The sequence below is a fragment of the Zonotrichia leucophrys genome, chromosome 1A (assembly GCF_028769735.1).
Source record: "Zonotrichia leucophrys gambelii isolate GWCS_2022_RI chromosome 1A, RI_Zleu_2.0, whole genome shotgun sequence".
Lineage (NCBI taxonomy): Eukaryota > Metazoa > Chordata > Aves > Passeriformes > Passerellidae > Zonotrichia > Zonotrichia leucophrys.
Window position 1 is genome coordinate 15,948,499 of NC_088170.1, and position 72,089 is coordinate 16,020,587.

The following is a 72,089-nucleotide window of genomic DNA, read 5'->3' on the forward strand; positions in this document are numbered from 1 at the left end:
CCAAAAATTATGAACTCTCAAAAAGGTTACAAGCCCACCTCACCATTCAGGAATGAACACAATCATTAAGCTAGGCAAGGAATTTTTTAACATGCCACAAGAGAGGGGACAGTTGGTACTAAATCTAATTAGCAGAATTATTTAATTCAGCAATTTAGATACCACATAATCACTTAAGCTTGCAGTATGTAACTAAAATGTATCTTTACTAAAATTTTAAAATAATAAATTGACAATCCGTATCAAAATTTGGATGGAATGTGTAACTGAGGCGAGATTATCTTAGTTCTTCAAAGTGCCATTTGGGGAACTTACCATCAACTTAAATGCACATGGTATATTGTATTTACTTAAATGTGTCTTACCCTTAAAGATGCTTAACAAGTCAAAAGAAATATTCTCTGAAGTTGGTGATGTGAGCTATATTGTCTGTAACATGAACAATACAGAATTAATTCCTTCATGTGAGAGTTGTGAGATCAAAGCTGCTGATGTTTCTGACTCTCCTTCCTCTCTCTCTTTGCAGCCCAGCAAGGCTTCCCTGCAGTGCAATGGAGTTCTCTGTGCCTGAGCTGGTTCTGTCCCACTGACCCCCTGGCAGTGGTAGCACACAATGTGCTGAGGTGGCTTTGGTGATAGCAGCACTAAATTCCCGGGTGACATCTGCTGTGACGAGAGACAGACCTGTCTGAGCAACCACAGGTACCAACCCAGCTTGGAGAGTCCTGCATGGGGTGAGTTCAGTGCAGGGGAACTGTCTGAGGCTCTCCATCCTCAGGCTTTCCACCCTCACCAGGTGTGGGAAACACTTTCTAATTCTTTTCTGATACCAATACAGAAAAAGCATCACAGTGGCCTTACAGAGCTACCTGGTCTCTTCAGTGCCACTGAATTTCATGAGTTTGCAAAATATCTTCTCTGTGGTAGGCCCTTTCCTTGTTACACCTTCTACCCAATTGCAAGCACAAGTTTTGGGTTCCCCTCCCCTCCACAGGCTGGGCCATCCAGCTGTCTAAGTAACCAGTTCCAAAGCTTTGGCCCCAGCCTCCACTCTGCAGCACCTTCCTTGCCAGGAGATGAGTTCTGGACAAGATGGAATAAAAGCATCTCTGTCTGTGAACTGGAAGGAGCTCAGCAGGTCCTGCAATCACAGAGCAGCCTCCAGGCTGTGGAAGACAGGTAACATAGAGAATGGAGAACATGAAGGAAGGGATGAGCTGGTCCATCTCCAGCAAGGAAAAGGCAGTATTTACAATTCACTGGCTCCTCTGCACATTGAGTAAATAGAAAAAAAGCCCAAAGTAAATCCAAACAACCAAACCACAAAAAACTCCCAAACCAGACAACTTACCTTCAAGGGTGGCTGTGGATTAGGTACTGAGTGTTCTCTAATTTGGTGAGCAGTGCAGATTCTTACTCAGACCCAGTAGCAGACCAGCACTGTGAGCATCACTGGCTCCCCTGGCCTGGTACCGTTTATGTCCTAAACTCTCAGCAGAGTTTCATCTTGACAAAATCAATCCAAGGCCCACAGATTCCTTCCCAGGTACTATCCATGGTGTGTTGTGCTGTCATTTCCCTTGCCATGAGAATGAACACCAATTTGTTAAAGACATTTTGGAAATACCCCCCATATTCTATTCTCCCCCAAATGGTGAATGTCCAGCCCCAGGGGAGAAGCAAACTGATCTAAAGGAAGCCAACAGAATAAACCCTCGAAAGTGATGAATTTTTCTAGGGAATAGAGGTGGGTGTCTCATTCTTCAGCAAGTTTGTGATTTGAAGGGAGTGCAGAAAGAGGGACGGCACACAGAGAGAGAGCAGCTGCAGTGGTGGGAAAGCTGCCCACAAGAGCTACTTTGCCAATTGTACCTCAGTGTGGCAATACCACATCTTGCTGGTGGTTTCCAAGAATGGCCAGAACACATATTTGTATTCCCAGAGCACAAGGGAACACTTTAATAATTGCTTCCATGCCAGCTGGTCTGACAAACAGATACATGGAGGATCACTGTTAAGTGTGTATGCTCACAAATACTCACCTGGCAAGTGCAGCCTGCCCTGCATTAGGAGCCCTCTAATCACGTGTAAATGGGAGCAACTCACTGCCAGAGTGTGATGGGGGGTGCTGGTTTGCAAATCGGAAGCCAAGGGCTCTGAATTCACACTAACCCAGAGCACAGCTCCAATCTGATACCAAGAGGAGTCGGTTTCATGATGGGGACAGTCACATACTGGAGCAGTTTGCCCACAGCAGCTGTGCACACTCTCTCCTGGGTTGTCAGCAACATTCAGCAACCTGTCCCAAGTTCAGTGCTGAGCCAGAGATGGGACTGAAGACATTTGGAAGCCCTTCCTCCCTGACTGATCCTGTGCTAATCCCCTTTTCTGCACAGCCATTCAGAAATGGAGGGGTTCTTCCTGTATTATTTGGGCATTTTTTGGGCACAAGGACTGCTCCATGAACTGATGAAGCACAGGAAAAGTAACCTTCTCCTACTCTCACCTATCCAACTGCCACAGCAAGGCTTGGGCTCCTGCAGCTGGCCAGACAGCCCTGCCAGGGCATAGAAATACAAGGGAGAACCACTTGGGATGATCTCCTGAGAAGAGTCTGTTCTTTGGCTGATTTGGTAACCAGGAATTGGCACTTGCATCTGCCTGGAGTTGAGTGCCATTACAGCTTCAGTGAACAGCTACTTTCTCAAAGGTCCAAAACATTTGCTGCTATTTCCAATACTCAAAGCTTTTAGTTCTGTAAAATTCTATCAGTGCTGTTTGCCAGTTATTATCAAGCCTCCCTCCTTGTTTGGTTTCCCCTTATGGTGCTGCTGAGAAATGGTGGGATGTAGGTACAGTCCCAGGCCATGCCAGCTACATCTTCACTGCTTTTCAGAGCCAAAGGGTCCCTTAGGTAAGTACAAATTCTGCTTGTTGCTCCTTGATGCTCAGTCACACAGAGCAAAGTTTTTCCCTGCTCACAGCCATGCTGTAAATATGTTGCCTCATGACAACTGCAGTTCAGCAGGTTTCAGGCCTGCCCTCTGCAAATGGTGACCTCAAAGGGACAGCAGCCACAGATGTGTCACTGCAGTATAAATAATTCATACAGAAAAAGCCTTCTCTAGAAGAGAAAGATGAAGCATTCAAATGTTTCTCCCAGCACATGGAAATGAAGTTTAAGATCTGCATTAAAAACCAATTGATGAAAACAGTTCAATTTTTTTATTTAGTACTAATGCAGTGTTTGTCCTGATAATATCATGAAGCATAACGACTTCAAACAGGTGAGGTTTCATGGAGCTCTCCACTCTGGGAAGGCTCTACATCCTACCACCATGCCCAGTGCAAAGCCAGCTCTTGCTATTTACTGGGATTTAAAAAAGACTCACAAAGCCCCAGCTGCATGCAGCACCCCACTGCAAAACCCACCTGCCTTTGCCATGTTTTATCTCTGCCAGGGCAGTCAGATTCCAGTGTTCTGTCTATCACCACTGTGCTTCACAAGTGATCTGGTGTTTTACCTTGCAGGCTTGGAGATTTCATGTGTCAAGATGATCTAGCTGAGGTAACAAGTAACAAGGTAACAAAGAACTTGGATGTTCAAAGAGTTCTTGCTAATGTCCTTCACAGAAGCTGAAGTAAACTGCTATGAACTAAATGAACATTTAATCACTTACTGACTACAGTAATAAAGTGGGAGGATACCTGTGTGTCCTCCAGAGGGATTCCTGAATGGACTTGTAGATTTAATAAACCTTAAGTAGAAGGGTGGCAGTTGATTATTTATTGATTACTTAGTAAGTTACTCAGGATGACAGAAGTGTGAAACACCTGCAAAAGTCCCTTACGGAGTTCTGACAGGTGTCCTTGCCCTCAGGGACAGCTCTCTGCCCACCAGGACCCCCAGGCCCTTCTCCTCAGAGCTGCTCTCCAGCAGGTGACCCCCGGCCTGTCCTGGTGCCCAGGGTTATTCCTGCCCAGTGCAGGACCCTGCATTTCCTTTTCTGCATTTCAGACGGCTCCTCTGCCCATCTCTCCACCCTGCTGAGGCCCTTGGGAAGGGCTGTGCAGCCCCAGGGGGATTGGCTGCTCCTCCCAGCTCTGTGCCACCACTGAGCCATCCCAAGGCACTGAGGAATATATTGAACAGCTAATCCTGGGGACACCACTGGTGCCAGGCCTCCAAACAGACCCTGTGCCAGTGTTTGTGCTCCTCTGGGACCTGCTGCCCAGCAGGTGTTGATGGGGGAGATGACAGAAAACCTTCAGCCAGCTGTCACAAACAGCACGACATTAATCACTACCAGTCAACAAGAAAACTCAAAGGCAGAAAATATTCAGATACTTTATTTAAGAAGAAATAAAAAGCTCAGCTGGTCACCCACGCTATCTGAGGCTTGACAACATCACAGAAAGCAGCATCACAGTGGACTCTGCTACCCATAAAAGACAGTTTTCTCTTCTTCCATGAAGATTTTGCTGGAATGTTTTGCCAAGAATTCCTGTGCATGGCACCTCCCTTTTTTGTAAACGGCACAATGTCACCCATGTCACACTCCTGCTTGTGGCTCTTTTACACAATGCAGGTTTTGTAACTATGAATTGCAATGAAATGCACAGATTATTTGTGCTTTGACACACATTGAAATAGTAAAAGGTGCATTCTGTGTATTTAAGAGATTAACAGACTTTATTGTTTTCTAAAATATTTTACAACACAGAGACCCAAACCAGTAATTCCTGACAATTTTAGCAACTGTCCTGTGGATGAACAAATATGTTGGTAAGTTTTTGTTGACAGACATATACATACATCCACTTTCTAAGCTTGCACATTTGGATTCACTGAAAATAATGACTAAATATATCTATAAGCTCAAAAATGATAGGGTCCAAGATTACCAACAGTGTTTTATAGTTACCTCAAAAAAGATTTGTTAACTTCATTACAGTGTAGCTTCCCAACATGGCATATCTACTTACCTGATACTTAGCTTTAACACAGATCTGCTGTAGTTTTACAACCCAGTTTTCAATGTCACAAGTGAATATTTGACACAACTACAGCTGGCCAAGTTGTAACTGCAAACAAATGTAGATTTTACAGTGTTCTGCTACAATAATCTATGTTTGGACTAAAGCTAGTTTATACTTTGACTCATTAATTTATCCACAAATACTGATTTTGAGTATATTAGTGTATTTACTGTATTTCTGAAAAATCTTATCACAGAATACTTTGTCTATGGTACAGTAATGAATATGGCAGGAAAGCAGATTTAAATATACCTATAATTTAAACTCTTAAAATAGTCTAAATCTTATTGACACCAAAAGGCTTGATAACTAATAGCCATGCTCTTCATATTTTGGAATATCAAATTATATGTACATATACACAACATAGATAGGCTATTAATAAAAGCATTTAGTCTATTTTACAGTCTTCTCTGTTCAAGATAATCAGCCTTCACAGATTTAACATTTCAAATCACCCAAAAATCATTAGCAGTTAAAAGGAGATTTTTTTTCCCTGCAAACATGTGCTGGAAATAGCCACTCTTCTGCGGCTTATGCATAATTCATATTTCTCTTGAATGCCACTTAAGATCTAGATGGAAAACTCTTAGTTCAAGTGGCAACCCACATAAAGAACGTTTGTAATAGAATTCCAACCCATGACACCTGCAGATATCTCTGCTACAAATAACCTTCTGTAACAGATATTTATTAAACACAGAATTTTGTTTTACAACTCCATTTACAACTTCAAGCCATGCTGACAACACAGAAAGATTACTACAACATGGAAAAAGCTTTCATTCAGTCAAGTGGTAACTAAATCTATGTCATAATTTAAGTATTAATTGATAAAGCATAAAAAAGGTGCTTAACTACATAGCATTTAAATAAAAAAATACTGCATCTTTCAGACATTATTATAGTTAATTCTTTATTTGTTCTTATCAATCTTTAAAATTCAAGTTGCAAGTTACTGAAAGGTCACTTAAAATAACTGATTAAACAAAAGTGAGCGTAAGCCACATACCTGGGGTAGGATGAGGCATAAGCATAGAAAATGCAAAAATGTTTAGGATCCACAATAACAGACCATGTGGGAAGAAAAAGTTTAAAAAGTATTTTTCCTATCATACTATTTTTTCAGCCTTACTCCTTTCCTTTGCATTGGGTACAAGGTGTGAGAACAAAGTCAAGCTTTTGTCTTTCATTCAGCCTTATTTGGGTATCAAGCTCTCATATTTCATTAAAATATTTACACTCTATACATCCATTCAGTTTCCTCTCACTTCACCTAAATACACTGTACAGGCCTACAGAGCTCTTGTGACACTTCTGTGTTTATTTTGTCCTTTGTCACTGGATTGGTTCCACATAGTTTGCTGGGTATAAACCAACTTGTCCATTGTCCAGGCGTCCTTTGCACCAGCCCTGCTCATCCTCATTCTCTATTTTGGTCAACTCATCCCCTGAAGAAAAGAAGGAACATTTTCCCAAACTCAGTAAAAGTCAAATAAATGTTTCATTAGGCTTACTGTCTTAAGGTTTTAAGGGAAACATGGAAGAAAATGCTACAAAGATTAAACAGCTCAGAATTTGCTTGCTAACTTCCAGATTATCCATTCATGAATGTCTGAACTATAAGATAACTTCATTTTGACTGCAATGCACATCTGATATTCCACATCCTCAGGGAATACTTTGACTTTTGAGAGCCTGCAGACTCCAAGATGCTCCACAGGAGCAAAGGAAGCTCCACCTCAGCCAGGCAAAAAAGGCCACATTGAGTAACAATTATTTCCTCCCGTGCAACTAATTTGTGTCAAATGTTTTCCCTAGATAAAACTGATGTGTGTTTTATCTTAGCAATAGGAAATAGATGATGAATATATTAATCACTTATTACAGTCTCAAACAGTAGATAGTCTTGGTGTCATTTAGGAGAATATAAACTAGCCTAAGGAATGTAATTTTTTTGGTAGAAATAGACAAGCTTCCTATTAAATCTTCTCAAGATACTTATCTTTATAGCTTTTCTCTTCCATAAAAAGGTTGAAGTTTCATCTCTTCTAGTTTTTATCAGAAAACTAATTAAATACCCATTGTGAACAAATGTTTGGCACTTTAGACTCTATTTGGTTTATGGAAATATGCTACAACTTTTCCACTTTTTCTAGTGCTGCAGAATGGGAGTGAACAATATCAAACCTTCCATGAAGCGTGTGTTAATAAAGAGTGGAAACAAAGAGTACTCAAATTTCACATTTCAATGACAGTACGCCCTAACAAATGCATTTGTATCAAAGCTTGGCTTGGAAACTTGGTGATCCTGGAGGCCTAAGAAAATATTAACACTTTTAAGTGTCATCTGCACAGCAGTTACAATGAAACCACTGCGATGATAAAACCAGAACACACAATAACATACTATGACAACATTGCAGGGACAACCAATTTTTGTCACTATTCTCAGCCACTGAAGGCCACAGGAGGGTGAGACAGACATATTGTAAATAATTATGTCCCATCCTCTTACATGCTTATGAAACCTCTCATAGGATATGAATAAAGTTATTCTTGCTCTTTGGAAGCCTCCTACAGCTGTTTGCCAGGAGAAAAAACAAAACAAAAAGCACCAGATGTAAAGGTACTCCACTAAAAAAAACGAGTTTTGTGTATTAAAGTACATTTAATGGACACTGTGCAGAGCATGTGTCCTGGTTTGAAAAGGAATTGAGTTTTTTTGGGATGCTGTGGTCAAACCAATAGGTGCTCAGATTTGAATACTGGCACCTGGTGTGGCCACTGAGGACATGGATACACCTCTGAGAACACAGGGGGTTAAAAGCAGAGCACTCCCAGGGGAAGCTCTCTTGGGTTCCCTTGGTGAAAGAGGTCAGAGCTGCCCTGGCGGCTGTGGCCTGGGCGGGGAGGGGAAGCCATGGGCCGGGTGAGGTAGGCCGGGCCTGGGGCAGAGAGGGGAGGGGAAGGCCCCGGCAGGATGGAAGGGTGGAGGAGCACCCAGAGGCATCGGGCAGCCACACCAGAGAGAGAGAGACAGAGACAGAGAGAGAGGGAGAGAGCACCAGCCTGTGCCACCTTGAAATTCGATAGCACGGCCGGCCAAGGAGGAGAAGGGGGGGGGGCAGTTCTGGACAGGCAGAGCCTGAGATTTTTAACCCTTTTCTTGCATGATGGAAACCTTACAAAATGAGGATCCTCCTGGAGTTGAATGAGAAGAGAGATTGAGATGAGATAAGAGGAAATGGGCCACGAGAGAAGTTGAGAAGAATCTTAGGTGGGAGGAGATGATGGAGTGGCCTTTGGCTGGACTTTTCTTGTATGGCCATGGACAGAACCATTTTTCCTGTGACACAGAGACTGCACTTAGGGGGAGGCAATGGCTTGGAGCCAAGAGAGTGCAGTGATGTGATGTGAAGGAGTGCGTGAACAGAGGCGATGGGTGAGGAGGGTGCTGGTGCCCTCCGTCTTTAGGGAAGGAGAAGAAGATCTCTGTTCTCGAGACCCCTCGGCCCCAGGGGGTGAATTTGGGGGGACTGGTGTCCCAAAAGTGAGAGACTGTGCTTTTTTTGGAACTGGGCAAAGCATCCTTAAAATGGGAGCCCTAGAAGCAGCTCTGGTCCATGCCCAGTGGTGAGAGCACTGGGCACGGAAGGAAGATGCCACAATGGCAAATGATCTCTGGGCAGTGCCATGTGTGATATGGAAACACAAGAGGCCTCAACTGTGTTTCCAGGGGAAGCCTATGGCACAAGAGGGACTCCTCTCTCCTTGATGAACTGAGAATTGAATATCTAAAGGCTTGTGATGGACTGAGAGTTGATGATCTGAGGGGCAGATGTATTGGAAATTTGGTGGGGGAAGGAGGAATGTTTTTGGAAGGTTTTCATTCTGGGTTCTGTGTGATTTTCTTTTTATATATAGTTGTAGGTTAATAAAGTTTTTCTTCTTTATTCCTAAGTTGGAACCTGCTTTACTCTATTCCTGGTCACATCTCACAGCAGGCACCAGGGAGAATATATTTTCATGGGAGCACTGGCATTGCACCAGCGTCAAACCATGACAGCATTTATTCTGTAAGATGTATTTAAAAGCATTTTGTAGGTAAATTCTTTGAATACCCAAGGAAATCCTATCTGAGAATATCCATGTACATTTAAACAAATCCTTAAAATGTATTAATCCTCTGTTGACAGCTGCTTAGGAGCCTAGGGATATCTACAGAGGAACACAGGATTGAGTACATTTTAAATTGGCTCCCACCTGACCTAGTAAGTTCTTTTCCTTAGTTTTTTGTATGTTCAATGTAAAGCTAGTCACACTAACACTTCTGCCTAATAACTAAGTAGCCATCCTATTAATTCAGCATCTCTAAGGGAATTCATGGTCTAGCACATCATCCCTTTCCTACAACTGTATCAATGACATCATTTGGTGTTGTAATATTCTTTAATGCTCTTCCTTCAAAGTACTGAACTCTTTTTAAGTGAAGTCTGTATATATCTCACAGTTCACAGCTCCTCTGCTTTATTTCTACAGACCTCACACAGTGAGAGCCACTTGGTTCAGTGGTTTAATGCAAAGTGACACAGCTGGTACTCCAGCACACATCACCTAACTTTGTATTTAACCATTACATCTGTGTATATAAACCATTATATCTGTGTATATAAACACTGCATGGTTTTGCCAAGGAAAGACTCATTACTGTAAACCCTTGCTGCTTCACAGGTACCAGAGATATATTTCAAGAGGATTAGCATGCTTCTATCCCCTGCTGAGAAAAACAGAGCAGGTAAAGTCTATAGAATGAAAAGTAACTTTGGGCTTGTGTGCATTACACAGAAGTACCAGATGTTTTGTTACTACTGAACTTCTGTCAGGACACAATTTAGCAAAGTTCACGGACAAGTAACCCATTCCTCCACTCTGGAAGCCTACAATACTTGTCTACAAAGAAGAAAAGTCAGATGTTCAGTGGTTTCACTAACAATAAAGGAAAATGGTGAGTTAAAGGCACAGTACCACTGCCTGAGCTGGGGGGTGTTTGGTTCAGAAAGCACAAACTGCATTTAGAATATGACACACTATTCTGAGCAGTCCCTTCATCAGCACAGCAGACATCCTGCAGTTCCCTGATTAGCTACAACATGGTCTGGTTTCCTGACTTTAAGCCCTAACATCCACCTAAGAACCACAGCAGGTAGTATAGAAGTAGCACTAACTTTAAGTAACCCTAGTTGAAAGGGAGGCACACAAAATCTTTCTGTAGTTTCTTTTCAACACTTGAATCCTGTTTTTCTATTACAGGAGATGGGAATAAATGACAAGCAAATAGGAAAAGAGACAAACTCAAAGAGTCTATCTCTCTCATTTGCACAAAGTGAAGTTCTGCTTGCTTTTGCTAAACTACTTCTGCAATCTTGTTCTTGAATTCCTGGTTGGAAAATGTCTCCTGCAATTCTGGGCAAGACAGCTGCACAACTGGCTTGAAAGTCATGAACAGGGGGTAGATTTCAGCTGGAGGCAGCAGCACCTGTGGCGTGCAGCCATCACACCCTGATGTCACCTTCCTGTGTGTGGAAACTGTGTGATGGGTCTCCCTCATCAGCTGCATCTATTCTGTTCTCTCAACTCCTGTAACAGTGAGGGAAAAAAGGGTTTAGGGCTCAAGGGAGATACAACACCTTAAGAAGGAAGAGATGTACTAAGTGTACCCTAATTAAACACAAGACTGAAAAAACCCAGGTAAAGACAATCCCTATGCTTAACATACACTGAAGAGGGGTGAACAGAGACAGTTTAAAAGGTATCTGTCCATGGCTAAATTTTCAACTCTAAAAAGTTAGCAGTGCAGAAAGAAGGATGCCAAAAATTGGATGCTTTTCATTTAAACAAAAAAGTTATCAGTTGATTTAATACAAGAATAGCTGCTGTGGTATTTTCCTTTAAAAACAACTCTGTAGGGTTGGCATTTCCAGACAGCTAAAAGCAGCAGCTGTTACTGTCATCAAGGAAGAAAAGGGAGAGAGAGGATTTTCAGTTCTGCAGATAGTTTTGTTTCACTTAAGACAGGAAGAAAGGAGCATCTCAGGGGCAACTCAACACATTTCAAAGAGCTTTGGAGTCAGTGCTGCCAAACAGGGGAGACCAAAAAGTATTGTTAGGAGGGATGATGGTTAGATAGGATCCTGCATGTGGAATTGTACATCCAGAGAAAATGAAAGGTGAATAGAGAAAAAATTGCCTGCCTTTCCCCTTTGTGATAAATATTTTAAAGTGAACATTGCAAACTTACCAGCCTTAAAGCTGAGCTCGTCCTGCTCCTGGCCCTCATAGTCGTAGAGTGCACGTACTCTCACCTCCATGGCAGGAGGGGTGTCTTCATCAAAGGGATTGGTGTCTCCATTTGCATCAGTGGAGGAGAAGGGGTTGTTGGACTCTTCGTCAGACCAATCTGTAGGGTAGCTTTGGTTTTTCTCATAGCTGCTAACACTGAAAATCAAATTTGAAATTATTATTTTCCCCCTTTTAAAATAGGAGACTAGAAATACCATTAAGACAACCCTGAATATGATTAAACTCCACTCTAAAGCCCAGCTTTGAAACTTTCCTTCTGGCATCTTCTCATCTATCTTTAACTGACAATACCCCATTAAAAAAATAAAAATATTCTTGCAAAGCATTTAAAAAGTTACAAAAAGGAAAAACTAACACACATGTCAATCTCCCCACAAACTCAAAGGACCTCTCTCTCAAAAAAATCCACATAATCCATGAGATTATTTACTCTGGAAAGGTAAAAGGGATGCCACAGTCAATGATGGGGATTATCTGGTTTAGGTAAAACATTTAAATTGCTTTGCAGAACCTTCCTCCCAAACCACTGTGCACCTCTACAATAGCTTCCAACACTTTTTCTATATTGTAATCCACCAATAAAAAACTTCATTGTACTGCAACAACTTGATCATTTCAAGGGAGGTTCACTGTTCAGCATGCACATGCCAGTTAATAGAGTGGAATATCCCTAGAGTGTACACTGAAGCAACAGGCAGCTGCTCGAGAAGGTCCTAAACAAAAAAAGAAAGCATCTTAAAAGCAGATTTATTCAGTGAGAAGACACAGAGCAGTAAAGCTCCAGAAGCAGTTTCACTAGAAAAACACATCAGTTTGAACATTTTATAGGACTGGGAAAGGAAGGAAAAAAAAGCAACAGCAGTTCTGTTAGCAACTGCCAATAACCACAGTAGTTTGAAACCAAAGATCAAGCAACAGATATGGCATCTGTTAGGAAAGACAAGTTAGGTTACAGTGTTGCTCACACAACTGCTTAAAAACTCATCATGCACTGACCAGCGAAGTGTTATAGAAACCGAAAATAGAAAACCCTGGATAGAGAAAGTGCAAATGTGAAAACAATTAAAAAACAACATTTCACCAACTTTTTGATCTTATTGTCCTCCTTTTCACTGACAGTACTCCCAGTATCTTCTTCATCTTCAAAGGGATTGTAACTTGATTGTACTGACTGCACTGTGTTACTCTGGACACTAAGACTGCTAATTTGGAAAAGAAAAAGCATTATGGTGACCCTATCTGTATAAGAGAACACTGCCACTGGTGTCCCACTAAGCAGTTTCTTAGCAGACCCCTCCTTCAGTCAAAAAAATTTAAATAAATAACTAAACAAAACCAAAACATCTATCAAATGCAGCAGAAGACTCAAGAAAGCTTGGAAAGTCTCACATATGGAGCATTCCTCCACAATTAGAATATCTTTTGTGGACCACAATTTCTGTTTTCCTACTGCCTGCAATAAAAGGCAATGCAATTTTTCTGGCCAGCTTCATTCCTTTTTAAAGCAGTTGATGTTAACAGTTTTGTATTAATCACATCCAGAATTCTGGTGTGACTAAATGTTTTGCAAACTAAGACCTCAAAGTATTATTGTCATTTCTAGAGATGGGAAGGTAGGAAGAGACCACCAGATCAAGTACAGAAAGTTCAGTTTCTCATGAAGCTTGGTTTCTTTCAGCTCCCAATGGAAAGAGAGCTATAAAATGAAGAATAATTTCCAAATTAATTTGTGAAATGCAGAGACATCACTAAAAATGCTCGCAGATAATTATAATTTATCATTTGATTGGACAGTGACTTTTTGATTCTGCAGAGCTTAGTGCATTTGAAGGCAACAATCTTCCAGTCAGTGTTTTTAGGCATAAAAAAAGCTACCTGCTATGTTTGTTAGGCTGTGAAACTTGTTCTCCTGTCTGACTGATGCCAGTCAGAGTCACTCCATCAGAAGCCTTCTTCTTTTCTCTTCTGCTGAGAGTGCGATTCAGGTCTGCAGACCACTCCTACCAACAAATGCAAAACGTGATTGAGAAATTAAATCAAACAAGTAATTATCATATTTCATTTTCAGACTGACTTATGGAACATACATCTATATATACAGCACTATCAATAATTACTAAATACAAGTCACTCCAAACATTTCATGTACAATTCTCATCTGATTCCCACTCCAGTAATGCAAACAGGTGTCTGTGCTACTCACAAAATCCCAGCTACCCTCACTTCCCTGTTTAGTATTCTGAGTCCCTTGAATAGACTTAAAATACCAGACATGTGGCACACAACTGGAGCCATCAAAAGAGCTGGCCAGGACAGATATTTAGAAGATGTACTGTGAGGGCTCACAGTTTCAAATAATGCTAAGACATCTGGCTTTAAAAGATAACTCTAACATTCAATTAAAAAAGGCATTGTAAGACAGGGCTTACTTTTCAAGAACAACTCTCAGATGACTTACAAAGAAGAAGCTAATTTAAATCTGTTCCTAAGATTTAAGCCCTAAAAGTACTTCATTCTGGATTTAGTGAAATTCATTGTCCTAAAAAGCCATATATAGGAGTTAAGGCTCAAATCAACATAAGTATTGACAAGACTAATGATGCCCCTTGCAGACCCTTCTTGATGTTTTGAACCATTCAGAGGCAGATGGGACAGGCATGGTGAGACCTAAACACAGCTCCTGCATCAAGTCCAAGTTAAGCTTTGATATCCTGTTATACTATATATGCTATACTGATACAAAGCAGGACCCAACAGAAAACAAACTGCAAGCAAATGGATGCAAGCAAATATCCTATGCTGAGACATGCTTCCTTGAAGTCTTAAAAGTAAAAAAAGTCAAGAGAGAGTTTGCTATACAAAAGATGGCATTTGAGATACATATTTTTATCAGGAAATGGAAGTTTTCAGAGTTGCTATTACTCCCATGTAGCAGAGTCAGTCCAGTGCATTCTGCACAGTTCTTCAAATACCTCATTATTTTAACTTTGTAAAATACATATTGGATTTCTGAGTTACCACAGTTAAAAGACCACTGACCTATGCATATTTGCAGTTTACAATGCAATTTCATAGTCATTTGATCATGACTTTTTTACTTACGTCATCCTTGTAGCATGTAAACAAGAAAAAACTTGATTAGGAAAACAGAAACAGGAGCATTTAATTTGTTAATTATAATGTTTAAGAAAAAGGATAGTCATTTTCCCACACAGAAGTAACTGCACTTCAGTGTTTCAGGCAAAGAAATTCTACAGGACTGTTACGAATTTTCTTCCTCAAACCTCCAACCTAAAGTTAATCAGTATTTTCAAAACAAGTGCTATTTTCCTTTATGGTTAATAAGGGAACATAGAAATACTCCAGAGTTTATGCTTCCACTCCATTAATTTAATCTCTAGAACTTATTTTAACTAAATGATTTTAACCCATGATTCTGGTCCAACTCATTCCACTTCTAGCTATCATACATGAATAGTATGATCTGCACTGACACATTTTTGTACATATTTCTTGTAGGCCATGGTAAAAGACCACTACTTAGAAAAACTCCTTTCTTTCAAAAATGGCATCCAGCAACAAAATGACTAACTGGGTAAAGGTGGAACTTTATTTCAAATACAGCAGTATTGAATTTTAAGTATCAAATTTCAAATTTTGACTGTTTAGTTCAGAGTTTTTCAGAGTCTTTGCAGCAGATGCTACAATTACCTGCTAACAGCAAGGAAATTCAAACTGAAATCTCCCACCAAAGGGGAAAACTAAAACATAAAGGATAATATGGGCAGGTGTCAGAGAGGTATCAACTAAACAATGGCTAAGAACTCCAGTAATCACTTAAGCTTAGAAAAAGGCACTGTAGTTTCCTGGTTTAGCCTTTTTCTCTTTAAAATGGTGCTCAACATAATCACCTCCAAAAGCTGTGGCTCAGTGAAAACTGAGATAAGAAAACAATATAACTTGCAAAACAAAAAGATTCAGTGTTGGAAGCCTGAAGTTAAGAATGACACCAGAATGATATATTACAAAAACCAAAGAGGAAAAAAGTAGACAAAACAATTCAGTGGTTTAAGTACTGTGACCTTACCTCAAACTGAGGCCAATTCATTGACATCCCTGGACCTTGATTAGCTCTGAACCACCGCAAGTCTTCAACAGCATCTGCTGTTTTGATATTCTGTTCCAGCTCACGGTAGATATTTTTGTAACTGAAAAACAAATTTGTCTTCTAATTTAGTATCACATTTAGAACCATGGCAAATCCCTAAGCAGTTTTTAAAAAAATCTATTTTAAAGTTCACAACAGTATTGAAGAAACTTATAGCAAGATAGACTTTTAAAAACTCACAGACCTGTTAAAAGCCTGTAAAAAGGGAAGATAAGTCCAACAAGTAAACTTGCTCAAAGTTCATGACACCATAAAATCCTTGTTTACCATATTTAAAAACTATTACTCTTGTATAATTTAATTGGCTGTCATTAAAATATATATATACATAGGACTGTATTTAAACAACTGAAATGCAGTCTTGGAAGTTTCTTGAATTTCAAAGCTTATCTATAAGACAGTAGAAACTGGTTTTGTGCTAAGTCCACAGGACTCTGAAAATTTCTGTTTTAATCCAGTAAGGATTGTAAGCAATTATAAAAATAAAGCCCCCAAACCTGCAGCAGAGGTAAATGGGTTAAACGTTTTTCTGGTTTGGGTACTGTCTGATTTTACTGTACCATTTGAATCAAACACTGTGAAAAATAACCTTACTACTTATTCTTACCTCTCACCCTAGTTGTTTTTCATTGACAGAACAGAAGTCATGTTGCAGATACAGCTCTGATCCTAGACCATGAACATGCTAATGTGCATGACAATACATTTATATCAAAGCCACCAATATGGTGCAGTATGAAACTCACAGTTTAAAAAAATCTCAACAGTCACAAGGCTTAAAATAAGAGACACAGAACTGCTATTATATGACTTTATATATAGTTAAGCTGCTATTATACTCAAGGTAGAGTATTTGTGAAAATCCTTCCAGACCAGATCACACAAAATTTAGAATTAGAATTCATTAGTGCTACATTGTCAAGGAGTCAAACTTTCTCAAAATACACTTCCACATTTCTCAATTTCTATACAATACTTGACTGCCTTAACGTATACACAGTATGGGTTTTTTCCTACATCAGCAGTCATTTCAATGTATTTAAGCAATAGAGAGGCATGTGTTTTGAGAAAGGGAATACATTATTACCAGCCATCAGTTAAATCAACAACAAACTTTAGGTCTCCATCTCTGGAAAGCATGGCAGGCTATCTTCTGGACTGTGCTCTTTAGCATTATTACAGTTAAAAATCAAATGTTCTTTTCATGACTAATTCTACATCTTTTTTTCTCTGTACTGAAGAGGCAAATATAAGGAAACAGACACCAGTTACAGCTGCTTTTTCCCTGGTTTCACCCTAATAGTTCTGTTCTTTCTTTGATGCTTATTATGATCACTCCTGGAATTCTAGGGATCTTAAAAGGAAATCATTGCCTCTCCACTTGGTCATTTTCTGTGGTCTTCCCCCAACCTTGTCCATTCGGCCAACTATTTCTCATTTATTTCTGATTTGTAGTTTCATTTAACCTGATGAAACTGAATCAAATGGGCAGCAATTCTATCATCCATCCACTCTGACAGTAAAAAGAATCTATCTCCCACATCAGTTCCATAAAAACTTTGAAGCCACCCAAAATGGTAACGATGCCAAAATAAGTGGTTTTCCCCTTACCTATTCCTTGCTCTGTTTTTGTTCTTGCCTCTGTGCCACCCTCTTTCCTCATGCCAGCATTAATTATAGCAAGCCTGTTTGGGACACTCCTCAGGTTAAAATCAGTTCTTCCTTTTCTCTATGCACTTGAAGTGCTAAGCAAGAGTGCACATGACCTCTGCTGTTAGAAGTGAGATGTAAAATATTGCCATGGTTACAGCACTCATTGCAAGTGTTCCTGTGTCTGGAGCTCCCTAGCAAAAGTTTAGCTTTCTTGGAATACAGTGAGGGCTCGGGCAGAAAGAACAAAATACAAGACATCCTTGATTTACATGACAGTATAAAGGGCAGACTTTGAAATTAAGGTGGACAAGAGTTCAGCAGTGGTTAACTTATGGATCTTAAATTCATCCCCAGATCAAGGTAATTTCATTACTGAGCTCTAATATTTTAACAATAAATGTACTGACTACAAATTTCATGCTCTCCTACACTAATAAATTCCAGTCTGCTCTCTAATAAACATGTAAGACACATAATAAACCAATACCTTCTTTTCCCAATCTTTGATCCAGCATTTTTTGGTTCCAAGTGCTGAATCCTTTCTAATTGGACCATATTTGATTATAAAACACCATAAGAATGAGGGTCTGTTGTTTCTGGCAAGCGTTAGAGATAGGTGCTAATCTCATTTTAGACAAAACAAAGAATTAATCTCTTTCACTTACACTTTTAAACTGAAGCAACACATTAGAAAGAAATCAGAACTCTGAACTCTGATGTACTTGAAGCATGTATTAGTTTCCACAGAAAATTATATTAATTTTGAAGTCTAGCAGTTTTACCTTGCAACGTTGGACAAGTCAAGGTGTTTCTGGACTTCCAGTAACACTTCTCGGAAGAAACGCAACCGCTTTTCCTCAAACTGCTGGCACTGCTCAAATACCTGCTCCATGTTCTCCATATACTGAGGAGTGGCATTATCTAATTCTTTCAGAGACTTTTCATACTTCTCTTTTGTCTGGGGGTACAAAACCAAACTGTTAGCAGTGTTTTTTATTAGTGCCCTGCAACACAGACCTATCAATGCAGCAATGGCTGAGGTTTAGATCACAAATTGCCAGGCTGCAAACTCTTCTCCTGACCACTGTACCCACCTTAGGGCACAAAGAGAATTATCTAAGTAAACTGCAGAAACAGTTACAATAAACCTCCAAGCCTCTTCTCTGGCTTTTCAACAGAAACCATGGTAAATGTTAATGTAACTCTGAAGTTAAAAACTAAAGGAGCTACAGAATAAATCAGAGCAGGAAGTCCTTCAAGTTATTGAAAGTATTTGGAGATCTTTTAAAGTGCTGTCTTTTCTCCTTTAGTAATTTACATAGCGTACTGTGAGTTATGACCGAAACCCCAAACATTGTGTACATCCTTGTGAACATAAATTGCATACACTGTGAGCTCAGCTAACAGATACAACCTCAGACTCTGCACTAATTTACAGAAGTAGTCCACAGGCAGGAATTAGAAGATCCCAACTTATGGAACATAACATTCCAGATCTCAGAAAAGCATTCTCAAGGGAACAAGACATCCTTGAGGCATCACACATTAAAAGCCTCTCAGTAGCAGCACACTGAAGAGATAAAGCAAACGGTGTAACAGAACAGCATTTACTTAAGTGGATTATATCAGCTTCATTTTTTAAAAATGCATTCTGCAGTCAAGAATGATGACATACTCAGCTGTCAGCAAGTTTTAGGCATCTGTCTCTCAGCTTCTTGAATGAAATAGCTCAGCCCTCACTAGTAAATAAGTAGAACTCTGCCCTAGAAGTTTGCTGGCTTACTGTGCTTAGCACCCTGCTGAAAGTACTTAAATGAAATAGAGGCCATACATTATTCATCTTCAGAGAAGAAAAATTTGGCAAGAACACATTCTTGGGAGAAAATTAAACTTTGGTACAGAACTAGAACTGACTATGCTATGGTGTTCACAGCACATTCGGGAGGAAAAACGAGCTTAAATATGCACAAGCTATAGGTGTGCATAAAAAAACAAAAACAAAAAACCATTCAGTATACCTTTAGTACATCTTGTTTGCTTCTCTCCACTTTGTCTTGTAATTTCTTGAGTTGTTCAGGATTCAGTGCTGGATCAGCTTTGCTGTTTGTTTCTCTGGATATAGCCAGTTTTTCCTCCTTGCAGGCAGCATGGTAAGCTTTCTTTGCAGCTTCCACCTACAAAAGGGGTTTGAGTCTTTGCATCTGGAACAGTCTACAGCAACCATAAAAACTCAGCCATAAAATCATGTTGCAATGAAGAAATGGTCAGATTTTGTTTTCAGGATGATTTTTCTTTTTTGGGGGAGAGGGGGAAATTGTTTTTATTTAGGCCAAAGAATGAACAACACGTAAGAATCAACATAAGGAAATCATTGGAGCATTCTTTCACCATACAAGAAATGTCATTTAAACAGCTCAGAGAAGTGCTGGAACAGACTCAACAAAAGCTTTACAGAAAGTCCCCAACTAAACACTTCTCACTCATGCCCATGTTCACCTGCTCCCCCTTCTTCTACCAACCTGTTATTTAAGAATAATGTTATATGAGGGGTGGGGGGAAAACCCACAAACACATTTTCCCTCATTTATTTGAGCAATTCATAACTTTCAATTGCATGAAATAAGACAGTGTTAAAATGATAGCTTAAATTTCACTTTTCCCAGATTTTCACTGAATTCATCAAGATTATGAGAGACCAAGAGAAAAATATTTATTTTCAGAAGAGGACAGAAAGCAAGAGATCTTTAAGAGAAAGGAGGGTCCAGCAGAAAGAATAGGGAGTTTACTCCCTTATAGAGATTTGAAACATTAGTATATTATAACACAGGATATCTAATACATAATCTACTGCTGTACCTCTTTCAGCTTTTTTGCCCAGGGTTTCTGAGCTTTCCTAAATCCATCTTCTGCTTCTTTGGTTTCCTTAAATCCTCCCATCATTTGCTTATGAAAGGCTTCCTTCTGCCAGTTCTTGATTTTTTCAAAATCTTCATTCATCAGTGAACCTTTTACTTCTAGATGTAGTTCACTCACTTTTTCAGCTTCTGACATAAAAGCACACCAAGCCCTTTCTACTGTTCCATACTGTGGGCCTAAACACAACAAAAAGTGTCATTCTCAGTAACCATCACCCACATGGAACTTATATTCCCAAGAAACTACCTGAAGCTATTGACTTATATTCACTTGTAAACAATGTTGATGCAAACCTAGAAAAGGGAACAATTTCTTTTCATATAAATTTAGAGTATTACAAACTTTTAAGCCAGAAAAAAAAAATTTCATTTAATCTGGAGCCCTTAGCCCTGTACCACAATTCTATTTCACATGTGAGGTCCCCTTTGAACTGCCTTTAGTTTCTCAACATACTTTTTGAAGGGTGAATAATCATGGAAGGATAAACTATTCCAGAATATATCAAACAGCATCACCTTAGCCTTCCATTAGAGCAATGCCTAGGTCTTTAATTACCAGTTTTTACCCCATAGTCACTGCCCCCTTGTTATTCAGAATCCCTTTTCAAACTGTACACGTAATTACTGAGAAACAGACAGTTCTCTAGAACATAACTCAGTACTGGAGGCAAGATTCATCTGCTTCAGCAAGAAGCATGTGAATTTGCAAAAGAGCAGGGCTTTGCTTGGTTGGGTTTTTATCCAAAAAAGCTTGGTCATTTGTCACATTACTGAGCCTCTTGCAAAAACTCCATCATAGGCTAAAACATACAGTATTTCTACTTTGTACTTACCAAAACAAAGATATACAAAACCATTTTTTTCCATTTGAGAAAGTTGTCAGAGTTCAAACTCAGCATTACCTTTCTCCACAAGTTGCTTCCACCTTTTAGCCCATTCTGTGAGCTGCTGAGCATAGACCTTCTCTATCCGTGCCCGTTCATGAATGCAGTTCATGAGGTCATTGCAAAGTCTGTGGCCATCATCAATTCGTTTCACTGTCCTCTTGTAATTCCCAACCTACCAAGAGACAAAGACTTAATTTCTACTTGAAAGCTCTGAAAACAAGATAAATCTTTAATTAACAGAAATACTGTAAACTAAGAGTAAGAGAATACAGCAGGAAATAATCAATTATGGAATCAGGTTCATTCATCTTAAATCAATTAATCATAAAACCTAACTGAAACATTAAAATTAATATAAATTAATCATAAAACCTAACTGCAATGATGCAGCAATGGCTGCAAGTTACCCTGTAAAAGAAAGTTGTTAATTTTAAAAGTGAAAGCTTTATTACATTTTATTAAGTCTGAACTGTAATTTTGGGCAATCACCACAATTGTTCTGCATTATTATTTCTTAGTAATGCCCTAGATAGTGAAGAAAATTAAGAGAAATAATAGAGTATTCTTTCCCTCTTCAATATTCATTATCAAGTACCTAATATCTTAATTTTATGCTGTGTTTAATCTTTCAGGATTAATAAAACTGGAGAGACATGCAAAGGAGCATTGCAACATATCTATCAACCATAATAATAGTTTTTAAGAATGCAGTCGCTGCTGAAAAACCAGACAGCAATTATTTCCAAAGTGTACTCTAGAATTTAATGTGGGAAGATACTGACAGCAAGGATGTGGAGTTACCATACTTAGAATTGTAAATACTAAAGAAAAAACCCCCCACAGTTGCTCAATGTACAACCTGTAATAAAATGAGGACATGGAGCAAAATGTACACCATATAATGAACATCCATTATATAATTAACACTCCCCTTTCACTCTTGTGCTCACAGCAACGTGGAACAACAAATCTAAATGTCTGAAAGGGAAGAAAGCCTTACACTGCTCTCAGAGTAACATTTCCACTGAATTCAAGGTCACTCAGGCTGGCTTTTGTAAACATTAAACAAGACCTAAGAACTCTGTTAAGAGAACTTGCACAGGCTATTAAATATCACAGCCAGTTTCTTATCTGCCCAAACCACCTGACTGAAAAACAAAGATTAGCAGCAAGGCAGTAGATTAAATATTCAAATACTCAGAGTGTGTTAGTCATTTTTTACATTTGAATCATATCTGCTTCACATCTAACAGACAAAAACATCCAACTTTTAGGTTCACATTTATTCAGAATTTTGTCAGCAGATGCACATGCAAACCATTTGCTTGAGAAAAATGGTATACAGGGGAATACTCTTAAAAGTGGATAAAATCCCTATACTAAGTGCTGGATGAATAAATGACTATGCTCTAAATACAGACATATGCTAGGTCTTCTCATTAAAATCGGGGGAAAAAATAAAATCAAAACCATAAATGGTATGACAAAACTATTTCTCTTAGTGGCTCCAAGGAATTCATCTGAGCATGGTTTTTGGTTTGGACTAGATCCATTTCAACAGATTAAAGGAGTGTAGTTAGCATCTAAGTAAGGCATTAGTTAGCAGTCACTGATTTGTCTAAAACACGTAAACAAATGCATACACACACCCCCAGCCCATTTAAACATAAGCCACAATATAACTGAAGATAAGAAGCTACCAGAGAGAGTCAATGTAGCCATGTCAACTGACTGCATCTATTACCAAGAAAGTATGAAAAATAACCTTCTATTTTCAGGATAAATGGAAGTGGAGAAGTAGGCAGTTATACATATGTAATCAAAGTGTTAAGGGAATTAAATACCTCCAAGAACATTTACAGTCTTTGTAATGAAAGACAAATCATTCATCTGCTCAGAATTACTCCAGCTGTAGATTCACAATCAAGCAGACTTTCAAAACAGGTTATGTTAGCTTGGCACAACTACTGAAGCCTTATATTAGCATCAATTTGTGTCTCCAGTTATGTGCCCAGGGATTTATGTCTGTAGCACGAACATTTCCTTTCATAAATTCTCACTATTAAATTAGCATTTTAAATGGTAATATTGAATGAGAGCTGGCTGCCTTGTGGTATATTTAATCCTTTCATTCTCAGCAAACTCTAACCTCATGGTAACATCAAGCAGTTGCCAAATTTCAGGCAGGTATTCAGAGAACTGAACTGAGTTTACCTGTGACCATTCACTGTTATCACGTAAGGGCACCTTTAAAGAGCTGCATGCACACCACAGATAATTCACCCACCACCTCCTCCTCTTCCTCACAGGAGGACTGAAGGAACTCAGCATCACAGTTTAAAATCAGTTTTAAGAGGAATCAGGCCCACAATACTAGAAAATAAACTGGTATTGCAAAGAAAGCATTTTACACTGAAATTTGCCCTATCAGGAATGCTAGAATTTTAGAAAAACGGCATTTTTTTTCTGTGTTCCATGATAGAGAACATAAATTATATAACTTGGCATGTAACATTTTGAAAACCTAGTGGCTTCTCTTAAAAGTTGCATTATAAGTTAGGGACACTGCAATGAGACATTTTAGAGATGTGGAATGTGCAGCTTGTCACTGTAGGACATAAGATTTGAGACACAAGGTCCTCAGGCCATAGAGCCAAGTAAAGGGAAAATAATTTCAGTCTTTAGGTTGTCAAGGAACTATTAGATTAACTGTAGAGAAGTTGAAACAATAAATAAAAAATCTAGGAGCAAATTCAAGACACCCTAAACTCTGAAAAACATGGTCTTATACATTGTTTATTCAAGACTCTTCTCTCCAATTTCTGAGGTAAATGGTAAATTCTGCAACACTTCCCTCATCCCCTTCAAAAGAAGTATTTGAGCAAATTAAAAATGAAGAATTCTTTTATTTGTAGCAACTCACCAGGAACAACACAAACAAAAAACTCCTGTGCCTCTTTGTTTCAGCCAGAGCCATTTTACATAATGCCTGGCAATTTTCAGACTTCTCAATTAGCCCTGTACAGTACATATATATGATTTTGCTAGTTAGAATAATTTCTTGATCATTCTGAACACTGCACTATTTCTTGCTAAATAGACAGCAGACAACTGTCTAAGAATGAAGTTATGACATGAAGTTCTAAGTCTTCATGTCCTACACATAAAATATTTGTTTCAGAAAAGTAACTTGTAAGACTACAAACTTTCTTACCAGTTCAAGTAGAAAAACAGATATTTAAAAACTATGCCACTGTCATTTTAGCATCAACAATACATCCATCTAAACGAGATAGTTTATGACATGATATCCAATTCACTTGCTGTTTACCCTTAGTTGTCAGAAACACTTTAAAAGGAAATAATCAAGAGTTTATTTCTTAAAAATACCATTATAATGGTCACTTTTTGGATGCAATCAGTTCATTCTGGGAAAATTGTGATTCATAGTTTTGTGTCACTCTTTCTACCTGTTCTAAGTTGAATTAACCATCAGTTTTAACCCTTTTCCACTAAAAAAAAAAAAAAAAAAAAAAAAAAAAAAACCAACTGAGTTTTTCTGCTAATATGTCTCAGTTGATCATATTTTACCCCTTTATCTCTTACAGGCATTATAGATGCTGTCAGGTCTCCATGTAGCCTAACCAAGAAAGCATTCCTTCTGATTTTATAACTTCCTCTCAGGCAAGAGCACAGCAATGTCACCTCAAATCCTGTGCCAAATCTAAGATTTAGGGAATCTGTAAGGTCCAGAAAAAAGCCCAGAGGCCCCCTCTGATGAGGCATTGATCATCCTACAGCTGGCAGTGCAGGCAGCTTGCCTTTTACCAAGGGAGCCAAGATCTGCCACTGATAGATCTTGAGCGGGAATTTATCTAAGAGTTTGCAACTTCATTATTCTACAATTTCACAGCACTAAACACAAAGGGAGAGTCTTAAATTATGTAGGCTCCTTCACCCCAAATGTTAGACTCTTTTTTTTATTTTAAGGCATACTCATAGAGCAGCACAAAAGCCTAGAGTGTTAAACACACCTTGCAGGTTTTTCTGGTACACTGAGAGAAAAAAGAAGAGTATTCTCATTTGTTAGCAGCCCAGAAGGTGGCAAACATTCAGCTATTGCTAAACTCCTGTTAGGTAATTTCAGCACACCATGACAAACATTATACCACAAATACTTCAGGAGTTTCAAATGCCTGAAGATAGATTTGTCAACTCTTTTTCCAAGTTTGCAGAGCTTATTCATAACAAATCAGCCTTTATGAACTGGAACCATTCAAAAGAAACTCAACAAGGTATTTTTAGGGACAAATACTCCTAGGTATGAAACAGAATAATAAGCTTTAAAGGTTCATAGTCAAACCCACACATACCAATGTCCAACACAGGGACACACTATTTCCAGCATTCCATCTAACCACGAGGAAAATTTCTTTCCAGCTACGTCAAACGGGAAGTTTCCAAACATTTCAACCAGCTTAAACATCTACAACCACTGTGTGGCTTTTATAAATAAGAATAATTATCTTGGTGCATAATTAGCACACACAGTCCAAGCACCTATGAGCATTATCTCTGAGTAAGTTTAAGTTTATGCATACAAATTCACCCTTGGTTACAAGAAAAATCCTGAGGAAGCTCTCAAACACACAAAATCTTAAGCCAAATACACCAGCAAAACAAACAGTAGCAATATAAATGAAAAATATTCCATTGCTCAAAGTTAGGAGGAGATTCAAAAAACAACTATGTGACAGGAATCTACTATTGCAGAATCCAAATATTTTTATCCAGAATGTTGAATTTGAGTCTTTTTTTGGTTGGTTGGGGTCTTTGTTTTGGGAAGGAGTTTTTTAGTTGTTTGTTTTGTTGGTTTTTTATGTAGTTAGGAAGGGGCAGGGGACAACGGCAATGCAAACAGACGCTAAATTTAATTCATCCATACCACACAGGGGATCAACTTCCACTTTGAGAGGTTGAAAGTCTTATATTGCTAATGGATTGTCAGCAAATCCTTCAGAATGCAACAAAAGCCCTGTGTTCAGCACTTCAGAATGCACACCAGGTCCTGTCCTCCAAGGGAATCACTCACAGGGCTAAAATAATCCCAGCTGCAGGTTTAGCAGCTGTTCAGTGACTATTTCTGTTTGGGTAAGTAGGTGTTTGAAACGCCCCTGCAATAAATGGGCTCCATGCTGCTGATGTTAGCAGAAAGTCAGGGAGATAAGGAAGCACAGAGTCTCTGAGGGACCTAGAGCTCATTTAAAGTAAGTGCCTGCACAGGCAGGGGAGCTGCTCCTTTTGATGTCTTACCTTGCAAGATATGCATACACTCCCACTTTGATCTCTAGGAACACTCACTCACTGGCTTTCTTACCCTCACAGGTATGTAACTGAACAAGAGCATTGGTCTCATCTGGCCCAAGGCATTTTTCTTTCAATAGATCCCTGATTGTGATTACCAGCATAAGGCTGGAGCTTAATAAACAGAAAGCAAACTTTATGATGCATTTTGTTAATTATTAATACACCAAATTCTTTCACAGACATTCCAAACTACTCCAGCAGGACAAGGCCAATAGGTCTCATGCCCACTTCTCATGTTTAACTAAAGCAACACAGTGTTGGAACTAACCAGTTTTTGGATGCAGAAAGTGCCCTAGATGATTATGATGCATTTACAGCAGTTATGCAAATGCTTAAACTCCATATGATAGCTGAGAAAGAAATAGAAAGGCTTTCAAACTGTATCTTTTCCACTTTCCCTTGGAAAACCTTCTGCCACCCTGCTTCAGGCAATCAGCAACAATCTCTGATTACCCAGAGCACAACATCCTTGTCAGCCAATCAAAACAGATGAAGGAATCCCTTCTTGGAGCATATCATCAAGATTCCTCAGTCTCTAGGATTTCCACACTCAGAGATAGTCATGAGCTTAACCAGACACATCAAGGTACATTGAGGCTTGACAGAAAAATAAATTAGGAGAGTGAAATTTCCATCTCTTAGGCAATTTAAGACACTTCTACAACTGAAACTTTGATGAAATTCTCCAGTGCCATTGTGGGAATTACCCTTCAGAAAGTCTTTTCTTAGCATTTTGCAATCCTTTGTTCTCTAAGCAAGCTATATTAAAACACATACAAAATTCTCAGACTTCTAAGGTACTTTTATGAACTAAACACCTAAAGAAATTAGAGAAGAAGAAAAGGATTTGTTCTACTGAAAAGGATTTGTCATCCTGCTAGAAGACAAAAAGCCTTAAAGTAGTATCTTGGTTTTACCAAATATGAAAAAAACACTTCCATTTAATTAGGAAGGCTGCTGCTATTTCTTTGGCACACTTAACAAACATGGATGATTCTGAAAGCCTGGTTTTTTTCACTCATATCAGCTGTTCTGATACAAGATACTACCCCTGCCTGAGCCTTGACCTACCCACATTTTTTGACTGCCAGATCTACAGTAAGCCATCACTATGAACACAAGTTCAAACAGCAACTTCTCCAATTCCCTTTCAACAAGACAGCAATTTCCCAACCACAAATCAGAACCTGATAACAATATCTATGTTGTAATAAAAACTACTAACCTTTAGAGGAAACAAGTTACTATTTGTATTGTATTTCCAGCACTGAACTTAATTCTAAGTGCCAGAACTGGAAATTTCCATGAACAGTATTGAAATAGCAACTTAATAAAAGAAGTTTAACAGATGAAGTAATCTGCATTGACCTGCTCCATGGACAGTCTGAGCATGTGCAGCCAGACAAGGTTAGAGTAGTAAATCTACTACCAGGCAACTACAGACTCCAGATTTACATTTTTTAGTAAGAAACCATAGCAAAGGCAGTGACATTTCAAAAAGAAACCAAAGCCTTCTAGAGTCAGCAAACTGATAGAGAACAAAGTGTTTCATGACCTAAAGACAATGAAATTTCTGTCAACAGCAATGGCAAAAGCTTTGAAGGTCACTTATCAACATTTTATTAGGTATAGTTCTCATCAGCTCAACAGAAAAACCAACTTTCTACAACTAAAATTGTTTTAGTTTCAACAGATATACAGTGAGCAAAAACCAGCTTTGACAGTCAGTTTTTCAGCTAGGTTCCACAGCCAGCCACCTCACTCTTTCCCAAATGCCTTTAAGAAAAAGATGGGCTTTGCAGCACAGTTCAAAGGTAAATAAATCTGAACTATTTTGGAGTGTGAGGGAACAAACTCGAAAGCTCACCCTGCCTGACTGACACTTCTGTGCCACAGCCAAGTTCAAATACATTCACTGCTTGCAGCTGTGGCACTAAAACATATCAAGGTGGCTTTTAACAAACTGCAAGCTGACTTTAAAAACAAAGAAAAAACGTACTGTGTCAAAAATCTTGAAAAACCTCTAACAGGAGTATAAATGTCAGAATCTGTAGTAACAAAACAACTTCCAAACTGATTAGGAGTTCTTTACTTCCTGTGACCTGAGGCATGAAGCACTCAGCTGGCACTCCAGAGGCACCACAGCTTTTCTAATCAAATCAAACAAAACACATTGATCAAAGATGTTTAACCTTTCTGAGAAAGATTAAGACCAGAATTCAAAGTTGCAGTCTTCAGAAACAAATCAACCAATTCAGAACATATAAAAAAGGATGGGTTTTAGACTAAATAGCAGTCAAATTTAGTTTGGATAGATGACTCCAAACCAGAAGTATCACGGGATGGCTTGGGTTGGAAGGGATGTTAAAGATCATCTAGTTCTACCCCCCTGCCATGGGCAGGGACACTATTCACTATCCCAGGTTGCTCAGAGCCCCATCCAGCCTGGCCTTGGACACTGCCAGGGATGGGGCAGCCACAGCTGCTCTGGGCACCCTGTGCCAGGGCCTCTCCACCCTCACGGGGAACAATTTCTTCCCAATATCCAATCTGAACCTGCTCTCTGTCAGTGTGAACCCATTCCCCCTTGTCCTGTCATTCCAGGCTCTTGTCAAGAGTCTCTCTCCTTTTTTCCTGTGGGCTCCCTTCAGACACTGCAAGGCCACAATCAGTTTTTCCTGCACCCTTCTCTTCTCCAGGCTCTGCACAACCCCAATTCCCTCAGCCTTTCCTCCCAGCAGAGCTGCTCCATCCCTCTGATCCCCTTGGTGTCCCTGCTCTGGCCTGGCTCCAGCAGCTCCCTGTCCTTGCTGTGCTGGGCCCAGGGCTGGATGCAGCCCTGCAGGGGGGCTCAGCAGAGAGGGGCACAGGGGCAGAATCCCCCCTGCCCTGCTGCCCTGGGGCTCTGGGTGCAGCCCAGCACAGGGGGGCTCTGCCTTGGGGCAGGGCCAGCTCTCACCCACAGCCCCCAGGTCCATCTGCCAGGGCTGCTCCCTCTGCTCATCCCCTGCCTGGATCCATCACACACAGGGATGTGCCCAAGACAGGGGCAGCACCAGCACTTGGTCTGGTTAAACCTCATGAGATTCCCATGGGCCAGGGCTGGAGCTTGTCCAGGTCCCTTTGGATTGTCACTGCACCCTCAGCTTGGTGCCATCTGCAAAGCTGCTGAGGGTGCCCTTGATCCCTCTGTGCCATTAATGAAGATATTAAGTACTGGTTCCAGTATGGACCCCTGAGGGACACCACTTGTAACCAATGTCCCTTGGGATTCTGAGCCACTGATTGCTTCTCTCAGGATGCAACCACCCAACTAATTCCTTTTCCATCCAGCAATCCTCTCACAGAATCCACGTCTCCCCAACCTGGAGAGAAGGACGGTGTGGGGGCCCATGCCAAAGGCTTTACAGCAATCCACACAAATGACACCTGTACCCTTTCTCTTGCCCACTGATGGAGCTGCTTCATTGGAAAATGCCACAAGGTTGGTCATGCAAGATTTGCCCTTGGTTGTCTCAAATCACCTCCCTGTCCTCCTTGTGCCTTATCAGAGCTTCTAAGAGTCTGTCCTATGAACTTCCCAGGCACAGAGGTGAGTTTGACAGGTCAGTAGTTACCAGAGTCCTCTTTCTTACCCCTTTTAAAGCCAGGTACAATGTTTCACTCCTTCCTGTCACCTGGAATTTCACCTGATTGCCATAGCTTTCCAAGCACCATTGTAACAAGAACAATCTTTGTGGTTATACATCCAAAAAGAGAAAGCACAGAAAAATCTATAAAGAAACCAACTGATTGCTATCCAGAAGTCTAACATTTCCTTATCCTAGGATAAAGAAAGGTATAAATATCCTAGGATAAAGAAAGGTATGCTCATGCACTATACATTAGTCTACTCACATTGCTTATGAAACAGACTGCAGTCCTGACTTTTTGGAAAGAATACACAGACAAGTCCAAGGAAACAGTAAGTAGTAGTATTTACAAAATTATGTAAAATAAGTCACCAATAGCACAAACACAAATAAGCCACCTATAATAAGCATCAAATACATTTAAACAAACCTTCATGAAGGCCCTCATTTAAGGTAATTGCCATTTCTGATCATCCTTTATCTGATTTAATTCTTTGAGTTCAAATTTGTCCAAACATAACCATCCTAGTTTGGAGAAAATTTCATTCTTATTCACTCAGCTTTTATTCTTCCAGACATAATTATCTGATGGAAGACAACAGCTTGGTACAGAACAGCCAGCCAGAAATCATGTTCTACTGCCAAGTATACGATGCACAACACACATCAAAATATCCCAACACACATCAAAATATCCCTCCAGAATTCTTTTTTCCTGCCTGCCTCCTCATTTTATTTTGAAACACTTCTAGCAAGCAAGCCTGCTCAGAAGTTGCCTCAGCATCAAACAAACCACCCAGTAAAACTGAGGTTGGAAGGACCCTCTGGAGATCAGGTAGCCCAATCCCCTGCTCAAAGCAGGTGTGATAGCTCAGGTTGTTCAGGATCACAGCCAGTTGAGAGACACCTCCAAGAGCAGTAGTTCTCAGGGTTCTTCCTTCTACCCCTCTTAAAGCCAGGTACAATGTTTCACTCTTTCCTGTCACCTGGAATTTCACCTGATTGCCATGACTTTCCAATTATCATTTTAACAAGAACAATCTTTGTGGTTATACATCAAATGGTCTCACAGCCTGTCTGCAGCCATCCTACAGAGCACTCCTACAACAAAAAGGGTCAAGGCTTAAAATACAGTGACTTTAAAAGAATTTCTTTATAAATAAGACAGATATATTTAACATAATAGTAATCATCTCCTCAAAAAACTGTACTCAACAGGTCCTCACTAGCATTAGGCCTTTTAGAAAATATACTGAAAAAACATGGGAGATCTGCATCAAAATGTAATATGCTGTCACCACAAACAGCACAGTTCAGCAGTCTAGAAAAGCTTACATTTCAAAGGAAGTACAATATCAGGTCACCAAAATCAAGCTGTGTAACATAGGTCCCTGGTAAATTCAGACAGGTTCCCCCAAGCCATTTTCATGTTTGTTATAGTTCAAACTAAAAAGAGCTCCCTCTCAAATGGCAGAAGTTTGTCCTACTGAATACAGCTAATTTGGACAGTGTACTTACCTCCAATTGTGTCAGTATTGACACTGCCAAACTTTTCTTTTTACTCAAAGACTTGTTTTTGTAAAAATATTTCTGCTTTATGAATTTTCCTTTCTTCAGGGCTTAAATTATCACAGCATCTGAAAGTCTCTGTCAGATTGGGGCAGTACAAATTGCTGATATTACAAAGTACTTCATATTATCTTTCTGCATGTATGCTTTTACACTGAGATAAGAATATCTTGTCTCAAGAAAGTTTATATTTTTATCTAGATACAAAGAGAAGACAGGCAGTACATCCACACAGTATCTTTCTTTTGTAATTTATGTACATTTACAGTAGCTTGGAACAGTTACTTCAGATTTAACACTGATTATTTTAAAAGCTACTCACATAAGGCCTTCCTTGACAATAAAAACTGACAAAGGTTGAATTATAAATTCCATACCATACCCAAGTGGATGATCCTCAAGTCTGTGCCCATTAAAGCCCTCAAAAGAAACAGGTCAAAATCCAAAAGGTAATTTTAACTCTGAAGGCTATTTCTACAGATCACAATAACCAATGTGTCGTGTATTGCAGCTCTCTCCACAACTTACAGTGCACAAAAATCAGATCTTCTACAATACAAGTAAAAAATAAAACCAAAATATTGAACAGAACATTTGGATTACCTCCCAGAAGCTATCACTAGAAACTTCTACTCCAACGGAATCATCGTATGAGCCAGACATTGTTATGTATGAAGAGCTTGTAAGTATTCAGAGCTTAAACACCTTCAGAATCTGTAAAAAAAAGAAAAAATATTATGAGCATTATTAATGGAGTTTTGAAGTTATGAAAAAAATTGTCTTAAGCAACTTCATTCAGTATTTTGATATCTAGAGATGCCAAATAAAAAGAGGTAACCACACAGGGCATTTTGGAACAGAAAACTTCTACCCCACAGTTTGTAGCTCTTATCCTGACATTGGTTGTCCAGAAAACACTCAATGCGTCTGCTTATATCACATTTCACTAGACTCTTGAGTTCATTTAATGATAAAATATAATTTAATGATATTTTATTTAATGATAAAATTTCCTATCATAACTAAAAGAAAAGATTGAGCAGTGAGATGCTTACTCATTAACTACTCCACAATCAAAGCATTCCTACAAGACAATCAGCTGACCTTTGCTTCTGCAACAGTAACCTGCACTGAGTCCTATTCCTTTTCCACTGGAAATCTGTTATACAACAAAACCCACCGAAAATATTTAAGGCCAAAATTTGTTGATTTAAAGAAAAATAAACGTCTTCTTGTCATTGTTCTATTTTAGCAAAACAAACAAACAGAAAACCCATCAGCTCCAAATTCTGAGCTTTATTAGAAATAAGTCATTGCTTTAACAATTCAGGCATTTTGACTTTTATCGACACAGCTGCAGTGAAGAAAAATATCCTCATTGAAGCAGATGACTTTATGAATGACTGGGCATGAAAAAGGTTAGGGTTACCCTAAGCTAACATGTAAGATTAACATCAAAAACTTTACTGAGACAAAAATCCAGGCACTTGCATTCACAAATGCAGTTTGTGGGCTGGAGACCAAGAGGTAGGAGAGAAAGGAAACAGCTGCCTCCCAAAACACACACACAAATCCCTCTCTGATCTCTGCAGATATTTCACCAGGTTCCCCTGTTTGGATGTCTGCTGACAAGTTTATCTTTAATACTACCAGGGATATATGCAGGTAAATAGATTTTATCCACCCCTTGGTGGATAAATACTTTTACCAGTAGTCTGTAAGTTGAAGCTCCCTCTCTTTTTTTTTTGTCTTGTCAATCTTGCTTCCCCTAAAGTACCATGGCCCCTCCAAAAGGGGGCTGAAAACATCTCCGAATCTGACCTTGCTGCCCAGTGGTTATGACAGGCTGCTGAGAGAAACAGCACTGAAAGCCTCCCAGGCAAGGAGAATTCAACACTAAATTAGCATTTCTGGGATACACTGAGAATAACCATGCCATAAGGGTAGGCACTTGTCCACAACAAAACCCAGCTACTGAAACAAAATAGTTCTTTGGACAGTTGCAGCACAAACATAACAAAATACTCTGGCTGGGAAGACAAGATGTTTCTCCTTATCAGTTTTTCACCCAATTCATTTATGTAATGCAATTCACAAAAAGCTTACATAACCTTAACGCTGAATATGGAACTAAAAACCACAACAGGAACATCAATTGTTGGAATTCTATTTTTAAAAGACAGCCAAAATATATTAAGGGTTCTACAAAACGGCAAACTAGAAAGGAATATCATATAGAGGCAAATTATTTTTACATATTAGTATAACAATCTTTAATTACGTTATTAGTAATTACAAAAAAAAACAGCTTTTCCACCTGTGCTTTTACTGAGTCAAGAGGGAAAAGTCTAAACACTATGCAATTGTCAGTTTCTCTAGCAGCACACCTTTACATGGAATGTGTTCTTTCCAGATAAATTTTATCCCTTGCAATTTTTACAATACATTGAAGAAAGCACAGATTACATCTGTGATAACACAAGTGTATTTTTCCACATCCTTTTTAGACAGCTATAAAGCAGTATAAGGAGGAAACCAAACTGCAGTAAGCTTGCAACTAGCTGGACCAATTCATAAGAATGGTTTAAAATTAAACAGCTGGGCATGCCATGCAGAACGAGGCAGGAATGAGGTTCCGAAGGTTGTTGGGAAGGGTGAGCGAAGTTTTTCTCCTCTACAGCGAGATCTTTCAACCAAAGTGTTCACTGCCTTTTGGAAGAGATCTGTCTAACAGCTGCAGAGTTCAGCAACTTGGAAAAAGGAAGTCTGAAGTATAAACTTAAAGTTTCAGCCCATCCCAAGCAGTCATCCATCCCACTCTGCCGAACCACACTAGCAGTATTTTTTCCCTCCAACTACAGATAAAAAAGACAATGAAAATGTTCTGAAGTAACAATACAGCATCCACTTACCTTTAACAAAATAGCTTAAACTATATCATTCCTATAAATTTACTCTGAAAAGTTACATGGAAAGACTGAAAAAGTTCAACACAGCAACATTTTCTTAAATGAAGGAACAGGTTGTGGTGACTGGGTTTTAAAAAAACCCTTTTATTCCTCCTCAACTAGAACTACATAATACATGGAGTTATCCTTTTTTTCCATAGAAGCATTAAAACGATCAGCACTCAGGAAATACTGATGGAATTAAGGTTTTAATGTGCCAAATACTATGCTGTGAGAAAGTATGAGCAAGCGTATTTAGGGAAACATTGCGAAGTCATAGCAACAACTGGTACAGAAAAACACTGTTTTTACAGCCCTACTTAAAAATAAACTGTATACTGAGATAGGAACATTAAGTGGTATGAGTCATGCTACCCTCAGAAAACAAAATTATTACAGAAGCCAGCCCTTTAGCAATTTTTCGTCAGGGTTTGGTCCTCCTATCCTCCAAGTGAATTTGCAGAGGTTTCACAAGTAAAGTTCACTACACTTTTTTTTTTTTTTGCAGGGTCTTCCATTTTACTATAAAAGAAAACCTATGAACAACTACAGATGTCACATAAAATCTAGAAAATTCAGATGGATACACCAAGAAAGATGAGTTCTGCACAGATTCTCCACAAGATTCCCCTGCATAGACAGAGCTGGGGGTTCTTTGGCCAGCTGGATTGCAGCAGAACCAATAAGTCCATAGAAAGCACAGTGCCCACACCCACTTCCTATATTCTCACAACAGTTTGGCTTCATCCACTCTCTTTCTCCTCATTCCACAACTCCAGGCACATCTCTTCAGCACCTTTTCCTTGTCCCCCAGCTGCTAAGCAAACAGTAGCACAGTGCTGTGGCCATCAAAAAAAGCAGCCTAGAGAAAGCCTTACCGTTCAGAGCCCCTGCTGCCTTTTGTCACAAGCACACTTTTGCCACAAGAGCTTATACAGGCTAAAAATAAGCCACAAAGTCCAAGTGCAGAAAGTAACTCCATCCTAAACAGCACATACTGTAATAGCTACGGAAATGATGCAAACAAACAAGGCTCCAGTTTCTTGGCCCTGACTTTTAAGCAATTCTTGTAAATTAGGATACATTGATCTTTGCCACAAGGAAATGGACCTCAATAAATAAATGTGGCTTTTTGTTTTTAAGCTTCCTCTCAGGGAACATTCTAGCCATGCTTTACACTGCAGACCTTGAATTTCTTCCTCACTGCCAGTGCCCCACTGTGTGAAAAGAAGTGCTATAAACATCCTGAGGGCTTAACACACAAGGATTTTAGAAAATATTAACTAATAACGAGCAAGCAGACCTTCACACCACACACAAAAGAAGCTGAACACAAGATACTGCCTCTGTTCTCAAGAAGTTGGTTTTGATATTACTTTGAAAGCAATTTGCAAAATTCCTAGCTTTGCTCATGTTGAAATAATTGGGGGGTTTTTCGGTGCAATAAATGCACACTGTTAAGAAGCTAAAATAATGCAGTGAATCTCAAAATTTCTCTTAAGGCATTTTTTAAAAGGAAGATGGGAAAAAGCTTTTAAAGAAATCCTTCAGTTAAACTCCCTCAGGCTTTTAATAACAAATAGCTTTGATGAACTCTTACTGTGAAACAGGTAGGGTTAGTTAAAGTGAGATTTTAACATTCTGACTTCTTTTGGAAGATGATGTTTATTTTGAAAATACATTTCACTATACTCAAAAAGACAGCATTAAAAAAAATCTAATTACAGTCCCATGTACAATAGGCTGCTTTACAGCATCACTAAACTGTGGCCCTAGGTGACAAACTGGTGCACAACACAGAAACATCTCAGAGTGACACAATCTTCCAAGCATGATCAGCACAGGTTGCTCACAGCTTTCATACAGATGGATCTTGAAAACCACCAGGGATGGAGATAGCACAACCTCTCTGTGCAACCTATTCCAGTGATTAACTACCCTCAGGACACAGAAGGAAAAAAATGAATCCATACTTAGAAAACCAAATGGTATTGCCATGCATTTTCTCCAAGGACTCTAGAGATGCAAGCTGAGACAGAGATGGTCTACCAGCCTCTAGAAGGGAAAAGCACCTGGTCAACATTACCTTTTAAACTTATTTTTGGAATGACAGCATTTGTTGCCATGGATCTGACTCATCAAGATTCCAAGTTTCATGACTAAGGAGTGAATTACTTATGTATATGTATGACTCAACTTCAATTAGCTGCTCCTAAGAACTTTCAGCTATAATATTTTTCATTATTATTCACTGAAGTCTTAGGTTTTGTTCCACACAGAAGGAAACAAGACTTCCTTGTACAGAAATAAATACAATCTATGCTTTAAGTGTGAACTACTGTGGTTTGCTACCAAGTGTACCTACCATGAATATGCCCAACTGCATTCTCTGGTTAAATAAGGCAATTTAGATCTTGCTTTCTTTTCTATTTTGTCCAAAGAACTTGCTCTATAAGAGTTCTCAATTTCTTCAAGGTTGGAAACTGTTTACTGTTTACACAGAAAAAAGTGACATAACTTCTTTAGCAACATTGTGAAATCATGTAACAAAAGCTGTTAAGAATCACAGCTACTGACACTGTAAAGTCCATGAATTAATATGAAAAGTAAATACAGGAAAAAAGAATGGTTTGGTTTACACATTCAAGTGACACCACAAAACTCCAGCCCCTGGGTGAAGGGAAGAAATGCATCAAACCATGATTAATCACTGCTACTCAATGCTGTGAAGTCTTCTAATTGCAATCAGTAGGCATGACTGCATTTTATAAACAGAAGTTAGGCCTTAGATTTTCAAAGGTAGAGTCTCAAATTGATGGTTTGGGCCTAGCTCTTCTTCAATCTATAAAACAGGCAGAATAGCACCCTCCTCCACAGGGATTTAAGATAATCCCTTAGTCTCCATCGAGAAAACAACTACAGCAACAAACACTAGAGAAAAGTCCATAAAAGGAAATTGAAACACTGTTTCTTGGGGAATTCAGCCACTATGTTATAGTTGGCAGAGCCATGCACCAAATGATTTTTGGAAAGAAGTTGACAGCAACCTATTCGGTGAACCGTGAGCACTAAAGGAAGGAATCTAGGAAATGCATGCTGTTACAGACTCTGCAAGCTTATTTCCTACCAGGCACACTCCTCTGAGACTCAGAGCAATGTTTATTCCTAGATTTGCTAGTTTGGGTAACTGAATAATTTGCCACCTAGACATTTTTCAGTTAGCAAATAACATAAAATGACATTAAATAACAAAAAGCTATCAGTTCATAGTCGTCATTCATAACCCTGAGTAACATAACCCTCTGCACTTCTCAATTAAGGAAATCCTGAGTTTTACGTTGCTTGGTCCACAACAACCTCCTTGGTATTGGATTATATTTGCCCATGCCCACGTCTGTTAAATGCTGAATGTGAAACCACTGAAAGCAGCACACATTCACTGCCCCAAATATACAGGCCATGAACACACATTCGAGCCATAGTTTCAGCATACATCAGAAGATCACTAAAGAGAGTAAACTTCTATGATAATTACCACATGTAAAAAAATCCCCCACAACTCTAGAGAGGAGACAGGCTCTAAAATTAAACTCTTCAGGCACATTAACACTGTGAGATGCAATCTTACAGCAGATACATTTCACGATGCATAATAAAAGGAGTAAAAACAGCCATTTTGGTCCTTATGGATTATTTTATTAAATAAATGAAACTTGAAATTACTGATCAAACTACTGGAAAAACACACAGCACAGAAGTATACCTGAAACATGAGGCAACAACCCAACATTCTCAAGAAGACTCTTTAGCCTGCACACTGTGTTTCACCCCTGTAAAAGAAAACCTTGCTCTCACACTCCAAAGCAGACTGGCAGAGCCCTGGAGTGAGCAGCTCTTATCTCCTGTCCTCCCTCCCCATAATTAGTGGCCAGACATGCTGGTTAGACATGCTGCTGTTACACACGCTGGTTTTTTGCACATTCATGACCTAACCATCCCTAAGAGCTCCCACATGCTGCCAGCAGAGCCTCCCTCTGCATTTTTCCAATTAACCAGGAGATACCTTAAATAGCAACACTGACTTTGGGGAAAAATTATTTTTTATTCTCAGCTTGACAAGCCAATGCGTGTAGGTGTATTATTTTAATTGTGCAATTTTTGTTCTAACCAGGGAAGCTATTAATTGCCTTCAGACGTTTTGCAGGTTTTTATTTAAAGTTAGACACTGACCACAGAAATTATTAACACTGCAAAATACATGCTTTAAATGGCATAGGTATACCAGCTAAGATGCAAAGTTGATGAAGTGATGTGGGGAGCTTTAAAATATTTGCATCTATTTAAAACAATTCTTAACATTTTCAGACTATACTTTTTTTTTTAATCTGGAAGTATGAGGGAAAAATCCACATTAATGTTTTCTTCACTGCAAGGAAAAAAGTGCATAAAACTTGGTTTTGAGTAAATGTTACTGCCAGAAAACCAGTAGAAGAACTCAGGATTGTTTGTCAATTAAAATAATATTTAAAAATATTCTTTGATTTTTCAAATCAGAGGTTTCCTACTGTTTAGGATCAAGTGATTAAAATGATAACATGCAGGAAGAAGTTTAATTTAATCACAGGTCTTCATCCTTTCAGAATGTTCACTTTTGTAACGCCTGTGATATCACAAACTAATTTATATGTACTGTCAGTCTCCCAAAACTAAATTAACCATAATATCTTACCATCCCTCCTAAATAAATAAAATTGACATAAATATGCTTGAGCATTTGTTTCAAAAAAAGCACAAAGGCAGCAAAAGACCACGTCTTCAACTTGCAAATTACATTTTGTAAGCATTTAATTAGCAAGACATCTTTAACTGTTTAGATACTTTTAAAAATAAATAATTGACCCTTTAACCGACCCTTTAATTCCCTAATCTAGTGGAATGAGATGGCTTGCTATATACACTCATAACAAAAATTTATTTTTGTAAAATATCAAGGGAAATGTCTAAAACATATATTTCATATTTAGTTTCAGTAGAATTTTACAACAGTGCAAAAACAAGGAGAGTGCAGAGCAGGATATTGATGGATTCTCCAGGAGAGGAGCCATGAAACAGCATTTCCAGCTGCACTGACAAAACAGTTGCAGAGAGCAGTGACACACACACAACTGCTCTAAAATGGCCTATAATTAATAAGCAAAATAGAACATTAAAAGAAGCACTGCCTCAGACATCAAAACTTACTTATGTGACCACCCAACATGAACACTGCTCTGCTTCAAAACAGAAACCTCACAAAAGGACATAAATAAAAAGCAATACAACAACCATTCTAGAAATGGATGTGTGTTGTGGACAGCAGGCTGTATGAGCTCAGAGCCATCAGTTCAAATATGATTAACACACTCCCTTACATTCAAGCAAACATTACAAATCATCACATTCAGCCAAAAATACTTTTGTATTGGCTGTGACACAGTAGAGTACATTTTGTAGGAAAAAGCAACTATGGCAGTTGTTTGGAAAGTCATTCCACATTCTGTTTACAAGCTATTTACCTCAAAAGGCACGCCTTAGTTCCCTTGTATTTTTTCCAGCTATGGAGCTGGGCAGCATAACTGCACAGATAACCACAGTACCTGCACAGCACTGCCCAACCTCTATTTCCACACACACAATTCTCTCATCAGCGTGTACTTTAGCACTTCCTGTGGGCTGATGGAAACCTTGTAGCTCAAGCTAATGTCTCTCCTCCCCCCTCCACACTGCAGCACTCAAAATAACACAGGGTTTTCAGTCATCATATGGTTCTGTATAGCTGCAAAGTTGAATATTTGGTGTACTATAACCTTTAGGTAAGATCATGGGTGGTCCATTTTAAAGGGAAGTATTTTTAATCATACAACTGGCTTCAGTGGAAGAGTGTGTTTTTAAATATTTCAGTGAAACACGCAGGCACACTTTGCAGATGCGTCACTTAGGAAACAGATGTGTTGTTTCAAAAGCTGTACTTTTCCATCTCAGGAAATAGAAAACTGTAGTATTAATTAATGAAGTACTGACATGCATTGAATAGAAGTATATCTAAATCCCTAAATGAAGGGGAAACAGGGCAGTCTTCCTGAGTCTGAAGGTTGCACTGAGGAGATAAGTTTCTTTACTTGAGGAAAGAACCAATTCAGATACCTCACCTGAACCAAATTCAGCCTGGTCTTTAACACAGACTTGTTTCCAAAGCCTAAATCACTGTTAGAAACTACATCTGTGCATTAACAGCATGCCAGAATACTCCATTTTCTGCTTATCTTAGAGAGACACAGATGACTATGATTGGCTAAAACTAGCAAGGCTGATTGGGGCAGGAGAACCTGCATAGGTGAACCCATGAAAATCTGTGAACTCTTCAAGTACTAGTGAATTTTTCTGTCACTTTTTGGAGAAATAAATAAAAGGAAAAGTGATGATATCCTTACCATGGATAAAGAGAAAACACAAAGAATAACAGACCTTCCTATAGAGTGTTTCAGAAAGACATTGCTGAAGGTGAAAGAGAAGACCCCCAAACAGTAAAATAACAGACCACAATGTGCTCATGTTATACTTGACATAAACAGTACAGAGACATCACATTTCCACACAAAACTCCTTGGAGCTGAATGGATTGTTCTCTAGTAAGCAAACCCAGCAATTTTCTAAGCTAGATCCTCAACATAAGTAGCCTATAACACCAGAAATTAATTGCTAGTATAGCTTTTGCTCAAGGAACAGCCAAAGCTGGCAAAGAACTGTACCCCAGGACTTGTACCCTAAAGCAGAAATTAAATGACCACTTCCATAACTGTTGGCCCACATCAAAGCTGGGAAAAGGCTTTAAACAGTAGTTTCCATAATTACCAATTTTTTTCTGCAGGCATTATCCCCCTCACTGCCACAGCCATGCTGACAAAAAGCAGGTCAAATCATCATGCAACATTCTTTGACTCTCAAAATACATTAAAGGGTAGTTCAGCATTTGGGGAAAACACTATCAATGTAAAAATTGCTAAAGAAGATGGCCTTACAACTTAAAAGCAACATTTTCAGCTGTGACAGTCATCAGATTATGCATCATTTCATCAATTTCATTTTTGGAACTGATACAAAATGTACAGACCTCTTCAGAATACAATTCGTAAATGCAGAAAGAAAACAACCACAGGCACATTTAACTTCAGCTATCCTTCTTTACAGTAAGTTAAATAAGTAATTATTCATTTAGGAACAATAAAAGATCTGTTCAAGTGTTTAAAATCAATGCTATACTGTAACAACACAAAAGAGCATGTGACTGTATTCCATATTTAAGATTAAATAAGATTAATTCAGATTTTAAAGCAAACTGAATGCAGCTTTGAAAGAACTATTAGGAGAATTTAAATTGCTTGGTGTGGATGCCATGGGACAGAGAGAGAGCAACGGCAAGCGTTTCTCACAGTGGCTTGTGAGGAGTTTTAGCAAAGATGTGATGACTTGTTGACTACAAACAATTTGCAGGTGGTGGTTTTGTACTTGATTTTTCTGTTCCTCTCAAGGACAGTGCGTGAGCAAGATGTTTCTGTTGGTCAGCCAACAGAACAGAACTGATCGCACCACTCTATAAAAACCGAGCGGTTCTTTGAATAAAGCTGTGATGATCCTGCCTCTCGCCTGCTCCTGCCCCAACACCGGTGCAAGAGCTTGGCTGTGTTCAAGCTGGAGAGAAGGTTACTCAATACTTAGTTTCATTAACATGGTCAATGACAAAAGAAACTCTTGAATTCTATTTAAACAGAGTTTCAGCTCAGTGAATCTGAGGTAAACTTTAGGCAGGTCTTCTCATGTTTCTAGGCAATTAAATTTTCTGGTCCTGAAATGGTAATTACTGTAACAAGGTCAGAAGACCTTTATTTACAACTTAGTAATCTATAAAACATGAGCTGCTGACTTAGTAGAATTAAACATTCCCTAAAACATGTAATTTTTTTTTTTTTTTGGTAATAAATATAATGAACTGGCTCCTTACCATGTACTAAACTCATTGGTCTAAGCTACCTGGAAGTATCATACTTAAATATTAGGATCAGAGATCATATTTTATGGCCTTCCTTGTACATGCAATTTGACAAGCAAAGAGAGAAAGAGGGGGTTGTTTTGGTTTGTTTGGGGTTTTTTAAAAACACATACAGTACACTTTCCACCTACTTTAACCCTAATGCAACTGAAAAATCAAGAGTTTTCAGTGTGCAAAACAAGGAGCTGCTTTAAAAGAGGCACATGAGATCCAGGTTAGGCAAGGGACAAGGTGAGAGTTTTTCTTTTCACTAATCTTATTAAGGGTTTAGAAAAGAAAGCACAGCAGAGCAGCCAGGCTTCCCCATGATTTTCAGCAATCTGAATACAAGTTATGGGACTTTACACAGCTCTCATACACACAAATCACTCAAATGTAGAATCCCTAAACATAAGAATGTGAAATGAATGCTTACATTTGGTCAACTAACCTCACAAAAAGTAGTCTTTTCTACCCTGCTGCCACTTTTCAGGAAAAGGAAAGCTTTTTATGTCATTTTAAATTAATGCTTGACCAAAGTACAAGTAGGTCAGCCATCGACTCTGCAACCTAAATTGGACTGAAGTTCAAGGAAAGTGGGACAAGAGGCCCCACGAGCTGACAGTTCTTGCTCACACCATCACCACTGTGTTTTTGCAGTTAATAAACCTGTGCCATCACTGACTGGAGCACTGGAACAGCAGCATGTAACCTGCATATGGGAAACAATCAGAAGACAGAAAAAAGAAAGGTAGATAACCCCAACCAAGTTCAATTTAGTGCTCTCTCAAGGGCAGAGTCTGAAAAACCCTGCTGTTGAAAATTCAAGCACACAAGACTAATATCAAATAAGACTAAAGTTGATCACAGTATTGAAACAAAGTCTTAGTAAAAGCAGGAATTGCACAACCGCCTTTTTTGTCATATATGCTGCTAACTTCAGCATTTTACATGGTTACACAAGGATTCTCAATCAATTGCTACTAAAGGTACAATAACACACCTTCTTTTTCTTTTAGAAGTTAACTCATACGTCAGTAACACCCACACTCACAGCTGAGAAAGCAGGCACAAATAGCTTCAGAATAAAGTGATCAAATTTCTTAAGCTATTTCGTTTACTGCAAATCATTCTACACATGATCACAAAACTGCTTAATGTTAGACTCCAGAAAGTCTGGAGTCATTACATTCAAATGCAACATCATCTTTTAAGTGAAAATAGAATTCAGTTGGTATTTTTGCAGGATGCATAATATCATGAAGCAATCTCAATAGACCAAAGTCAGTATCATGTAATAAAATCATTCTGAATTACAATATCCAGCTTGTACATGCTCAAAAGGAAGAGCTTGAGCTGGATTTCTAATATGTACTTTGTGCATAAACCATATATGTAATGGTCTATATGCATACAAATATATAAACCCATACATAAACTAGAGTTTTAGCCTAGAACTGCTTAACACACTGAGATTTCCAGCCATTTTATAAAAGGCACTACCAGGTCCATGTCCAAGGGATTTCAGTAACTATCACTAGCAAGTGATCTCGTGCTTCTGAGTTCAGCTTGAATGTCTCACTCGATTCCATCCCACATTTGCCTCCCAAGGTTAGCATTTGAGCTGACAGCTGGGATATCCCCAGGGCCTGGCCAAGGCCAGGGTGGAGTGACAATGCACACAGACAGAACTGCACCAGGACACGGTGGGCAGGGCTCTGTGTCCCTGCTCACAATAATATCTCAGCCAGTGCTCTATTAAATACTTTGTGGTTACTGAAATGAGTCACCTGTCCACATATGACTGCCACTATAAAGCTGTATCTCCACATGGCTTGTCAGTTAAGAGGCTGAGCAGCAAAGGAATCAAAAAAAGGATTAAATGATTCAACAGCTGAAACAGCTGCAAGATGAAAGCTTCAATTATAGAAAAATACCTTTCAAGTTTAACTGAAAATAAGATTCCTATTTCCCCAAGAATAAGAAAACCAAGTGATGTGCTTATTCAATTAATAATAAATTCCACATTGAACTCTCTTTATCTTATGGTAGAATAAAATAGATATATAAGACTTGGAAATACTGCAGGGAAAAGCATTAGACAATTAAGAGAACATGACTGAAATTGCATATAGAAAAATATTATTTATAGTATTTTACAAGCAGCACATATGATGCTTTTCATAATCACACTCTTTAGCGTCACAATTCAAGTCAAGAGCATTTCAGCTGAGAACACCTGTGAAACTCAAGTACAGACACTTCTCACTTCTGGTTCTGAAGGCTTAAAGCCTTTATATATAAACATTGTGAGAAAAAGTAGGTCCACCTCCAGGAAATCTCCTAAACCCACAAAGCTAATGCCCCCTCTAGTAATAAACAGTACCCATGGTAACTCCTTGGTCACTTCAAGCTTTCTGGAGAAGGTGAGAAGTTTCTCAAACCCACCAAGAGAATCCCTCCAGTAACTCCAGTCATGAGCTCATTAACACTTGTTCCTAATAAAGGCAGCACAACAGCTGAAGAGTCAGGGTCACAAGGAACCTTCACACAATCATGGCTCAGACCACAGCTGTTTCAAAGTTGTTTTGTCCTTACTCCTAAAGCTTAAGGGTAGAGAGCACATGAAAGAACAACTGTAAAAAATATTTTTAACATATACTTTGGAGTATCTACTAAGGATATTGCAGAACAGGCAAAGTCATGTTTAAGACAGATGTGTAATTTAAAAAGAGAAGACTAAAGGCACAAAAGAGAGATGGTGAGTATAGCTGTAGGGGTTTTCTTGTCATTAAGTATTATTAACCTGTGGTACAATATCTGAAGGATATATACAAAATCTGAAGGATACACAGACAAATACTCCTATAGAGGCTTCTTTTCTTCCTTTTGTGTTTAACTTGAAATCCATTTTATACTGAAAAAAATCTGTGCAACTGTCCATATCTGAAGGATAAAAGAGCTGCTTCACCACGGCAAAATATCTACTTGATGCATCAGTTACCCAAAATTATAAAAACAGATAATACACTTTAAAACCAGTTATATTTTACTTCTAAAAAATAGCATTGGTAAAGAATGTGCTATGTGGAGTATTCAAGAGCTTAATGATATTGATTCATTAGACAACATGCATTTATTCTCTATCCTGTGATTTATGAAACTGAAAATGAAATGTCCAACTCTTGGCACCTTCCAACAAATTGCCTACCTCATAAGAGCTACGAAGAATTTGAATATTAAGCACATTTCATGGGAAAACACCTTCATATCTACTTTATATTTTTATCACACTATCTTAAAAAGCCTGTAGCCATAATTCCAGCTGAAAATGCCAATTTCAAACCAAGGAAGGTTGAAGTTTATTGATCCTGTCATGGACCAGTGACACTTTAGCATTGGAAATTCTGCTCATTTGAGTCTGACAATTGATGATCTAGTTAACTGTGACAGAGGACAATCTAGTAGGCTTTGTTTTCATCAGGAAAAGAATCCATTACTTTTCAGGCCCACAGAAGATAAACATTAGATCTGTTTGCATTTTTAATGCCAGATTTTAATTGGGAGTTCGACACAATAACTGATGAAAGTGGGAAAAGATGAGGATTATGGTGAGGGTCACAGGATCCTGCAAACTAGTCCTGGGAGCAGATGAGGCTGGATTACTCAGTATCTCTTCAAAGAGTGTTCAAAAGCCACACTTCTCTACAGTAATCAGATCCCACAAGAAATATTTCAGCAGAGTATTTGTCAAGTTATAATGATAACAGAACTGTGCAGCAGCCTGACCCCTCTAGTCCAGTCCTTCATGGGAAAGGGAGCCTTGCTGAGACCACCCAGCACCCTGTCCAGCCACAGCTTCCAAGTGTTCAGTGGTGGGGACTCTACAATCAATTATCTACCAGTTCACAAGACATGACTCCTGAAAGACAAAACCTAGAGTGTCATTCTCATGGCCAGTTACATTTCATTTGCTTTTTTACCTTCTGCACACACACAACTTTAGTCCATTTTTCTTTTTTCTTATGCTGAAGTACAAGGCTACACAGATGAATCCTGCAGCCAAAGCCATTCACTAATCCTTTAACCATGAATTCTAATACGTGAAGAAAAATTTTATGGTACTGGTACAACACAAAAAGTTCACACTCTACTTAATTCATGACATAGGTCTTTCACTGTGGTCCATTTTGCATGACATAAACTGCAGATACTCAGGTAACGAGGCCAGAAAAAACACTCATTTGGTACACACATACTCAACAATTAGTCTTTGTCCTGGCCATGGTACATCCTGGTATAACTATGTGCTCCTTATCATATAAACATATTTTTATTGTAACATCCACTGGCATGAGATAAAGCTCTAAATCCAAACTATTTCAGACTTGCATTTCTACCACTGACACCTAAAACTCCTTTCAAACGAAGGCAGCTGTTCTTTCAGAAATATTTGTGTGCCTATTCTTATTGATGCACAAATTGAAGAATTTTAATGACACCAAACCAGTCTAGCCAACATTTTGTTAGAACTAACATCCTCCTGCAGTTCAGCTGTAAGAACTTTTTCTAAAAGAAGATACAGTAGTTGCCACACAAATCTTGTGTTGGTCTTCACTCTGAGGCTCTCAGCAATGATGCCTGGTACCAACTGGAACAATTTAGAACTGCAGCATGACTGTTATGCAGTATCAGAAGAGTCCTACAGTTTTTTCAAAGCTCTCCCTGGATGCTTGTGGGAGAGTATTTGAACTATATCCCTACAACATTCACCAAATAAAGACATTTCTAAAGATAGCCTTTTCAACCTAAAAATAGTGCAGCAATAAAGAAGGCCATTTGAACAGGTTTAGTGCTGGCTCACAGCTGTGACTAAGTCCTAGCAAAATTAGCTTTAAGATTACTTTTACTAACTCCCTCATGGTTCCAACTAACAAATTGCATCACCACTGCTCATTTTCTGGTGTCTGGAAAGGTGAAAGTCAAAGGAAGACAGCATCAGCATAGACAGGTTGAAAAAAGTTCCTCCTAATGTCACTCATACAAAGTAATCAGGACACAATTACACAGGAAGGGTCCTTTTAGCTATGAGAAAAACTTCAGGCTCAAGGAATCCAATATATCCATGTACAAAGCCAGCACTTTTGCCTATAAGATAAAGGCACTGAAAGCTTATCCAAATTTTGAAAACCTCTAAATTCATATTTTACATTCCTCTAGTTAAGGCATTTCAGCAGTAATATTCCAGAATATATTCAATGATTTCAGAATTTGGAGCCAAGTTACTTCTATAAGGCTTACTCAGCCTAACACAGATAACAAGTAATTCTGTATCATGTTCTGAATTCCAGAGAAAACCAGAAGGAATCAAATAAGAAATTCTTAAATGAATTTTCAAACACCTAAGTTCTTGCTTGAATATTTAAGTTTCAGCAGCCTAGCTTTAGATAAAACTCCACTGCATTTTCATTTTATATATTTGACATATATATGCCAACTCCCTACTTGTACTTGTCTTTCACCTGAGATGATTTTCCCACCCTCCCCTTAGGACAGAAAACCAACTGGGAAACAAGATATAAATGTCTTTTCAAGCATATGTGGTTGGACTTCCAGGAGCTCTTTCAGTACTCACAGCTACATAAATTCTAATGTCAAAGCCTAGGTGCAATGTGCTATTCTTTGCACATTCCAATAATTCTCTTGAGCCGCTTCAGCTGCATAACTAGAAAAAGTAGCTCAAATTTAATTCATTCTGGGAAGCAATGTGGAGATTCCTGGAGGATTGCAACAACAGTTGACAAAGCAATTTAACAAGAGCTATAAGTTCTACATTGCTTATTTCTCCCCATTTGCAGGGTTGAACACTGCAAGTTAATTGGTATTGCATTACAAAGAGTGTTTCATAAGATTTTCATAAACGGGGTTTTTTTTCTGAAATGAGATTACATAACTTTGTTCTCTAACTATTCACTGCAATAAAAAAAATTGAAGGATTAATGTGATACATTTTTCCTTGGCAAATTCAAAACATATTTTGAGAAGGATGTTTATAAAATCTCCAGCTTTAAAGAGCCAATTTGTACAAGAGATTTTGATGGTATTTTTCCTACCTAATAAATTGCATCCCAGTGAGTATAGATAAATTAGACGCTTTACACAACCCTGAAAATTACAAAAAACCTAAACACACAATAAACTTCAAAACTGAAATACTAAAATGATTCACAACTCATATAAAATAATATCAAAAGATATTTTACTGGGATAGCAATATTCACTCAGAAAACATAGTATTTTATCTGTATATATGAAATAATCCATATGTGAAATAAATACTGCAAATGCAAAAAAATCCCACAAACCAAATAAAATACCTTTAGATGTACTTGAAAACTCCAAACCTGTTCATTTCTTTCTTGATGTGCAATAAGACCTTTGCAGTGACATAAAAGCTTCTAAAATTATTACTGTAAAACTAGTAATTTTGTTCAGCAACAAATTAATTACATGCTAAATTTAGTACTACTTTTCCTTAATTACACAAAGTGTTTCTGCAATGCCTAACAACAAGCAGAAACAAAGGTGCTTCCTATCCAGACTCTTTTGCAAGAAAGGGGAGGAGGGATAAAAGGGAGATCTCCAATCAGAGTTTTAGTTTCTGTACAGGGCCAGTAAAAAAACCCCAGCTAGAAACAGAAACCACATAATATTTTTTCAGACTAATCAAAGTATAAATCCTAGAAACTATAGGTTATCTTGCACAGCCCAAAATAAATTCAGAATCACTGCATGATACTTGTTTCATCTATTTGTGTATGGATCTGTTTGGGACTGACCTGACAAGGATTAACATTGCACAGCACAGATTTTACTCATGGCACCACTCACCACGGGATTTACATTCTACCAAAAACTAGGGAATAGCCTATTCTAAACCAAGAGCTAAAAATGGAGTCATTTGATACAGACTAAACCCACATGTTGCTCTCTGATCTAGGGATGCAACAAGCCAAAGCAGAAGCAGCTGTGTATATACTACTTTGGACAAAGAACTTCTTAGCCAAATTCAAACCTATTTTATGAACAAATCTCATTTAAAATAAATATTAAGGTTCACATACAGAGCACTTAAAACTATACGGATTGTCCTTTAATTTCTTCAAATTTTTGTGTACGAACATAACTAATAAATTTGGTCCTAGCTCAATGAAGAGACAACACATTCATGATATCCCAGGCACCTTTACCAGTGCAGACAACAATTAAACAGAGAAAACCACAAAATATTCTGCAATACTGTTTTAAGATGTTCTCTGCTAGCCCATCTAAGCACCTGCTGAAAGAAAAATAAACCTGGTGGTGTAGTAGTGCACTCAGAATAGCCAAGAAAGCAGACTGGACAGTACCACAGAACAACAGTAACCTAACTAAATCAACTTCTCAAATTCCAATAATTCTAAAAAAAAAACAAATCCAAACCCAACCAATCAACCCAAAAAAGACCTCCAAACCAACAAGACCCAAACAAAATCCACCAAATTAACAAAGAACCCTCATAAAGCACAAAAAACAAACATCCAAAAACACAAACCCAAAGAGGTTTTGATAGGGTACAGAAGCAGCAGTTTTTCAGTCTAGGAAATTATAGCAATGGCATGGGTTTTTGTACATCCAGATTTTACCCTAGGAGAATGAAAAAAAAAAAAAAAAGGAATGAAGATATTAACATTATAAAAACACACTTGATTCTGTCCACAAAATTACATCAATTTTGGAAATTAAATATTGAATTGAAATTCAAAGCTATTTCTTCAACACTTGTTTTAACAATAATGTGCCAACAGATTTATCTAAATCATCTTCAAGGAGTTTCAAAACAATTATTAAGCATTCAGTTTTTTTTCTGTAAATACTGTATCTCATTACATAAGAAAAAAATATCAGCATTAAACTTTAGAAACATCTACATTATTTACAAGTGAATATTCTAAAGGTAAAAAGGCAAGGACTTTTGGCTCCTTTCCACTTGGAACTTGTTTAAGTTTAAAAAGTATTTCAATTGTCTTCTTCCACTCCAAAATATTTTAAGCAAAAAAATCCAGAAAACACCCACAAGTTTACTTTTAAATTGCTTAATTTAATATAATTTTATACTTATGTTCTATTCACCCATGCATTTAAAATTGGTAAAAATCAAGAAACAAGGTCAAGCATATCTGCATTTCCCTTAACTGCAGGCAGTGTAAGGGTAGAGTGTGAGTGCAGAAGAGTCACATCTTTCTGGGCTGTATTTCAGCAGTTCAGCTAGCACAGCTTCAGCTGCCAGGGCAAACAGCAATGTTGCATTTATATCCATTCCATTCCCTTCCTTTATTACACCTGACCACCTTTGGCATGCATCTGATTATAAAAGCACCTGTTTACATGCAACATTCACTTTACAGGTCAACTTTACAGAAATCATTCACTGCACTCCATAGCTCAACACGTAGCTCTTCACTTTGTTCTGGCACAAATTCATTCCACTGACAGTGACTGATATTGTTTGTGCCACATCCCCAGTCATCCCTCCTGACCCATCCCTTTGCCATCGATTCTGTTTGGGAAGTCAGGTGCTTTATCCAGCTGAAAATGACTCTGCAAAAATAAAAAGTTTCTTGCTGGACCAAAGAACCAACACCAGACACAGCACAGCCAAATAAACACCACCACCACCACGGGGCAAACAGCAAGAACAAATAGCTGAGTAACAGTGAAAAACTGATTTCCTGTTTTAGTCACAACACAGACTATCATTGGTTTTGAAGTTACTTATCACTGCAAGTAGAAGCAGCAACAAACTTTGGAGCCAGACTAACAAGCTACAAGACATTACAGTAACACAAATAATAGGCAAGTACACAGACCACATCCCTTCAGAAAGGCTGGCACCCTGAAAGAAAGGCAAAAAGATTTTTTCATTGTTTATGTGTAAGCAGCAGGCATACAAGAGATTATTGCCTTTGGGAACATAAATCAAGCCCATTTAATAACACTGAAACTACACAGTTCATATCACACAGCTGAAGAGCTTGTATGTAGGAAGAGAGGACTGGTCAAGAAAGGAGTGGGGACACTTCTGCAATAATATTCATTATTCATTTTAAATATTAGCAACTTTAAAGAACACTTAATACTCCCCAGAGTCTCTGCACCACACCAGCACTAAGTGGTATCCACCAGAGGCCACTAATGCACACTACACAACACAACATACACACAGCTCCTTCTGCAATGAGCTGCTGTGGGAAGGAGAATGGCACATTCTCATGGGACCCTCTGGTCCCACCCATGTATGTTGCATGTTTCACCTTCCCAACTGCTAAATTTGTATGGGATTTACAGGTGACAGTGTCCTAACTCCAACCGCACATTGCATTCCCCATGAAGGAACTCCAGGCATCCATACCCCCAAGAGAGTGGATGACAGAATTAAAGTCATCCTGTCCTGAGAAGCTCAGCTTTGGCAGCCTGATAAAACAATATGACTTCAGCATTATTTTAACATTACTATATAATATGAGAATAACAGATAACTACACACGACTTTTTTAATAGCTGTCCCCAAAGCCACATTAGAAGAAGAAAACCACATTACCTCAGAAACACCTCTATGTGAACTGAAAAAGAGGGGTAGTTCACAGTAACAAATATAACAAAAGCTAGAAATGACAAGATAGCAGAATGAACACATAAATAGTTGTATTGGTAGACTGCAAATATATTTAAAGCTTCTTTATTATCCTTACTGTAACAACCTTCACAACAATGCTATCACTCACTTTAATGTAGTAACAAGGCAGAAGACGAATGCTGATAAATAATCTTATCTGAGAGGTATGATTGTTAGCCTTCAAATTAGAAATGAAAAGGACTTAGGAGCCCAAACCAGGTTTTGTTCAAGAATTTTAAAATACAATTTGGGATGCTCTAGCAGGCTCAGAACAAAGAAACACCCTGACAATGCCCAGGCACTCCCTCCTTCATGCTCCTGAAGGAAGCCTTTGCCCCCATCCCTGGAAAATTACCTGATGTGGTACAAAACAACCTCCAGGTCCTGGCCATGCCCCTCCTGCCTACTGCATAAATTAACCTGTCCTGGCCAGAACCAGGACAAATCAATTAAAAAAGAACAAGTGAGATTCCATCTGAGCATACCAAGTTGATAATTATTATTGCATAGTAAAAAGAAAGATACTACACAACCAAACCCTTAGCATCACTTTCCTTTTTATGACGACACCATCCTGAGTGATGGTTTAGTTATTCTGATCAAGATGCAGAATAATACAAGCTCAGTCTGATGTTACATTTGTTTTAAGCCCTGAAAAGACAGAGTCAAGAAATATTACAAAGCTGGATGTGTTAATCAAGCTACTGCTAAGCTATTTACCATTATTATTGGTGACCTGTGAACAGATCAGGAATCATGACTGATCTACTGCCCAGACAGATTTAAAAAAAGCCTGAGGAAATATAAAATAAGAACAAAATCAGTGCTGATAAACCTTTCTAGACTGTTTGCTGAAATGAGCACAACCTAAAGATCCTAATTTGCAATTCACATTGGGCTGTACCAAGACAAAATTTAATTTCCCTATCTCATAAATATGAACTAATATTTTAAGCATCAAGTCTGAAGAATTCTGAAATGGAGCAGAACACTAAGCTGAATGTGCTCAATGAATTTTAGGATAAAAATAAAGTGCTGTTAGGTAGGCAGCCAGAAGTATTTATTATCTGACTATACATCAGAGATTACCCTGTTAGGGGCAGCAGGACTAATTAGCTGACTGGGCACCTAACAGGGTTGTGGTAGACTCTACACCCATTTCACCTAAAGGGGAAATTTTCTCTGTGGATGTATCAAATTCCAACAGGGATCCATTCACACAAGTCCTAGGGATGGTGTTTTTCAGAAAACATCAGATGATTACAAATGGTTCTTTCCTGGATTAAGTTTATTAATCATTCCTTTGCATTTCTTCTGCATACTATTAGCAACTGGATAATCAACCTAATTACATCTTTTTAAGAGAAGCGGCAATTAAAATCTGTTTAATCAAATAATAATAGCTTAAAATGTCTATAGAATGCTAATGCATGATCCACATACCAAAACTGCCTATTCATTAAAGCCATCTCTAACACATGCTCCTGAGGATACAGCCGAATTTGCAGCCCATGGAGGACCCACAGAGGAGCCATGAAAGCCCAAGGGGGACTGTGACCCCCCATGGGTATCCCAGGCTGGAACAGGCTCCTGGCAGGACTGTGACCCCTGGAGGACCCACACTGGAGCAGGCTGCTCCCAAAGGACTGACTCCCTGGAAAGGACCCACTCCAGAGCAGTTTGTGAAGAACTGCAGCTTGACAGAACTCATGTTGGAGCCGTTTGTGGAGAGCTGTCTCCTGTGGGAGGAGAGAAAGAGTGTGAGGAGCAAAGAGTAGCTGAGATAAATGTGTGAAGAACTGACTGCAACCCCCATTCCTTGTCACCCTGTGCCAATCACGAAGGAAAATCAGGAGGGAAGCTGAGCCTGTGAAAAGGGGAGGGTTGGTTGAAGGTGTTTTAAGATTTGGATTTATTCCTCACTACCCTACTCTGATTTGATTTAAAATGTTATTTTCCCTGAATCAAGTATGTTTTGGCCATGATCATAACTGGAGCGAGACGTCTCTCTCTCCTTATCTCAACTTGTGAGCCTTTTGTTATAGTTTCTCTGCCCTACCCAGTTAAAGAGAGTGACAGAGCTGTTTGGTGGGCAGCTGGCATCCAGCTGTGGGCATCTCACCATAGGCCATCAATGACACAGGAACAGAATAAAACTTTTTTTCACTTAACTTCCCATTTAGAACTCTGTTTGCTTAAGACAGCATGGAAGTGTGCTTTGGGAAGTGGCACTACGAATCTAAAGTTATTTGGTTGATCATTCTTTATCCATATGTGCTGGTTGTTACTACTTTCAGTTGCACCAGCTTTTGAAAACAACAAAAAACTCAACTCTCAGAGCCCTAACATAATAATCAGTGAGAAGGCAATACTCCCAGGTGTGGGTGTAACAGTTTCTAAGAATTTAATTGCACAAAAGAGGGAAAGCTAACCACTCAATTTATTTCTATCTGTATCTGAATAACACTAGACTGACAGCATTCTTTATATGAAGCTCTCTAACACACAAAAACTAATGAAAAGTTGTGCAAAGGAAATGGTTACCCAGTTTCTCCTACATAAAACAGCATGAACAGTGTTCACATTTTGGAATGGAACCGTAACCTCACTCAACACAGCAAGAACTTAGGAGTGATTTCCTTCAAATGAATTCCCTCTGGACCTTAAAGCAAGCTGTTCAGCAGCACCTAGAAATTACGCACAATTATATGTTGACCAGATATCAGATTACTTTGAGTACTTAGATTATTTCAGGTAATTGAAAAATGAGTTTTGAAGCTTTTATCTTTAGCTATTAAGGGATGAAGAGAACCCGAACACTTTGGAAAAATGTTTTTGAGACTATTATTCAAGAACTGTGGAAGTAAGCAAGCCTACAAGTTGATGTTGCATACATGTGGTTCCATTAAACACAGAGTTCATTTAACAGATCTGCACCTGTTTACTATCCATTTATCATTTCTCCCAAAAAGAAAGCAGCATTGTTCCACTCAGCAGGGAGGTAGGTATCTGTCAAATTGCCAAGAAAGCCTTAATTAATGGAGAGGATGAGAGGTTCAAGTCCAACCAAAACCACGTCCCATTTGTCCTTTGACTCACTGCAGATTATTTATTGAAATATGTACTTCACTTTACCCCTTTTAAAAAGGACATATGATGCATATTCACCCTGCACCTTTTATTTAACCTATCAAGTTAGAAATTAGAAAAAAACCCAGCTCATTATATTCTTTGTCATATTACTTAGAAGTTAATCAAGTATGGCTGCTATCGAGAATAAAAAATATCATTTAAAAAAACTCTTATTTCGATATTCACCTGCTATTGCTATGCCAGGTAAGAAGTTCTGTGCAAGCTCATTTTGTAACCCAAAACCCTGGCTGTGAGATGCCAGGCACAAAAACTCTGCTAGGCCTTCTGGAGCCCAGTCAACATACACATCTTGTTGCTACAATCACCAGGTGGCAATAGATCTACCTGGTATGTGGGAGAGATTAATGTACAGTCATACATGAAAGTCAGACTTATGAGCCCTGTTTGTGCTACTCATGCACAAAGACACAGTAAAATAAGACAGAAAGAATATCACACTTCTGCAACAAGGACTTCAGGATGAACAGTACAGTAACAGCAAGGGCAGCCAGTTTTATTAGTAGCAAATGACTTATTACTTTATATCAAAAGCTAAGAGCTTGCAAGTACAGCAGGATTCCATGATGCATTAATCACAAGAAGATACTTAGAGCATACTTTCATATCCACAGTGTCACTTAAAGTCTGAATGGTGCACATTTTCAGGGCATGTACTATGTTACATTTACAAGTAGATGTCAAAAGATGACATAAAATCCACCCTTTTTGGTTTCAGTAAAACTCTGTCAAAGAAATATTTAGTAATACCATAGAGATTTCTCATTCACACCATTTCTGCTGTTCATACTGTAGTCTGTCATTCACTGCTCTAGGGTATGTGATAAAAGGCAAAGAACGTTGTTTAAAATTTTTGGTCTTCAGATGCCTTGGAATTAGTTCTTTAAAGCAGAGTCCTACACAAGCAGAAAGGATTAACAATAAGCACCAGCCCAAAGCCAAACAGTTTGAGATACAGGTTTCCAATACTATCAAAATGTTTACAAGACCTTGTGTAAGCCAGAACAGTTTTAAAATATTTGCATAATCTAAAAACTTGAGCCAAATCACCTTACTTAAAGCCTGAGAGACATTTTCTTTTTGCCTTGGAGCTCATTACTGTGCAGTGTTACAACAGCCATGTTAGTTCTACCCCTATTTGCTAATTAGGGCTGGGAACCTCCTCAAATATTGACACATCCTGTCCACCAAGATCCACAGGACTCTGAGCAAGTGCACCAGTGGCTGAAGCAGAATCCCTCACACTCCAAGGAGCACTCATCAAGGCAGATTCCAGACCAACACCATTAGAGAAATTTGGATTATTCCCCTCCCCTAAGCAAGGCACCTTAAAGGATAACACATAAAGGAACAACATTCAAGTCTTGTGACAAATTGGACTATGGAGACTGTGAACCAACCACAGGGTACAGCAGCTCCAGGTTATTCTTTCCAACCCCAGTGTGCCAAGCAGCCACGTAACATTCATATTAAACACAGCATTCTATTCAGTCACACAACACTTAGCTCAGTTTACCCCAACACAGTTACATCACTCTTGTAGTTCCTACTCCTTCCTTTTCATCTCCTGGGAATAGTTCATCCTTACATTAAGTCAAAAATCAATAACTGGGCTTAGCTGAAAAGAACAGTGTCACCTCCTGAAGTTCTGGGGATTATGACAGAGCTTGAATTAAATCCCATATTACAAAGAAGTTGTTAATCTCACAGACTAGTCTTAAATTCAAGCATTAGACATTTCATTCCAGGCCTCAGGCAACAAGAAAGCCATTAAATCGTAGTATTTTTTTAAAAGCAGAGATTCTAAGAACTGAAAAGGAACTCGTGAATTAGTTTATATGGAAGTTTAAAAAATATATTTAAAAAAAGCCAAGCCAAACCAAAAACCACCTTCAGTCTGCATCTACTCTTCTCCTGGCTCAATGCATGAGAAGATGCAGTTTTTCCAGGAGCTGCTACAGTAAGAAAACCAGACACTAAGTCAGAAACAGAAAGCTACCTTTTAGCTACTTTGCATTACAACACAGATTTGTACAAGCACAGGCAACTTTTGACTGGCAGCACTGCTAAGCATTTCATCCAATTCCTGCAATGAACACAGAATTTTCTTAGCCTTCATTTACAGGCTACCCATTCAACCCACAGTCACCTCCAGGCTCATTTTAACCATCAGGGAAGCACAGAACTGACATGTGGATATCTTTAAGCACATAGCCCAGTTGGCTCCAGAGCAGGAAAAGGTGTCCATATGCTCCACAGACAGACCATGAGAACAAAACTTCTCATTCCTGACACTAAATCATCCAAACATGTCACCTGGTAAAAATAACAGGTTCACTGATTTCAGACCAACATTCAAATGGCTTGTCACAAGAAAAGAAAGCAGACATCTAACCACCAGAAAGATGTATCACCCAGGTATTTTCTGAAGGCACTGTTTAAAAACATTCATATACCACAATGATCTAGACCACAATCAAAAAGCCATTTTATTATGGTATTTCAAAGGCACAAAAAAGGGAAAAATTGATCCAGATTTGTAAACTACTTCCCAAAGGGAGTTTGGAGCACTTCAGCACAGAACAGTCACAGCAAGGTGGCACCTGCACACCTCTTCTGCTCACCACACTGAAGCTGTGGTGAACAGAGATCAGGGATCTCTAAAATAATGCTGCACTGTGCTCAGCAGACATGCTCCTTATGCTAATATGTGCTCCTGTTTAAGCTGATTCAGCCATAATTGGCAGAATATAACTACTATCTTTGAAGGCAAATTGCAAGTTTGACAAAATATAATTTCAGGCAGGTACAGGTATAAAACAGAGCACAGGACTGTTCAGTGTTAACAACCTTAATAGTACAGAATGCAATTAACAAGTTCTGACCAACTGAAATACAGCTGGCAAACTCTTTTAGTTTGAGAATGATCCTTTTATTGCACTAAAACCAGAATGAAAACTCAGTTGCTTACATAATGCAGCTTTCACTATGGCTCTTATCATAATGCACTACTACCGTTTTAACTTCTAAAAGGGAAAGGTTTTTGGCTTTAAAGAAGAGCTGAACAGATGCTGGCATTAAATCCCAATTAGCAGAAGGGAATCCCTCACCCATTCCCCAATGGCAAGAGAGAGCAGTCTCGTGACAGCCTTTTAAGCAGGAGGTTGTGGACCACAACAGAAACAAAAGTGCCTTGCACATCCATGGCTTGTTTTTCTTACCCCAGTCTGTGTCAAATGATCAAACTTACACAAACAGGTACAGGAAACTTAAGGAGCGGTGAACTAGCTTTAAATTATCCTAGCTAATCTATGATTTTAATCAAGTAATTCAAGCGTTTAAAACTGCAAGACTGCATTTAGTTTTCAAAATGTTCAGTTTACAAAGGACAGCGTATGGTATTTGCATCTTTCTGGCTTCCTTCAGTGCTCAGGCAAAAGGATGACTAAATCTATCAGCTTCTGAGTCACTGCAAGCAGAGACAGCTGAGAGGGACAGATACAGCGAGGCAGGCAGACACTGTACCCATCCTGTCCTTCCCTAACCAGGTAGCCTCAGTGCACATAAAGAGATGTCTGTCTGTCTCTCACACACACATTTCGCTCTGGGACATGAGCAGATTCTTTCCATAAGCCAAAAAAGGCAAAGTCAAGATAGAAGGCGGCAACGGCAAGACCAAGAAGCTTGAATGAGCTGGGTCATTACCAGTACTCAGGAGGGACTGAGCTGCCTAAAACCTCACTCTCCCCCGTAAAACAACTCCTCCCACCAAATCAGCATCGTTACCTGCCACCATCCGGGACGTCCGATTCCAAAGCCTCGAGACAAAACCCAGCTGCTCAAGTTTAGGACTCCATCGTCGCCTTCCTTTCCTCCCCAAACCAAAGCCGCCACCGAGTGGGTCACTAAACTTCCCCGAGCAGGGAGCTCTCCCCTCCTACAGGAACCGAGCCAGTGTCGTCATCCCTCGCAAGCCCCGGCCCTGCCCTTCCCCGCCTGGCGCCCTGCAAGGAGAGCTTCACCTTCCCCGCGCCCGCCGCAGCGCCGTGGGGTGGGCGACCCGCACCCAGCGGGCTCCCCGGGGGTCGTGCCCCGGCCCGGCCCGCTCGACCCGATCCCAGCACGGGCAGCACCGGCGGCTCCCCCCGCCCGGACCCACCGCCCGCCATTGCCCAACGGCTCCGACGGGGATCCCAACCCGGCCGCCAGCTCGAGCCTCTCCCGAAGGCGGGGCCCCGGGGCGCGGAGCGGCCCTCACCTGCAGCGCCGGGACCTGCCCGTCGCCCGTGCCCGGCGGGGGTGGGGGTGACGAGACGGCGAGAGCGCGGTGGAACCGACCCGACCCCGGCGCTCCGCTCGGCGCCGCCGCCCCCGCCCGCCCCCTGGCGCCCGCCCAGCCGCCTTCCCATTGGCCGAGAGCGCGGGCAAGCTCCCGCTCCGCCGCCGTCTATTGGCTCTCAGTGACTGCCAATCAACGCCGCTTCCCCGCTGGGGGCGGTGAGGGCCAATGCGCGCGCCCGCGGCCAGCGCGCGCTCCCCGGTGACCGTCGGGGACAGCCAGAGCCACGCGCGCGGCCCCGCCCCCCGGCCCTCACCCCGACGGGCTCCGACCGCCCCCGGCCCGGGCTCCCCCCGGGGGCTCCGACCGCCCCCGCCCGGCCTTCACCCCGAGGGGCTCCGACCGCCCCCGCCCGGCTCACCCCGGGGGCTCCGACCGCCCCCGGCCCAGGCTCACCCCGGGGGCTCCGACCGCCCCGGACCCCTCCCGGGCTCACCCCGGGGGCAGCGGCTGCCCGGCCCGGCCGGCCGCAGCGTCAGCCAGGTGTCCGAGTGTAGGAAACCGTGACAGGAGCACTGCGGAACGTGGCAGGGCGCGGCGGGAATAACGCTGGGTCTGCGTCCCGTTTCCACTGCGGGGCACCGTGAATAAGCAGATGTTTCCCGGAGCGAAATGCGAGCGAGTCGACAGATCCCGGGAAGTGTCCGGGACTTTTCGGCGCCCGGCAGCGCTGCAGGCGCTGGTTCCGCTCCGCACAGCGCGGGGCGCTCCGCCGGCACTGCGGCACCGGGAGCGCCCGCTCGGGGCCGGGCCGGGCTCGCAGCTGCCCCGGGCACGGACTCAAGGACAGGGGCCGCCTCTGCCGTGGCACTGCTGGCTTGGGTACACCGCTCTCCGCGGAGCTACGCTGTTCTCGCCCAGTATCAGAACTGGTACTCAGGCCTTCGCCTATCTTTCGGATTTATTTGTTTTAGACAGAGAACTTTGTCAAGTTCCAAGCAGCAGCCACCACGGTGACCTTCCTTCGTCCCTTCAGCCTTTGCCTTCGCCGCTAGTTTCTGCATTTCCCTCCCATCTGCCCTTCTCATCACTGCTGTGCCTCCAGCGCTGTCCCCGGGGACAGCCTGGTTCGAGGACAGCAAGGGCTCTGGATCACTGGGTAGGGCTGCAAAACAGTACTTTCCTCTTGGCCGGGTTTCTTATGCAAGTCCGCATATAATCAGATCGACGCCAAGTCTTCCTGTACTCTTTCACTCAGTCTGTGACTCATTAACTTTAGTTCACTTAGATTAGTTGAGTAGGATTGTAAGACCATAACACCGGGATAAATTTTATCTTCTGAATGTCCTTGACAAATGGATTTGACAAATGGATTGCTATTAACATTACTGTAAAATTTGGCCAGGTTGGTAAGCTTCCTAAGATTGAACATGATTTCTCCCTTCCCTAGTCTCCCTTTCCTCATTCTCCTGTGTTGAAAGTTAACAGTTCACATTTGAGAGGAGGAGTCTTGTAATTTATTGTTTCTTACACTTCTGACCAGAGCTGCACTTTATTTTTCTACAGTCTCTCTCATTAATGTGAGATCAAGCTTTCTTTACAGCACACTACCGGGGACATACACAATCATAAATACAGCTCCTTCTGTGAGGAATTAAGCTTCTGTTTTGCCTAGAGCACTGTCAAAGCTGGAAATTCTCCATGCCAGAACACTTAGACTTTCTTCAACCTAACATCAAAACAGTCATTCATCTCTTTGTTTGCTCGAATAATGCTCAAACTTGTTCAAAGATGGAAGAAACAGACCAGGAATTCAGCGTAAATCATAGGACAGAGCTCATACTGCCATGAAAGGGAATTCCAGTTTGGCAGAGGACACAACCTGCAGCCTGGGGTGGACTGGCACAGAAAATCCCCAACTGCTCCACACAGAGTTCATTGAGTGCCACCACCTTGTGCCCCAAAACCACTCCACTGTGCACAAACCCTGGGCTGACTGCATCTCTGCTACTCCCTGTGAAAACCAGGGCCCATGTTCTTATCTTGGGCCAGTTTGGGCACAATTACTGTAAAACCAGTAAGAAATGAATCTGCAAGTCCTGAGTCTGGTGACACAAACTATCAGTCAGTCTGGTAACAAGGAAGAAAATATTCTTCAAATCAGCTATTCCCATGTATTGACTTAGGTAGTCTGATGTACTGCTTATACATTATATATATATATATATATGTATAACATATAATTATATATATTACATCGTAATATGTACATGGAAATTGTATACAATGTATTACTCTATTTACATATATTTTACTGTATTTCCATATATACACTTACTATACTTTTTATGTAGATAATATATAATATATATAGAATATAGAATATACACACACACATACAGGTACAATAAATTTAGCCCTTGTGTCATAGTGGAAAGGCAGTATGTTATTTGGGAGTCACCTTCATATGGAATTTCAACTGGTTCTGGCTTCCAAGGGAATGGAGATTGATCAGAAATGAGGAATTTATACAACATTTTTGTACAAACAACTGGACTCAGATTTGTTTTTCAGTGTTTCACTTAAACATCTGTATGATTCAACTACCATCTTTATAACTGCTATGAAATATATTTATAAGTGCTATTAAATAATAATTTTGGAGATAAAAAAATCAAGACTATTAGCTGGAAAAAAGAAAGTTTACCAAAAGGCAATTTTTATGAACATCTTAATTTAATATTTGGAAGTTTCTCAAGGCGCCACTTTAGGGAATAGTATTTTTGAGCCTGCTGAATATTCTTTTCTGCTTGCAAGATGTTTTTTATCCTTTTGACACATAAATGAAAAATGCCTAGACACCTTTGGAAGCAGTAAGACAATAATGTTGCCAGAGTTTTGAAAATGCATTTTTAACTGCCAAGTTTTTACCCCATTCCAAGTGTATTATTTGAAACAATTTGGAAGCAACATTTTTAGAGTCACCTTAATGTACTTTTGGAAACAACACTATTGCTCTTCCTGTGAAGAAAGCAGAATTTGTCTGCACTGGGGTTAATACACATGCAGGTATAGCAATTTCACTGCATTAGTCATAGTAACACAGTTTAATGTCTGTATAAATATATACAGGGCTTGAGGCTACATGCACTGAATAAATACATATATGCACTTGAAAAACTGCTTGGGGAAATACACCTCAAAGGTTAATAAAGTGCAATTTCTTTCAATTTATCTAATGTAAATTGGCTTTATGTATAATGAAAGATTAAGTTTTTCTCAGTGAATTAAAAGAGATTAGTGGCTTAATTATATCTATCATCAGTGATGCAAGATCCCAGCAAGATGACACCATTATGATGGCATGAATAATTTACTTATGTAAAGAATCACACTCCACCATATTAATAATTTGGATTTTGGTACTTTGATGTTTTTTTCCCAAGTATTAAAAAGCAGTTGTTCTCTGTACATTTTCAGTTATCATAAAAATGTGACATCCAGGGAAAGATTACCTTAATCTTTTTCCTTAGAAGAACAGCTGACAGTCTCCCCAGCCCCACTGGTGAGCATTTGAATCAGACTGTTAGGAACAGGACAGGAAGTTTGTGGGGGAAAAAAAAAAATCCTCTCATTTTAGATAAGTATCCCACGGTTATTTTTACTTTTAACACAATCTATTTTTAAATATGCTTCTTGTTTCTTCTGCTGTCCTCAGAAATTCCATGTGTCCTTTCAGGCACTAGTACTTTCCCTGTAGAGAAATTCTGTCTCTTGCCTTCACTCAGAACAAATTTTGTGTTTCTCGACTGCTGCCATAACATTTCAGAATTCTCTTCAAACTCTTTCTCTCTTGCTAAGAAACTCCATGGGTTATAACCTTTATTTACACTTCAAATGTAAATTTAAATCCTATATTTAAAAACCAAAAACCATATTTTGCTTGCAAATGTAATGCCATTGGTGACTATATATGCCAACCAATGACAATAAATTTCAGATTATTAAATTTAATCCCACTCAAATCAATGAATTTCACAGTTTCACTCCCCAGCTTTCACTGGGAAAGAACCTTTCAAATAAAAGCCATGTTCTCGTCTGAAGTACTTTTTGTTGTCTTCTTGCCTTTCATGAGTGTTTTTAATTACTGTTTCATACTGTCCAAACTTTTCTATTTTACAGCAGTTGTCTGTGGCTACCTCAGATGTGAATTATTTACTTTTAATAGGTACAAAACTGCAGAATAATTAAGGCACACAAGACTTTCTGTCAATAGCAAAGGTATCAATGTGATTGTCATTACTGGGAAAGTTCAAGTATGGAGAGCTTGCCTAGGCAACTTAAAAAAGGTGGAAAAGCATGGAGTCTAGCCCACACAACTTCCTACAATTCAGTATAAAACAACGAATTTTTCCAAGATATTCATTTATGCTCCTATTTCCTCTTAATAATGGAATTTTAAACAAAATTGTGGCTAAACTCAGCTTTTCCCAGCTATCCGCATTTGTTTTCCGCAGAGAAGACAGGAATAAAGTTTCTGTTTGTTTTGTTGGCTTTTTTTTTTTTTTAAGAAGCCACACAGGTCAGCATAAATGGATACCTCTGCACCACGGGCACAGAGTCCTTCCCACCGCCCCAGAGGCTGGAGTGAACTCCTGTCTCAAAGCAGGCACGGAATGTCAGCTCCCTTCTGTCATTTCCATCCAAGCCAACTGAACAGCAACTGCTCGAGCAACAGCACCAGTTCAGAGTGCCACAGTAAAGCCCTTCCTCTACCACAGATAAATGAGCTCTGCCTGACATGTTCTGCTGATGAAATGCAGGGCTATATATCTTCTGTGAATTGCCTATTGTTTTGCTGAGTTTATAGCAGGAAGTGAATCAGGAGACAGGGACATTTTAGGCAGAAGTCCCATTGTAAAGCCAACAGTAGTGAAGTAGCTTTAGGAATAATACTGTTTTTTATATTAATTAAGTTCCTCAAGCCATGTACAGAAGCTATTCTCTGGGAATCTTATTAATTCCTTCCATGTCAAAGAATTAATAGGGAGAAAGGTTAGTGCCCAGGAAGCAAGCCCCACTATTCAACTCTAACAATAAACTCCTTCTACCCTGATGCCATTATAACAATTCCTGTAGCTGTTTAGAGCTTGTCCATTTAATTCTTCATACAATACTGTCCTTATGCCAGGGAGCACTGGAGCATATGAAAAACAGTATTTTAGGACTGAGACACACATTTATTATCAGCTCTGCCTGGCAAGTTATTATACTAGCTAAAGTCAGAACTTTTGAGAACTGTTATTTCCGATTTATTTTGCTCCCCAGAAAGCCAAAACAGTTCTCTGTGAGATACATTTGGAGGATGACTGGCCCAAGGCCACAGTTAGTCAGAACTAAGAGCTTGTCTGCTCGCAGTCACTCAGATTTAAGTTCTCTCAGTCAGAGCTGAAAAAGGCTTTAACCTTTTGGAGAATCAGAGTCCAGCAAAAAGAGCTACCTCACCTCTGAATGAGAGCATCCACATGAGGTTTGCCATCTTTTATTACACATGTCAGCATCACTCCTGCAGTCAATTCCCCTGAGCTCCTGCAGCAGACACCTGCCCCAAGCAGGGAACACATCTCCCTCATCACCTCAGTTCCAGCTCTTAGCAGAGCCTGCTCCAGGCTCCCACCAGCCTGGGCACCACTTGGTACCATTAGTCCTGTCCTACTACAGCAAAGCATTTAGTTGAAGATGCAGAAGTGAAAAGGTGAAGATTTTATTTCTGAGTAAGCAGTTAAAGTTTTCCCTTTCAGTTTCTCTTCCTCCTAACTCGATTTTCACCTTTACCTTTCAAGACCAGGCATGAACCAGCATCTCACAGCCTAATATCCACATATCATCCTCTTCCTCCTCCCACAGAACTATTAGCTATGACTGGTTTTATTTCCTTGGCACCCTTCAAGTCTGCAGAAAAGTTGCTTTATGCACACTCATTCCAGCTAACACAGATTCTTTCCTTACTCAAATTCCTTCTGAGAATTTCTCAACGAGCCTTAAAAACAGACATTACGTAGCAACAGAGCTTCCTAATTTTGAGTTTCTCAAGAACATTTCACTGACGTACACGAGGCCTCAAGTTCTGCATAGAAAAGGAAGAATTGCTGCTCACTTACAGATTTTTTTCCTGGGCTTTCTGTTGTGGTTTTAAGCCCAGCTGGAGATGAAACACCACCCAGCCACTCGCTTAGCTCCCTCTCTTCCCCTTCCCACACTCGTGGAGTGAGGAGGAGAATTGAAATAGAGCTTGTATGTTGAGATAAGAACAGTTTAATAATTGGAAGTAAAATAAAATGAAGTAATATTGGCTAGTAGTAGTAGTAGTAGTAATAATAATAATAATAAAAAAATCAGAAGTGATGCACAATACAACTGCTCACCATCTGCAGACACCCTTTCCCAAACACCAATCAGACATATTGAGTAACTCCCCCAGTTTAGAGACTGGCCATGACATTCCATGGTGTGGAATATCCTGGCCAGCTCAGGTCACCTCTCCCAGGTGGGCTCCTTCTCTCTTCCTTTTGTGCCCCTCCTCACCAGCAGAGCATGGGACAAGACAAAAAAATAGTCCTGGACTTAGGATAAACACAACTTAGTAAAAAGCCAAAACATCAGTGACTTATAAACACCATTCTTATTCCAAACCCAAAACACAGCACTGCAACAGGTACTGAGAAGAAATTAACTCTATCCCAGTTGAAACCAGGAGAGTTTAGTACTGATAACCAGAAAACCAATCTTTGTATATTAGAATTCCATGTTATTTCAGTTTTGTTCCTTAAAACTCCTTTTACATACATATGTTTTTCATGTTGGAAGTGAAAATATAATTAGGCTTCAAACTTCAACTTCTGCAAAAAGCCTGTGAAGAGAATGAAACAAGGAGAAAGCAGTCTGATGTATATAGTCACTAGACTATTGTTTTTAAAAAGAAAATAGAATGAGATCAGGAAGAGAGGGTCACTGCATTTGCAGTGTCTTTGAATTCTTGTTCTTTAAAGAGAACATTGCATGACTAAATTCATGTTTGGGTGAGCAAGATAAATTACTAGCAAGACATTGGTTGGAGATATAACTAAAATGTGGTATCAACATTTGAAATCTTAATTCTAGTTCTGAGATTCTTTACTACATAGTCAAAGATTCTTATCAGGTTTTTATTTTCATTTCTTCCCCCCTAGTTAGTAATATTTCAATGCTTTTATTTTGAGGTAGTACTGATAATTTACTAGATATTTTACGAAGACGTTTCATCCTCAAGGGTTTCAAATATGCTTTCCCAATACTACCCTGGGCCAGAGAGAAGGATTTACATGTTTAGAAGTGACAGGTCTGTTACAAAAACATTTTCCAAATAAAAAAATTCTTTACAAATACTTTATTTTGCTTAATGTATCTGCTGTACACTGGGACAGAAATCTTTGAAAGCAACAGCAAAACTTCCAGTCCTGACTTTTCAAATATTGAATACTGAGGATGCAAGCTTAAATGAGCTGACCCTTAATAAGCCAGCAGAAACCCCCTAAACAATTACATAAGGATATCCAGTATATTAGTATAGTACATACTAATATATTCAGTATATTAGTATATTACATGTATATCAGTAATATTACAGAAAGTGCCATTACTATTTTGTGTTGTTAATATCTGCTGTAATAACACCACTGCCTATACAGAGTACCACCAACAAACCACTTTGGAAAACAAGGATTATTTAGATGTTATTATCAGTATTGGGCCATTGTGAAAATTACACCTAAAAGTATCCCCTGGATTCAGTCTCCATAGCCTTCCACAGCAATAAATCCTAAAATCCCAGACCTGGTTTTTCTGTCATGTTAAGCCTTCCCAGAAAGGAGTGCTACTGTTACAATACAAGAGTACCACAACACATCCTCTGTCCCAGCCACTACAGAAAATAATCACAAGCAGTGAGAGAAAGCTTAATTTTCCTTCTATCACAGCACCCTTGTTATGTTACCTGTTTGTCAAAAATGTAATCATACTACAAAATACTATTTACTACAGGCCCAGAGTCCCTAGGGCTGTTAGTACTTCCCACTTTATCCCTAACAAGCACTTAGGGGTAAAACCGGAAACATCTGCCCACTAAATATCAGTAATTAAAACACTAGGATGATTAACACATCTGACTACACCTCTGCTTAAGAGCAACTTGCCTGTCAAGGCTCAAATATACAAGCAAGACTCACAGTTAGGAATTAAGAACAACCAAATCAACCCTCCACCACCACCACCAATAAAACCCACACCAAAAAACCCAAGCAGAAAACGCCAACCACAAAATATGAGACCTGGAATTTAGGTGAGCTTTACAATCCTGCAGTGATCATCTTACCTTACATTTATTTATTTCAAGAGTCACCTAGAATATGCTTTTGTAGAGGCCAGTGAGAAGACTCAAAGCTGATGAAGAGAGAACCAGTTAGATTTTATTTTAGTGGAATATACAAGATCAATGAAGACTGCTCGGAGTTACTCAGCCGACAGATTTCATTCTTTACTGCCAGGATTAACCCCAGATTCTGTGTAAGGGTATTGGTCAGCCCAGCCCACACCTGCCCTTCCTCCCCAACACAAGCTGCTCTGGCCACACTGTGTTCAGCTGTCCTGGAGACCATGGTTTGCTGCACTCTTCTAGGAGGATCTTCCAAAACAGGTGAAGTGGTGCAGTTGCAGGTGGTCTGGTTTAGATGTTCAAGAAACTAAAAACCCTGGGAGAGTTAAACTTTACAAAAAAGAATAAAAAAAGGAAGAAGGGGGAGGGAGGGAGAGAGGAGAATAAACCCAACCAATGCATTTATAAATAACCACCCAATATCTTGTTTGAAGTCAAGTGGAAGCAACAGCCAATCACAGACCCCACTAGTTTATTCATATGCTTTGCTGTTAGAAGACTGAAATATCCATTTTTATCTTTTGCTCCTAAGTTTTGGTAGCTAAGTTTTGCATCTTAGTTTTGGTAGCTAATCATCACAACTGTTAACATAGCTACCAAACATAGATTGCCATGTGCAACAATCTTTGTAAATTAAATATACAAAAATATACAGATATTTGGCTTATATACATGCATAAATACACTGAGAGATTCTGGTGTAAATAAAGATTAATCATCAGCTTCAAGCAATGAAATTTATCACAGTATCTTTGTTCTGTCTGTTTTTCACAGACATGCACTATCTCAAAATAAAAGTTAATGGCTAGTGAAACAGTCCATCAATATACCATTGAAATACTCCCTCAGTCCATAAAACTTCCTACTTTTAAAGAGTTAGGAGCTTAGAACACCTAAAGGAAATAAAAACCCCCAACCCTCAGCATATAAGGACTTGCTTTTCAATTTTTTAATACTGGTTATAAATCAATAGCTGCATTAACTGGCAACAGCCTCAAGTAGATGTACTGCTATTTTTTTCTAGTTGCTTTTCTTTTACTACAAGAATATGAACCACCACTGTGAAAAAATTAATGTTTACCACCATCATCCTTTTATAGAATCCACAGCTCATTTATTATAGGCAGGAAGGGATAGGCTACTAGAGGAAATAAATACTATCCAGAACAGCAAGGAGTTTCTTTCAGAATATGCATTTGAGTTGCCACTTTATAAATAAAGTTCTTGATCATTATTGAGAATTCGTTTATACAAATCATATAAACAGAACTGTATATACATACACACTCTATATCTATTGTAATAATTATCAGGTCAGTATATGTCTAGTACAGTTCCTGGGTTTTGAGCGTTTGTTTCACTTTTCAAAGGCTGTTTTATCTTCATTAGAATTTCCTACATGAATGTAGCAAAACATAGGAATCTGTTCCAAAACCTCAAGTTATTCTTGATGTCGTCCTACCAAGAGGGCAGCTGTTTTTTCTGTCATCACTTCCAGGTGGTCAGGACAGGCTTTCCTGAATCTCTTGCACGGCTTCCTTTGACCCCCGTGGGCTGCCCAGGACGGCCCCGCAGGTCGCGGTCAGTCCCGTCACTCTGCGCCATCTCTTCATCGTATCTGCAGGAGAGGAAACCCCTTCAGTGCCTCGTGCTGCTACACAAACAGCTCTGGGCCCTGTGCATTCTACTTCTACATTCTATTCTGCTTACTGTCTAGAAATGGAGTTTGATACAAGCTGCTCTGCATACGGCTTCATGCAGGCATAGCATGACAAGCAGCTATGAGTCTATGAATCTATAATTTTACAATACAGATCATCCTGAAATATCTTCAGCGCCAGTTTGAAAGAAACAAGTCATCTGGCAGCTTTAGTTAAACTCCCAAGCTTATGAAATTTTGTGCTTGTGAAGTTCCCCATGTACTTCTGCAGGTCTGTGGTTAAGCAGAACATGAGCCTGCTGCCAGTTCAAATAACTCCTGAGCTATTGCTTCAAAGGGAGGATTGTTAGCTGCAGCGTTAAAACTCCCCTGTTGCATCACAAAGAGAGAAGGGAAAGAATGAGATGAACTAAGCAGCCATGTGATCATACAAAATGCATCTGATAATATGTATTTGTAACACTTAAGCACAATGATGAGCGGTTCTGTAGATATCTACATCCATTATAGCCTCAGATAACCTCAGCATAAACTGACATTTCAACTGCTATGCAAATTCCAAGCAGAATTTGGTTATAAATAGGTAATTTTAATTAACAGAAGATAATACTAAAGAATTTTGTAGGAAAATCATAAAATATACTTAGTTATACTGTTTTATAGGTATTCATAGCTACCATGTGTACAACATTCATTAAATCTTAAATCCTAATTCAGACCACTTACATTTAACTGCTTTTACTAGCATAGAGTAAAAGTATTTAAGATGAGCAAGAACTAGTGGATCAGCTATGTACATAAAGGGCATTCCTGACATACTGAGCGACTGCACCACTAATGCTAAGAGAAACTATCCAAACATTTTCTCCAAAAAGATAAGAAACTGTGTCAGCAATATGGTATTAAAATCAGTGTTCTTCTGCATAAAACCAATCCATCCTAGATAAATCTTACAGACATTCCAATATAAAAAGTCTCAGTTTCCTTCATTTCTCTCCTTATAATACCAATCGAGGAAATTAAAAAATATCTGACAATTCTATGATTTATTATTACATTCATTATTCACAGGACTCAAGAGGCATGAGGCATTATTTCCATGAACTGAGAGAAAATTTGCATCAAATAACTTTTAAACCAGAACCAACTATTTTAACTGTTTAAGTACCATGTATATATTATCCTCCATAAAATTAAAGTTCTGCACATGTAGAAGGCAAACATTCTCTTTGCTTCTGTCCCTCAGTTCTAGCTGCTAGAAGCTCAGAAGGTGCAAGCAGGAGCTTATCAGGCAACATTGTCTCTGGACATGAGGCAAGGGAACTCTGCTTTAATGCAGTCCCACCTCCAATGCAGCTCCAAAGAAATGAAGTGGTACTTTGTGCCCATTTTTCATATCAGAATGAAGTTTACTTTATCTTTTTGGTCTACACTACACATCAAAAAAAAGTGAGCTGAAAGAAAACCATTGGCTTTTCTATGAAACACTGATAAAACTTACAAGACTTCATAATTGCCCAGAACCTCTTTTGGTGGAGATTTATTCCATTTGCAGTCAGGAATTTCCCCGTTAGGCACAGCAATGTTAAGCGTGTCATTAATAAGATTATACTTCAAGATGCGATCATTAGCGGTGCTGGAAGTAAGAGAAGGGGAAGCATTAACCTATAAAAGGGAAAAAAACCAGTATCAGTTTCTGGAGTGTTCTTCAAACAGCATGTGTGATGTCTGTGTGTGCCATACGGGAAATTGAGCCTTGGTGGCTCAAAGCACATCTTTCAGTTCCTCAGGCACTGGAAGGAATTCCCCACTGGGCATTTTTCGTTTTACTTAGACAGGAAAGTACCACTCTGTTAAGTGTCTGCAGCGTCAGCCTGCAGATTTCTGTTGGAGTGAGATTCACCAGGGTCAATCAGACAAGGCAGAATTTTTATTTAATTTTCTGTTTACATGGTTACAGACCCCATACATTTGAGTCCTTAAAATTTGCCCTGTTTACATGAGCCACTGTTGCCCACAGAAATCTGGGGCTCTCTTCTGGAAAACAACTTTTCTCCAAGTTCTTACCTGAGTTCTCCTGTTATATTGTGAGCTGGAGAGTGCTCTCTGTTCAAAGCACTGCATTGTATCTTGTTTTAATTAAAGCTGGGATTCATTTAACATATCTTTGTTCCCCATTTATTTTGGAGAAGTAAGTATCAGAGCGAT

The 72,089-nt window shown here is 39.4% G+C and overlaps 2 protein-coding genes across 9 annotated transcripts in view; both read right to left on the bottom strand.

Moving 5' to 3' along the window:
* Window positions 1-4,323: 4,323 nt before the first annotated feature.
* PACSIN2 (protein kinase C and casein kinase substrate in neurons 2) lies at window positions 4,324-60,327 on the bottom strand. 7 transcript variants are annotated; one of them, XM_064701689.1, is made up of 11 exons: window positions 44,994-45,083; window positions 32,198-32,308; window positions 21,042-21,198; window positions 20,081-20,316; window positions 19,243-19,398; window positions 18,007-18,182; window positions 15,491-15,611; window positions 13,279-13,403; window positions 12,489-12,605; window positions 11,342-11,538; window positions 5,711-6,491 (listed from the first exon to the last, which is right to left on the bottom strand). In XM_064701689.1, the coding sequence occupies exons 2-11, from the start codon at window positions 32,255-32,257 to the stop codon at window positions 6,379-6,381; spliced, it is 1,458 nt and encodes a 485-aa protein (XP_064557759.1). In that variant the 5' UTR covers window positions 32,258-32,308; window positions 44,994-45,083; the 3' UTR covers window positions 5,711-6,378. The 7 variants fall into 7 exon arrangements, with proteins under 7 accessions (XP_064557783.1, XP_064557759.1, XP_064557751.1 ...); XM_064701681.1 differs by lacking the exon at window positions 44,994-45,083 and adding an exon at window positions 59,259-59,389 and having other exon boundaries at window positions 5,932-6,491; XM_064701675.1 differs by lacking the exon at window positions 44,994-45,083 and adding an exon at window positions 59,731-59,841 and having other exon boundaries at window positions 5,934-6,491.
* Window positions 60,328-68,233: 7,906 nt separating this feature from the next.
* The window catches only part of TTLL1 (TTL family tubulin polyglutamylase complex subunit L1), a 21,151-nt gene continuing 17,295 nt past the window's right edge, over window positions 68,234-72,089 (bottom strand). For both annotated transcript variants that reach the window (XM_064701728.1, XM_064701722.1), the window contains exons 9-10: window positions 71,383-71,546; window positions 68,234-69,839 (exon numbers count right to left, since the gene is read on the bottom strand). In XM_064701728.1, the coding sequence (XP_064557798.1) occupies window positions 69,710-69,839; window positions 71,383-71,546 (294 nt within the window). In that variant the 3' untranslated portion in view covers window positions 68,234-69,709. The remainder of the gene's footprint in view (window positions 69,840-71,382; window positions 71,547-72,089) is intronic.

Coding starts and splice junctions, on each gene's coding strand:
- PACSIN2 (XM_064701689.1), bottom strand. CDS start 32,257: ATGTCTGGCTCATACGATGATTCCGTTGGAGTAGAAGTTTCTAGTGAT. Junction 18,183..19,242: donor GCAAACAAGATGTACTAAAG/GTATACTGAATG, acceptor TTGTACCCCCAG/ACAAAAGAGAAGTATGAAAA. Junction 12,606..13,278: donor CAGCCTAACAAACATAGCAG/GTAGCTTTTTTT, acceptor TTTCCAAATTAG/CAGTCTTAGTGTCCAGAGTA.